General features: G+C 34.4%; 5 protein-coding genes across 5 annotated transcripts; 1 reads left to right on the forward strand and 4 right to left on the reverse strand.

Moving 5' to 3' along the window:
• The first annotated feature begins 16266 nt into the window (after positions 1–16266).
• On the forward strand, positions 16267–18961 carry EXO70D3 (exocyst subunit exo70 family protein D3). Its single transcript, XM_089626309.1, has one exon. It carries the CDS (start codon positions 16605–16607, stop codon positions 18426–18428), a length of 1824 nt encoding a protein of 607 aa, XP_089482435.1. The 5' UTR covers positions 16267–16604; the 3' UTR covers positions 18429–18961.
• Positions 18962–20917: 1956 nt separating this feature from the next.
• LOC149385645 (Lung seven transmembrane receptor family protein) lies at positions 20918–23834 on the reverse strand. The gene is made up of 5 exons (XM_089626039.1): positions 23292–23834; positions 22137–23058; positions 21962–22057; positions 21630–21766; positions 20918–21525 (listed from the first exon to the last, which is right to left on the reverse strand). The coding sequence occupies exons 1-5, from the start codon at positions 23504–23506 to the stop codon at positions 21357–21359; spliced, it is 1539 nt and encodes a 512-aa protein (XP_089482165.1). The 5' UTR covers positions 23507–23834; the 3' UTR covers positions 20918–21356.
• Positions 23835–29115: 5281 nt separating this feature from the next.
• Positions 29116–31516, reverse strand: LSM1B (Small nuclear ribonucleoprotein family protein). Its single transcript, XM_089624872.1, has 6 exons — positions 31382–31516; positions 30992–31288; positions 30107–30175; positions 29900–30015; positions 29734–29796; positions 29116–29428 (listed from the first exon to the last, which is right to left on the reverse strand). Exons 2-6 carry the CDS (start codon positions 31050–31052, stop codon positions 29351–29353), a joined length of 387 nt encoding a protein of 128 aa, XP_089480998.1. The 5' UTR covers positions 31053–31288; positions 31382–31516; the 3' UTR covers positions 29116–29350.
• Positions 31517–36552: 5036 nt separating this feature from the next.
• Positions 36553–39186, reverse strand: LOC149385647 (protein DEEPER ROOTING 1-like). Its single transcript, XM_089626951.1, has 6 exons — positions 39083–39186; positions 38906–38960; positions 37827–38389; positions 37197–37377; positions 37011–37077; positions 36553–36907 (listed from the first exon to the last, which is right to left on the reverse strand). Exons 1-5 carry the CDS (start codon positions 39086–39088, stop codon positions 37058–37060), a joined length of 825 nt encoding a protein of 274 aa, XP_089483077.1. The 5' UTR covers positions 39089–39186; the 3' UTR covers positions 36553–36907; positions 37011–37057.
• A 28974-nt stretch (positions 39187–68160) lies between these two features.
• Positions 68161–70517, reverse strand: LOC149385648 (Nucleoside diphosphate kinase family protein). Its single transcript, XM_089626096.1, has 5 exons — positions 70236–70517; positions 69908–70111; positions 69733–69840; positions 68538–68650; positions 68161–68408 (listed from the first exon to the last, which is right to left on the reverse strand). The coding sequence occupies exons 1-5, from the start codon at positions 70316–70318 to the stop codon at positions 68374–68376; spliced, it is 543 nt and encodes a 180-aa protein (XP_089482222.1). The 5' UTR covers positions 70319–70517; the 3' UTR covers positions 68161–68373.
• Positions 70518–72089: the final 1572 nt, after the last annotated feature.

Consider the following 72089-nt stretch of genomic DNA (forward strand, 5'->3'; position numbering starts at 1 on the left):
CAATAAAAATTCAAACCATCATCATCTTCATCTTCATCACATACCCTAAATTGATCAAGATTTGCATTCTACGACTAACAAGGACGAGACTTTCAGAGATGGAGGTTCGATATCAGGGGTGACCTCCTGGGTTTTCCTTGTGATCAAAATTTTGGCTGCTTTATATTCTAATAATTTTACAACAAAATCTCGACTAAGTTTGTTTTTTAGTTTTTATATTCAATTATTTAGCAAAATAGCCAACTCAAACCTTTAAAATTGCTAAATAGCCAAGGTTTTGTAAATACTAAGTAAATAGCCAGATATCATTTAATACACTCCTAAATTTACAAAAACGCCCAAATGATTCCCGCCCATAGTCACAGCAGTTGACTTTAAAAAAAAAACGTGATTCCGAGATTTGAGGGGAGTAATAACTGCATATTTAAAACCGATCAACTCACAACCTCTTATCACACGGCAATTAAGAAAAAAAAAAAGATTTCTTCCAAATTTTTTTTTCAACTCGCGTCACTTTCTCCGACGAACTGCATCCATCTTCTCCGACTACCGATTTCGGCGAGGGGATCTCAAACATGTATGCATGTGTAATTTATTCCGATTGTAACTCGTTTATACTAATGTTCAACATCGATTTACACATTAAAACATGGAAAAAGTGTTTTTTTAGGAATCGGTTATGAAATAAGATGGTCTTGCTTATTCTTCTTCCTCTGTGTAATGAATCAATGGATTTTTGTTCATTTATCCGAAAAATTTCACAGGTTTGGGTATGATGTCTAAAACTTGATGTGTTATATCTAGATCTAGTGTATCGATTCTGTTTTAATGTGTGTTAGTGTATGAGTAATACCATTGTAAATGTGTTTGAAGAATTCGTGTCTTTGGATATTAGAAGGAAATATGATTGACATATTTTGTAGTAAATATGTGTAAATGTCAGACAAGCCCAGATTATTTGTAAGTCATTATTTACACATAATACCATTGTAACAGAGTTTAAAATTGGTGTTTTTGGATTTACAAGGATGTCGGTCAAACAAACAATCATGCTCATAGCCGCCACAGGAACATATTTTATGTGCGTTATAACAGCATGTAAATATACGTAAATAACAGCATGTAAATATATTGCATTATAACAGTATGTAAATATACGTAAATGCATTAATAAACTGGGATGAACCTGGCGTGAAAGAGAGATATAACAACGTTTGAAATATATGTGCGTTAGAAACAAGAAATTTAAATAATAAAACGAGACAAGATAAATCATGCAGTAAATATAAGAAAATAATATAATAGGAAACAAATAAATTGCCAAGGTTCAACGTCCAAATTAGTTCCTAAAATAAAGGGAATCATTAAGTTGACTAAATCATGTTCACACTTATATGATGAATTTAAATTCAAAAAAATCGGGAAGTTATATAATCAGAAATTTCATAAACATTCGAAATTCAAACGCAACAGGGGTAAATTTGGAAATAAAAAAACATATTATTGGGCCATGTCATCCGAGTGGTTACTTACTTAGTATTTACAAAACCTTGGCTATATAGCAAATCATAAGGTTTGATTTGGCTATTTTGCTAATTTAACCTTTTATATTTCAATTAGTAGATGAGACCATATGTATCATTATGTTTATTTAAAGAATCGCATTGCGATACTGATTTTTATTAAGTCAACCCGTTATAGATCATGAGTAATACAGCTGGAAACGACCAACATCAGAGAAGAATTAAAAGAAATAGTGAAATAACAACGTTTCATACAGCTGGATATATGAAATATTAAAATAGACATTTTAGGCTCAAATTCATAGGCTTTCTAAACTGACACGCCCATTTTCCCACTTATAATACAAAAGTATATAGATTAGATCTATCAGCGGCATGTAACACTTTTTTTTTTACAAAACATTGAACCAAGACGAGTATTGGAAGATGAAATGTAAATTTACAAGCTCAACTCAAATAATAAAAAAGAAGAGACATATAACCATGGATGCAAAATAATCACCCCACGCTCTAGCAATATAACTAAATTTAAAACGTTGAAATTAAAATTTGATCAATGTTTCAAAAAAAATTGAATATAGTCTGGATCAATTTTTTGGGGAATATGAGTCAAAGCAATAACGAGAATATTTCTATTAGATCTGCCGATTATGTTATGGTCGGAGCCTTACTCATGGTGGCCTTGTCGAATTGGAGGAAGATGTGTAGGTATTATTGCGGGTTAATTTATTGGGAAAACATTTTTATTAATTACAATCCTTTTTTTATGAGAATACCATTTCTTTAACCGTTGCCGCATTTTTGCATGTGAATATTTTTATAAAGAAAAAAAAAATTTGCGTGATATTTATAATCTCATAAAACGAGAAATACATCCATAAATACAAGATCGTTATTAAATTTTAGTTTAACTCCCTTGCCATTAATTCTTCTCTCCGTCAACAAAAACCCAAAAACATCAAAGAAAAAAAATCGAGACGAAACCAAGGAAAAAAATCCCACAAAAGAGGTTGAGGACGCCAACCTATAAAACAATTATTCACCACTATTAAATGCGTTGTTTTGAATACGAACCAAAAAAATCATGAACTTAAAAACTTATTAATAATTATCAACGATTATTAGTTGCGCAGTTCTAAAATCAAACCGGAATATCATATACTCGTAAACTTATGAACAATTAGTACCGATTATTTACCGCGCACGACTATACAACAGAGAGAAATCCAATACATGAAGCTCAAAAAATTAAGAGAGAATATAACAAAACTAAATGAGAGAGAGAAGGAAGATTAGAAACATTTATTGAAAGATAAATTTAAGGAATTTAAAGTCAACAACGTTATTGTTAATTTTAAAAATAAAATTACCAAATATTATTTGAATTAAATACAAGTCCAAATATGTAATTGAGATTGAAATCTTTGTGGGATTGCCACGTAAGGTAAAATGGATATTGTTAAACGATTCCTAAAAAAATTGTTTTTTTGAATTCCCAACGTTTTACGTAGCTTAGTTTATGATTAACAACTTTATTTTCCAATTAAACTCTAGCATAAAAAATCATATATACAAGGATTTAAAGTGGGAGGAAAATATTGATAGAAAATAATTTAAAATTTGTAAACAAATGTGTAAGAAAAATATAATTATATTTAATATATATCAAAAAATTGTTAGGTTAAAATATAAACTTTAAAGGGTGAAGAGATTTAATTTTCTGAAAATTCAGAGAATGCTGTACTACTGCATGTAAATACATATTTTTACTTATTACCAAATAATTACAGCATTAAATAAAAGGAAATAAGTTAGGGAAAATATCAACAACATCCCTTCAGTTTAATCGAAATGCGCGATTTATACCCTCAGTTTTTAGAAATATCAGACATATCATTTCAGTTTAATATAAATGACATATATCTCCCCTAAAAATGTTACATTTCAAATACCACCATTTTCGTTTATTTTTTTACAAAAAAAATTTGACTTCTCCAAAATACCCTTAATGAAATAATTTTTTATTTTCTATTTTATATATAAAAAAATTGAATTAAAATTTTTTTTATATAAAAAGTTAAGGATTTTTATTTATAAGAGAAGTTTTAATTTTTTTTAATAAAATAATAAATAAATATTTATTCTATTAAGAGTATTTTAGAGAATTTAAATTATTTTTTGTAAAAAAATAAATGAAAAAGGTGGTATTTGAAATATAACACATTTTTAAGGGAGATATATGTCATTTATATTAAACTGAAATGATATGTCTGATATTTCTAAAAAATAAGAGTATAAATCGCGCATTTCGATTAAACTGATACTGATACCGTTGATATTTTCCTTATAAGTTACGCTCTCTTTCTTACAGTGGCAACTGGCAACAGATAAATAATATTAGTTTTCAAACACCACTCGTGCACATGTGAATCTAAATATACATTTTATAAACTAACTCTCTCTCTCTCTCTCTCTTTCTTTTAGATTGTTCCTTTTAGCTCAAATGATATGCTACAGTGATTGTTGCCTTCAGGCATCCACCATCCACATACAGCTAGAGATTCTTAAATATCACAAAAAAATTAAAAAAAGAAAAAGAAATACACAAAAAAAATTAAAAATAATACTTGACATACTGTTCCTGGGCTGCGGCAATTTTATTGTCCACTTCGTTTTTATATATCTTATTTAATAACAGAGAATAAAAATATTGAATGCGAATTTAATTGATTCAATATTTTAATCTGTTCTCAAAAAAAAATTATTAATCCATGATCAAATAATAATGAGTTACTATTATATTATTATTTTCATGGTAAATAAATATACACATACGTGCAAGCATGCATGCACGTGAATATGGCCTCTTTAAGTAGTGGATTAGCTGACTTGATAATAAGTACTAAAGTTTTAATTAAGAGGGTATGGTTATGTGTCACGCCGAGACAACAAAAGTAAGAAAAAAAAAAAGATTATATGCTAATAAATAGCTATTGAAAAAATTGTATGAAATATATATATATATATATATATATATATATATATATATATATATAAATGAGAGCTAGAGTTTACTGTTCATATAGACTCATTTTACTGTTGAGACTACAGTGATTGGGCGATTTTGCCATTCAAATTACATACAATTTACAAGTCGGCCACTTTTATTAAAAGGTCCCAAACAAAAAAAAAAAAATTACATTTCTACCAACATATGATGAGTTTTCCAGAAATTTCCTGAAATATTCTTGAAATTAACATCCTGAGATCACGAGTTCTCTAGAAATTTCCTAGAATAGTCTTGAAATTAATGACGTTTCCAAACTCTACATTTAGAAATAATAATATTAATAAATATACTGACAAATTTACTATTTCTTGGAATAGACTCAGTTTACTATTCATGTCAAAGTGTAATGACAAATTTGTCCTTTAGTTTTAAGATATTAACAAAAATACTGATAGTCATCATTAATCTAAGTCTAACAACATGTAATCTTTCTAGATAATAGTACAATAATAGTCATCATTATATCTAACAACAATGAATGCAATTTTTTTTTATTTGAACTAGATACTTCTAGATAGTATAATCATCATCATTGGATATTAGAGTATATATCTGAGTGATTCTGAGCCATTGGATTAAAGTAAGGTTGTTGTATAATCAATTGTTCAGAATCAATCTTAGTTTTGTATTTAATATACACTCAACCAATCTGTTGAGTCAATTGAATGAGATTGCAACATATTCAACCAATCACTCTCTCTCTCTCTCTCTCTCTCTCTCTCTCTCTCATCTTATTGATCTGAGATCTCAATCCCAAGCTCTCTGAGCTTCTTCATGGTATCAGAGCTCGTTCAACTCAAGCCCTAAGTCCTCGTCAATGGCGAATCCTCCGGCATCTCAAGCTACCCAGTCAAGCTCGCCGGAAAATAGGGAACGAATGTACCAGAATTACGTTCCTCACGTGAATCCACTCAATCTGAAGCTGGATTGCAACAACTTCCAATTTTGGACCTCGCAAGTTCTCTCCACCACCAGAGCTCATGGCCTGGACGATTTCTTGCTAGGTACACTCACTTGTCCTCCTCAATTTCTGGAATCTGTTGCCACGAATGGTGAAACCACTCAAAGATCGAACTTAGAGCACGTCCTATGGATGAGGCACGATCAATTCGTCCTGAGGTGGTTGTTCCAATCGATCTCCGAATCGATGCTAGGACACGTCAATCGGTGCAAAACGTCGTCCGAAGTATGGTCAACGCTCAAGCAGATCTTCGGAACTGCCTCAAAAGCACGAACTCTGCAACTCAGATTCTCTCTCCAAACGATGAAGAAATGAAATCAGAGCGTGGACGAATACATCCTCAAGATGAAGAATGTCGCTGATTCACTCAGCTCCGTTGGATCGTCGGTGTCCGATGACGATTTGGTGCTCTACGTTCTTGGAGGCCTCGGTTCTGAGTACGAGTCCGCCGTCGTGAATCTGACAAGCAGACCTGACAATTCGTCTCTGCAAGAAGTTCAGTTTGCACTTCAATCTCAGGAAATGAGAATTGAAAGCCAAAACTCTATGAGTCTTAATGACTCATTCTCGTCTCCGATGGCTCACTTCTCTCAAAGAGGTGGTCGTGGAAATCAAAGCAACGGTGGAAGAAACTCTCAATCACGAGGACGCGGACGTGGAGGTCATGGAGGAGGACGCAACAACAACAATCAACCGACTTGCCAAATATGTGGCCGCGTTGGACACCTCGCAATCAAGTGCTTCAATCGGTTTGATCCGTATTTTCAACCGAGCACGAACCAGGGAAGCAACACCAACAACAACAGTCAAGGAAATAGAGGTGGAGCTCAAGCCTATGTCTCAGCCAATCAGGATCAGAGTCATGATTCAGGCTGGTATCTCGACAGCGGAGCCACAAAACCACGTCACGGCGGACCTGAACAACCTCAACATCCACCAGGATGGGAAAAGACAAACTGACCGTCGGTAATGGCTCTAAACTTCCAATCGTACATATTGGTGATACGAATTTACATACAAACGACATAGAGCTTGGGATTGAGATCTTTGATCAAGAAGATGAGAGAGAGAATCGAAGAGTGATTGGTTGAATATGTTGCAATCTCATTCAACTGACTCAACTGATTGGTTGATTATATATTAAATACAAGACTAAGATTGAGTCTGAATCATTGATTATACAACAACCTTACTTTAATCCAATGGCTCAGAATCACTCAGATATACACTCTAATATTGGATATAAATTAAAAAAAATTAAATCTAGATATTTGTAGATGATCTACATGCCCTTTATTTGAACTAACTTCTAAATAATAGTATAATCATCATTATTGGATAACAATTAAAAATTTTAAATCTAAATATTTCTAGATAATTTTCATCTTCATGCCACTATAAGTAGGCTCCTTTTTTTTTCTTTTTTTTTTGCAAACTTTTAGCTAACATAAAGCTCTTCATCATGTCTTTGTTTCAATCATTGGCCATTTTTGCACAAAAACTAAATAACTACTTTTATCATCTTCTTTTTGTGTTGCATTTTGACGTTTTAAGTATGTATGCTAATGTTAAGCAACCATCAAATGAGCAATTATGAAATAAATTCATAGTAAATGTGAATGTTGCTTGTATATATTATAAAGAAGAGTGCGAGGGAGTGAGTGAGAGGCCAGCAAGGCAAATGATACAGCTCATTCTGCTCTTGTTTGCCAGGCTCATCAATAACATATGGAATATATAAATATACTTTTACGTACACACACACATCTTACATATATAATTATTTTACAATTTGCATAATTCAAGGCATATAATAAATATATACAAGATCCCCTGGATCCCATATCCTTCAACCGAAGTGAGTTAATCTTACGTTGGTTTTTTTCATCTTGATATTTGTCTATGAAAAAAAGTCATTTTCTGCTTACATTATTTAGCATCTAAGAAATAAACTTCCATTTCCATTTTTGGTATATAGAAGAAGGGACAAGTTTGTGATTAACAATAAATAGATAGAATCTTGGTAAAGAGGTGGTTAACTAATTTCTAAAACACAAGAGAGACAACATCTGTCCATGATTGCCCATTAAAGGTTTGACTAATTACAAAAGTAATTTGACGTTTAATAATAAGTGACGTTTTCACAGCTACAGCTCAATTTGATCTGATTTCCTTAGAATTCTGTGGAAAATGCTTGCATACACATTTTTATCAAAGCTACATTATAACACACACGCTTATAGGAAAACTGGATTACGAGTTGGTTGATTATTTGTGTTACGAAAATAGCCTTGTAGAAACCGGTTTCAGAGATTTCTTGGATTGCAAGCTATTGTTGACCTAGTTTGATAACTTACTCTATCCTTTAGAGATTGCTCAACTATCAAAGAATATGAAGTAACTCACCTCCCCAATTACAATTCTTTCAAGCATATCCCAACTTGACTCAATTCCCTTGCCAACTCTCACTCAAGTTCTATAGTGTTTTTCAATTGTTCTTAGAAGCGCGCGGATCAATGTGATATACAAAACCATCTAACACGGAACCTATGGTTACGTTTGGTTGCCATCTCCAAAACAGTTTTTGACTTTTCAAATGATAAAAATAGAAAACAAAATGGGAAATGAGTGTTTGTTTCTCCTCTTTGAAATTGTAACTCAAGTTTAATCTGAGTTGTTGTTCACTTTTATTCACAAAATTTGAAAAGTCCAAATACTTGTTTTCATATTTTTTAACTCATGTTTTTTGTTTCTCTTTCCTCGTAACAACACACACAACTCTCTCTCTCTCTCTCTCTGCCGAAAGAGACGCAGACATTTACTGTGGAAAAAGAGAAATAAAAACTACTACCACCAAACAACTTTTTGAAACCAATTACAAAATTTTATTTCAATAAAACTTGAAAAAATAAATTTTGTGTAGTTAAATTTATGTTTAAAAATTTTTTTGAGTTAAGAAATTGTTTCCATGTACTAACTAGTTTTCCCTTTTCATTTTTTCAAAAACAAAAAGTCAAAAGTGTACCAAACAGTTTTTCCAGTTTTTTCAATTTCTCAAAAACAAAAATGAAAACTATACCAAACAGTTTTTTGAAAACAACTATAAAACAGTTTTTCAATACAACTACAAAAATTAGAAAACAGAAAACAAAAAACAGTTTGAGTTAACTACCAAACACAACCTATAAATAGTTATACAAAAGATACTTGCCACCTAAGCAACCGTGTATGATCCAATAATGGTCAAGCGGCAAAAAAACTGTTTCTTGATCTTTAAATCTGTTGTTGATGCATATATAGGTCTTCACTTAGCAGCTTGTACTAGCGTTGATACCAGTATTACATAACAGTTTATATATATATATATATATATATATATATATATATATATATATATAATTTAACTGTGCTCACTGGTAAACGATACTCTTATACTTTAAGCTTTTTAATTTATTACACAACAAAAGTACCTCATGATTGTTTATATGTTGTTAATATTTTATATCTATTTATCTACTTCAAATGAAACAACTTCAATTATTTGTATCACCGTTCTACTTGAGGTTTAATTAGACTATTATAGCATTGGGTAGACATTATTATTTTTTCTTTTGGTTTACTTAATGCAACTAATAGGACACCATTATATAAAATTTTGAAGTCTATGTGTTAGCATTCACATGTGTGAAAACTCTTTTTCTGTATGTTTATAAAAATATATCGGTTTACTTTTGTGGATAATCTGTTAGCCGTCATTAATTTGTAGTAACAGTTACTCGTATTTTTCCTATTCATCTATCAATTAATTAAGCAAGATCCTGTAAATTGTTAGTGTGTTAAATTTGCTATTCTGAAACCTCATCATAATAAATTTTACTTTAGACCCTTATCATTACCTCTTTATACACATCTAGTTATGATCGCATAAAATCCTAAAAAATCAATAGTAATTCATATTTATTAAATTGGCTCATATATCCACCGTATAGTTTATTGGACATCTATGTTTTACTCACTATCTATAAAGACAAAAAAATGTATACATATTATTAATTATTAGAAGTATTGTTAACGTATATTTCCATCCTAATATATATTTATATATATATATATATATATATATATCTATCTATGTATATAGGTATGTAAATTATAGGGGACCGGTATGTAAGAGAATTAGGGGACTAATCTGTAAATTTATAGGGTGTATAATAAAAGGAAAAATAAATAAGAAATAGCAAAAAGTATAAAAGCAAAATTGATTATTTCGTACTTCATTCCGATTAAATCATATAGCATAGTGTAACTGTAACCCACCATATAGGTGATTTGTGATGGGAACGTTATAATGAGTACGTACTCCAAAATTTCAACTATGACCCCACAATGATAATCCATTTCACAATTTTTCCACATTCACTCTATAACAACAGAGCAAAAGGAGAATACCGAGGTGTTCATTGGTATTTTTTTGATGTTGACGTTGGTTTATTTATTTTTATTTTTTTGCTGTACTTGGAGAGAGATGTGCATTTAGATGACTGGTTACATGATTCTTTTGGTCATTTCTATGATTCCCCTAGTTTTTTTTCTGTCTTTTCTTTGAGTTTCACTGTAGTCCTATTATTTCCGTGTACAATATAAGGACAAGGCTAAATTATAAAGAAGGCTCTCCTTTATTATTTAAATAGACGTTCCTTGCTTTGATATTTGAGTAATAGCGCAATTTGAGAAATATAATTACTTTTTTTTTAGGGGATTGAGAAATATAATTACGAATGTGATCTATTTTTCTTGAGGAAATACAAGGAGATCTTTTTAGCAACGAGAAATCGTTGTAAGAACTTGACGGAAATTTTAAAACTCCCACAAAAACGTTTACAAAATTCAAAAGGCGTGTGTTTGGCTTAGAACTAGTCTTTTGGTCGGAGCAGAAATTTTGTTCCGGCCAAATTAGAATCACCGGATTTTTCAATTTGAATAGTCCCAATTTTTTCGTCAAATCGGAATCGTTTTTGTTTTGGTTAATTTTGACTTTATTCACCTAGTAAAAAAATTAAAACCTAAAATATAGTCTATTAAAAAATATATATATCTATAAATGATATTGAAATGGTACCAGAATTTTTGCTTCCATTTTTGCTTCCGTGAACGATACTTTCGATACCGTGATAAATGTTGGAACATAACAAATTTCCAATTTTGGTATGTTCCGATTGCCCAAGATTAGTTAGAGCTCATGGTGAGCATGTACTATATTTGTAGTAATCAGTGAGAGGATTTGATGGTAAAATTGACTTTATTTTGCTAGGGCCACAAACTTTATTCGCAATTATCTTTATTCTATACATGAGTATTTGATAGACAATGATGAGGTGGACAAATGCGATGAATTGGTTACTCAATTATTTTCTTGTTAAAATTATATGTGGCGATGCTTTTTTGAAATTAATCAAAAAAATAACGTGTTTAAATGGTGCTTTTCAAGTTGTAAACAAACGCTTTTCCTGATATATTGCTTACAAATGTTTTTAAAAATTGTCGATTGTGGTTCTAGTTAACTTTATTTACCGTGTACACTTTTATATTTAAAGAAAGTGATTGTTTACAGGTTTAACACAATCCACTGTATTGGAAAAAAAATATAAAACACCCCACTATTTTTAAAATGTTGATTTTTAAAACAATTCTTGTAATTTTCTCATTACTCATGGATATTGAATTCCGTTAGTGCATTTTGAGGAATCATAACAGATTGTTCATATCATTATTCAATAGTTGTGATGTTAATATAAAATCTCACGTCCATGTGTAAAATCTACGATAATGACATCTTGAGAATAGAGTTCAATTCGGTGTGTATAAAACCTATAAAAACAAAGGAAAGAAAAATGAAATATCTTCTATTTCTTACGGTACTTAATATTAAAGTTAAGATGGTTGTTCAAGTTGTAGGTTTAACAACTTATTGAACAACTGATTGTTTTTAAGCAGATTAATTAAGATGATAAGCAAGTAAACAATCAAAATGAAAGCACTAAAGAACATAAGACAATTGATAACCTTGTTCGGTATAAACAACCTACTAAAGGGGACTAATACGTCCGGGTGAAAACAATCCACTATAATCAATCAATCAAAGTTATATGAATATTAAGTTTAACAAAGCTCCATTTCCCAAACACATCTCTCTTTGATTATCTCTAGTAGATGTGAATCCGAGCTTCCCTCAGATCTAGAGACTCATTCTTTATGTTTCACCCGATCTTTTCTCGAAGATCAATTCAACGTCAATATGCAAAACACGATAACACATTTAGTACGACGGTACAAAAGCTGTGAGTTGTTCTATGTCTGTTGTCGATGAAGATCTCTGGAATAAAGAGACATACAAAAGAACTATGGCTTCATGAATTTACCAAACAGTTAAGGAACCAGAGCACCATACATAAACCCTAGGTGTGATATATATATATATATATATATATATATATATATATATATATATACATATTATATGGTTCAGTTCCCAAATCTTACGCCAAAAATCAAATCAATCGGATTCTCCATATCCGATATTATTCTTCCAAGGAAATAGGGTAACTAACCAAAAGTAATTAGTTACTGATTCCGCGTGAGGAAAAGTCGCAAGTACCCTGATTAAAGTTGCTTGAACAACTTGTTGACACTCCGACTTGAATAACTATGTTACAATTTGTTTTGTCAAATAAACTATGTCATAAAGGTTTCAACATATATTTTTTTAATTAGTAAATAAAAAATGTAATGAAATTAAGAAAGTAAACAATCGATTTTTTTCATTCTCGAAGAGGTGCATATTATACCCAAATCTTTTTGTATTGTTTAGATGAAGTGAAAATTGAAGTTGGAGGAAAAATGAGAGCGAAAATGTATATATAACTTATGAGAGGATTCTTTCTTCCATGGAAAATGGTGATAAGAGGAATTCATCCGCATGTTTACATATGTGAGGTTTTGAATTTGTATCTATTTTTACGAAAAATCATATTAGCGAAGCCATATTAAATGTTTGAATTACTACATGGCCAACATTTCACACTTGTTTAAAATAGCCATTTTTTACACATGGCATAATTAATAACATATACAATTACAATTGTACCCTTATTAAGATTTTCGGCCAAAAAAAGAGCCGCCCAAGTTTTTTTTTAACCATTTATAGAATTTGTTAATTTTTTTTTATCTAATGAATTATAACAGTTATTTATTGGATTTCGTGGATAGTAGTTTTGCTGAATATATTCTTTAAAATTAGGGATTAGGTTAGTTAATACGTTTTAGATTTCATAACTACATTTTCAAAAAAAAAAAAGGAATTGATTATGACAGTGCGTTTTGTTTTATTTTTGTTTATTTGTTGTACATTATGATTATAATAGTGGGTTTTGGTTTATTTTCGTTTATTCGTTGTACATTCTTATTATGGAAGTCATAATAGAGAGAGGTTTTGGATGGTTAATGACATCTTAGAATCTTGCATTTTTAAACTTGATATTATAATTAATTTTTTTAATTGACTTGGTCTTTTTTTAAATTGCATCGGATTACAATTTAAACGTAGATTACAATATGAGACCGGCAAGGGTATAATGGACGTTATGCAATCGTTTATTTTCGTTTTTGACTAGATTGTAAAATTAGCCAAATATTGGTTATATTGTAAATATCAAGTTTGCATTTGGCTGCCATATAACCCAATACCTTTCTAATTTCCTCGTTTTTATATATTATTTTTCAGTACTTTCAAAGTTCAAACACAACATAAAGTTTTTCTTTTCCTCCAGAGCCGGCACGATAATTTCCAGGGCGGCTTTGGGCAAAATTTCATTTAAGGGCTCCCAACAAAATTTTAAAATATAATATTATTAATTATTTTATAAATTAATAATATATACAAAATATTTAAATTATTTAATTGTACTTTAAATTATAACTGTAAATTAATACTACAAATTAATATGAATTTAATAAATTTATAATGACAAGTTGATATAAATTTAGTAAATTATAACTACAAATTAAGATATATTGTAGTTTCAGATGTATAAACGCATTTATTTATATATATATATATATATATATATATATATATATATATATATATATATATATATAAAACATGCCTTATTGCGGGAGGGGTCTTGGGCAATGACTCTACTTGCTCTCCCTTGAGTCGGCCTTGTTTCTATGGGTTTTGAACGGAGCCTTGGTGTATTTATTAGACTCTCGATTAGTAGAACAAGTTACAATTATACTATTGTATAATGATGATTAAGTTAATATATCTCCTATGTCGTTAAATCAATTAGAGAATACGCATGTATTATATATACTTCAATTCAAAAGACTCCATTATCTCATACTTTATGTGGTACAATTTACAACGAGGAAGGAGAGAGATGATTGATTTGTCACTAGTATGAGTCCGAATTTCTTAAATTTATGCAATTAATGTGATTCTCTTTAAGACTTCGGGCATATTTTCCTAATATTTTCTTTCACGTGCTATCTTCAATTTATCAAAGAAGAGAAATTGGACGAGCAATTGATGGAACATGTATACAAGTGATTTCATTTTTCTTATGCTTGCTCGAGCTCTTTCCATCACTTGAACTAGTCTGTTTGTTCCTTCGAACTCTTTTTATACGCCGAGCGCACACTAATTAAGTTAAGAAAAATATTAAAAAAAATTGATTTCTATTTTTTATTCATTTTTCTTATGCTTGCTCATGCTCTTTCCATCAACTAAGCTAGTCTGTTTGTTCCTTTGAACTCTTTTTATACTCCGAGCGCATTTGATCGCCAAAGCTCTAATTAAGTAAGAAAAAGATTAAAAGATAAGCAGAGCTTTTTTACCCAGGCTTAGTCTTAACCCCTCTTTAGTTCAGAACGTCTCTCCGATGTTAGTTGCTTTCGCATGGGTTCTATGCTTCGGCCTCTTTCTTAAGTATGTTTTGTTTTTTTTCTCTAGGTCGATGTCTCTCGGGGTCGACGTTGCTCATGATGATGAAGAGTGATCCTATAATTGTTGATGACTTGGGGTCTCAGCATCATTTGGCTCCAACGCCGCTAATGGTGAGTGTCGAGTTCTCTGTTGCAGTTTTGGCACCGCCCTCACCGGTGAGAACTAAGGGTTCCATGGTCGTCGACTTTTGGTGTATTTCAAAGGCAATGGTCGTCTTCTTCACGCGATTCCTGAATCCTGATCCAAAACAACAACTGAAGTATGGGTGTAAAACAAAGTATAGATAGAGTCGGAGAGTTTGGTCCTTATAAGAAGCTTTATTATAGAGGATTAAAGCTTTCATTTTAGTTTATTATTTTATTTTGTACTTTGTCCATTATTTCCATATGTCAATTGTGGTATGTGTTATGAAGATAGAATACCATCTTTTAGATTTTTTTTAGAGTTTTGGCCGTATAGATTCTTAGGCGTCCTTTCTTAAGGTGGGTGGTCCTGATCAGTAGATTGGATTCTTTCATCAATTTTTGATAAATTTTGACGAGCCATAGAGTTTCTTTAAAATGAGTATGTTATGTCGTCTTCCTTTGCTTGGAAACGTACACATGTCGTGCTATTATCTTATACTAGCGTTGAATCTTCTACGAGATAAAGATCTAACTCTTCCTTGTTATCAAGAGTTCGGTGTTTGTACTTTCGGGTATTCTACCCGCTATCTAATGAAAATCCTTGCATCTCCTTAAAATGTCGTCTCTCGGACATCCCACACTTAAGGACTAAACTCCTATAAATACCCCACTCACCTTAGAATGATGGGAGACTCAATTTAGAGACGCCAAATGCTATCAAAGTGACTCCTCACTCCTTTTTCTTTCAAAACACATGCTCACTCACTCAAAATGAAGCTAATGTTGAGCATTGGAGTGCGCAACGGGGGAAAATCCTTAATGGCGCTTTAGCTCATTTCCTACTTTATCTAGGTGAAGGACCCCAAAGCGAGGATAGGGAGAAGACATTCCGACGCAGACAATGAGAAGATGGTCCGACGAGGACAAGGAGAAGACATTCAGGCAAGTCCGACAAGGATAACGAGAAGACAAAGGAAAGATAGTCTGGCGAGGACAACATGGAGACATATGACGATTCTGACAAGGACAAGATAAAAGACATTCAGGCAAGTCTTATAAGGACAATAAGAAGACAAAGAGAAGATGGTCCGACGAGGACAAGAAGGAGACATTCTAACAAGTTCGACGAAGACAGGGAGAAAAGATAGTCCGTCAAAGACAAAGAGAAGATATCACAAATTCAAAAAATCCTCTAAAGGATCGGGTTCGCCTCAAACCTTCGCTATTTTCTCAAGACTCGCGAAAACGTGAGACATAAGAATGATAAACGTAGCAAACTCGCACTCTCACACGTGTCTTATGAATATTATCCAAAAAATCGCATTAATATATAAACAAAAAAAATAACATGACATATAGTATTTTTTTTATATATAAAATCAAGTGTTTCCATAAATTTTGAACTTTCACACTAATTATAAATGAATTTCGTTTTTATTTCTTTATTACTTTTTCTTTTATTTTTCTCCATCCAAACAATAAAATTAAAAAGTGGATACTAACGGCAATCCTATTACCAAGAAACGAAGAGCCAAGGGTTGTCCAACTCCAATAATATTTATTTATAATTCTTTCCTAAATTGATTTCCCCAAAAAAATAAATACAAGTTGCTATTTCTTCTCTCGTTGTTTGCTGTTCCTCGTTTCCACAGAAAATCTCACACCCTAAAGACAAGTCCACACACACCTGCCCTGCCTTCCCTCAGTCTCAGCTGTCTTTCTAGACCCCCCTAATCCAATTTCAATAAATTATTAAATTAATCATTATTTATTTCCATTCTCTCTCTCTCCAAACTCACGACCACGACTACGACCAACAGACGGAAAATTTTCTTTCTTTCTTTCTTTTTTCCCTTCTCTTCTCTTTCTTTTTTCACCCATTCATTTCACTGAGTTTTTTTTGGATTCTCCGATCGTTATGGAATCGCCGGAATATGGAACCAGGCTAGGGTTAGAAGAGGCGGAGGAGATAATCCTCCGGTGGGACTCAACGGCATCGGAGGAGGCCAGAGTGAAGATGATCTTCGACGGCGACCGCCACGAGGTCGATCTCTACCTCTCCGCCGTTGATCAAATCCAGCGTTCAATCTCCTCCGTCTCCGTGGACGGCGACTCCGACTCCGACCAGTCTAAAGTCAACTCCGCCATCCAGATCGCCATGGCTCGCCTTGAAGACGAGTTCCGCAACATCCTCCTCCTCCACACCGCTCCAATCGAGCCGGAATCTCTCTCCCCCGACGAAGATTCCTGCCCCATCAACGCAGTGGCGTCCTCCGCTGCGGCAGAGGACGACGAGGCAGAGGCTGATGAGATTTTCCGGCGCGGTGACTCCGGCGTGAGCTACCGATCGACGAGCAGCATCCGCGAGGTCGATCTGGTTCCGGCGGAGGCTGTGGCGGACCTCCGCTGCATCGCCGAGAGGATGATCTCCGCCGGATACCTCCGAGAGTGCGTTCAGGTTTACGGCGGGGTTAGGAAATCGGCGGTGGATTCGAGCTTCCGTCGACTGGGCGTTGAGAAGCTGAGCATCGGCGATGTGCAGCGAATGGAGTGGGAGCAACTAGAAACGAAGATCAGGCGGTGGATCCGAGCCGCTAGGGCTTCCGTGAGAGTCGTCTTCGCGAGCGAGAAGCGGCTCTGCGATCTGATCTTCGACGGAGTCGGAGCCGCCATAGACGACGCTTGCTTCATGGAGACAGTCAAAGGACCGGCGATCCAGCTCTTCAACTTCGCGGAGGCGATCAGCATCAGCCGCCGATCGCCGGAGAAGCTCTTCAAGATCCTCGACCTCCACGACGCTCTTCTCGACCTAATCCCCGACATCGACGCCGTGTTCGATTCGAAATCCTCGGAGTCAATCCGAGTCCAGGCGGCGGAGATTCTCTCCCGCCTCGCCGAGGCCGCTCGAGGAATCCTGTCGGAGTTCGAGAACGCCGTTCTCCGCGAGCCCTCGCGCGTGGCCGTCCCCGGCGGAACGATTCACCCTCTCACGAGGTACGTCATGAACTACATCAGCCTCATTTCCGACTACAAACAGACACTCAACGAGCTCATCGTCTCGCGCCCCTCCACCGGCTCCCGATACTCCGGCGACCCGACCACGCCGGACATGGATTTCGCCGAGCTTGAGGGCAAAACCCCCATCGCGCTCCACCTCATCTGGATCATCGTGATCCTCCAGTTCAACCTCGACGGCAAGTCCAAGCACTACAAGGACGCCTCTCTCGCCCACCTCTTCATGATGAACAACGTCCACTACATCGTCCAGAAGGTGAAAGGCTCGCCGGAGCTCCGAGAGATGATCGGGGACGACTATCTCCGCAAGCTCACCGGGAAGTTCCGCTCCTCCGCCACAAGCTACCAGAGAGCCACGTGGGTCAGGGTTCTGTACTGCCTCAGAGACGAGGGCTTGCACGTGAGTGGGAGCTTCTCGTCGGGGGTCTCGAAGAGCGCTCTCAGAGAGCGGTTCAAGTCCTTCAACGCCATGTTCGAGGAGGTTCACCGGACTCAGGCCACGTGGTATGTCCCGGACTCTCAGCTCAGGGAAGAGCTCAGGATCTCCATCTCGGAGAAGGTCGTCCCGGCTTACAGGTCCTTCCTCGGAAGGTTCCGGAACCACATCGAGAGCGGGAGACACCCCGAGAACTACATCAGATACTCTGTGGAGGATTTGGAGAACATGGTCTTGGATTTCTTCGAAGGAGTATCCGTGTCTCAGCACTTGAGAAGGAGGTCTCAGTAGTGAATCGAAAAACTGAAAGCGAATTTCTCTCTTTTTTTTTTCTTTCATTTTGAACATTAGAAAGCTAGGGAAAAAAAAAAACATTCTTTTGATTTTTTTGGAGTGCTCGGGTATACATCATGGAGCGCGGTTTTGGCCGTTCTAGGGAGGACTATTTATTGATCGAATTTCACTGCTTAGATCAACAAGCTCATTGACAAGATTCAAACTTCAAGAGAGATCAATTCCTGGACTGGCCAGCCGATAGTTCCCTTGGTGGTGACTCGGATACTTCTCTGCCACTGTAAGCACATCAGTCGTTGCGTTTTTCTGCTAGATTATGTTTCACTTGTTTATACTGGGAATTGTTTTGTTGTATCATTACATGTTTGTTTGTGTGCATTTATTATTGATATGGGGAATCAATGAGTTTCCATTAGCAGCTCGAAATGGATTTCTCATATATCATATGGTACGTGTTGGTCTTATATTTTATTATTTTTCATTAGAAATGTGATTAGACATTAATAAAGAAACAAGAAAAGTTTTGTCAATCACTGGGTTTTTTTTTTCCTCCACTTCCGTTTCTGCTTTGTTGGGGTTACAGGTAACAGAGACGGAAAGGTAAAGACTAAAGAGAGAATCAGTAAAGGATTCCAGTTGGAAAATAAAAGTGTCAATATAATCAATTTTGACTCTGGTTCATATGAGACCAGGGATTGTATATCCAGCTATAATACTATTTTTATATCTTTAGTCAAGTCAAGTCCAAATGGTGTAATATTGTTTGACAGTCAATTGGATAACACAAGTCACGATACAACCACCAACACATGTTAAGGAGGGTCTCGTGAGACGGCTTTGAATAGCTAATTTCATGAAATCATTTACTGAGTCTCTGTTTTCCCCAACCGTGAATTGGAAGTGTTTTTACACGGTCAACCTTTGACCTCGATCACCTAACCAACCTAAAGTCACTCGGTTGACTTTTTCAAGTTACACCATTCACGTGGAAGCTGGCTTAGAGTATGCCGTGATTAACTAACGTCATTGCTGAGTTGATCTCAAGTTTTTTTTTTTTTTTTTTTCGCTGACTAGCAAGAAAAAAAAGTGACGCGTGATAGAGTTCATTTATGTGATGTTGATTGAAGCCACATAAAGAAAAGGAATTATGCCATTCGAGACTTGCGTGAGTGACTTTTGAAATGATGACATATAATTTTTTAATGAGATATTTCAGTATTTGCGAAAATAACAATTTCTAAATTGGTCTCAAACCTTTCTATTCGTTGTTGATTCAGTCTTCAATCTTTACTGCTGAGATTCTTCTCAACCTTTCTACTTGGTGGCAATTTGGTTCGTCATCTTTATATATAGGGTTATATATGGTCATTTTACATAGCTATTTAACCAACTTTTAGTAAATATTTAGTAAATAACTATGTTCACGTATTTACACTCGTATAAGCACCGACTTCGTATATTTTTCATCCTATAAATTTGTTAATTATTTGTTATTTCTAAGAGCACTTAGATACAATATAAGCACCCTATATTTTTCATCCTGTAAATTTTCCATATATTGTGGAGAAAAATGTTGATGTTAAAATGAGAATATATACCAGAGAATAAATCAAAGTTACCATATATGCTATCAAAACTTTCAAATGAACAATAGATGTAGATTAGCATGAAACTTGTATTTTTAATTTTAAAAAATGTAACTTGTATCTGAAAAACATAGCTACGTCTATTCAGAGGATATTTTCAGTTGTTTTTAAGCAATCTATTACAACTAAGTTGACATAAAAAAAGTTATTGGAATTTAGGGAAATACAAAGTCACATTTATTCAGAATATGCTTTCGATTATATTAAAATCACCTTTATTTTTAACGGACATTATTAAATTCACCATTTATAGTAAATTTGACATTTAAAAAGTTATTCGAATTTAGAGAGACTGTTCTAATTATTGGTGATAATAATTTGCAGATAACAGAAGGAAAAAAAGTCCTGAAAAGCTGGTCAATTTTTTTTTTCTTCCTTTGAGCTAAAAAAATCATAAAACAATATGAAAAGAAATTGGAAAAAGAAACCAAACTACTAAAATAATAATGTAATCAGACACATTTTCTTTCCAACTCAAAGTGGAAAATTCAAACTTTTTTTTTACTAATAAATCTTTTTTGGTTGGATCGGATCCAAAGCTAAGCCTTAAAAATATCCACAATAGTCGTCGAGAAATTCAAACAACCATGAAGATTATTTTTTTCAATCCTGTAAGTAATCTTTTCAGCTTTCTCCACGATTAGTCAAACAGAACATACCTAGCTTCTTGGATCATTGTTATGACAAAGTAAAGACCATCTCTAATTTCCTTTCTATTAATTCAACAGACTACAATCTTGTCGTTTTAATTTTCTCCACATTTTCTGTTGTTTTATATACGTCTGCAAGTACTGTCATAGTCAAAGAGAAATAACATAGCTTAACTCATAAGAAAATAAGGACCGTGGAAATAGAATTAGCTCATATAAGATAAAATTATCTGTTGGGAAATATCGGAAATTACAGGACTTGTAATTCTCATAAGTCCAACACGCCAGGGTTTCAATACATTTCAATGGGACATGGAAGATGAAATAACTATGGTATGGTATCAATAAGAACTTCGGACAATAGTTCAATTCTTTCCTAAATAAAAATAAATTTGGGAGCATAACAAAGTACAAAAGTCCCACACAAGTCGAGCTAGAGCGAACCAGTAAACCATATTTGACCACAATTAAACTATTGAATTCAATATCCGAATCAACGAATAGCTATAAAAGACAAAAATACAGAAAAATTAACAAGATGTCATTGTTCTGCCGAGATTTTCCTTCCTCTCCTTGTGAGTATAAAGGGTCGCCCGTAACGAGACATTGCAGAGACTGGTTTAGGGGTTTCATTCTCTTTTGTCTTCTTCCAAATCCTCGTCCGACAGCCCATCCTCGAGTGACTTAGTCTCCGGTGCAGTTCGAACATCTTTGGTAGGGTTTAACGAGGGTTTTATCAGCGATAAGTTTGTATCGTCTCTGTCAAACTCTTCGCTTCCGTCGTCGGAGTATGCGTACCTACCGAAACAACAATCAAATAAATCATCAAATGTTAACGTTAAAAAATACGAAAAAAAAAACAAGTTTTTCAAGAATCTGGTTCAGTTATTAATTTTTTTTACCTCATTGAAGTTTGGGACGGTGCCCAGAGAGCACATATGACACATAGGAGAGAGAAAGACAGGACTTGCCAGAACGCCGGGATGATCCAAGCACTTTGCCACTGCTCGTTGTAGATATCGTTCGATTTGAAATACAGCTGCAATTACAAACAAAAAAAAAAAAATCATCAGACATAATTACTAATTTACTATAAAACAAAGCTTATAGCAGAATTACAAACTTAGACTCACTTTCCTTATCAAGTTTATAAGCACTACACAGCTTGTGTAACTAATACTCTTTATTTAAAAATAAAATAAAAAAAAGAGAGGATAATTTCTTCATATATTACCTCGTAGCATATCCAACCAACTGACACAATGACAGCGACGGCCAGCGCGTTCGTGAACTTCCTGTAAATATCGAGCTTCACCAACATTCGCCTCGCCTGTCACACACACACAAACCAAGATTCAAAAACCGCAACGCAAGATTCAAAAACCGCGATTCATTCAAATTCAAGTTACCTGAAGCTTGTTCAGAGTCGCGGAGAGCGACGAGAAGATCCAGAGTATGAAGAACGCGTCCAACAAGGCCACGGGTAGGACCAGAAACAGCCTGGCCTTTCCGGCGAGGTCGCTGACGGCCCCGACGTTCTCAACGATCTCGAGAACCTCGGTGGCGGCGAAGAACGTGGCTCCGAGCATGACGACCTTGGACGTGATCCCGCCGAGAGTTGGCCTCACGACGCCGAAGCCCATGGATACGGTGAGGATGACGAGGCGGGCCACGGTGCGCTTCACGGCCCCGAAGCTCACGGCCCAGACCGTGATCCCCGTGGGCCTGACACCTGTCTCGTTGAACTCGGCGTAATCGAAGTACCAGAGTGACATCTCCAACATCCCGAGCGTGATCACCGCCGTGACACAGTTCTGCAGAGGCAAAACCTCTCTCCAGAACCTCGCGTACTGCGAGAACCAGAAGAGACCGAGGAGAACGAACGCGAGCGACATAAAGCCGTAGAATTTCATCAGCGGAGCCATTCTTCCCGGGAGATACCCGCTCGGGTTCTTCCACACTGTGAAACCCTCGGCGGCCGCGGAGCCTCCGAGCCGGGCGTCGCAGTGGATGAAGTAGAGGTTGTACATTCCGGTCCTGGTGATCTCGATGGTCTTCGCGGGGAGACTCGCGGTCTCTTCGTCGAGCTCGAAATGGGCGCCGAAGAGCTTTGGCCAGCCCGGGTTCGAGGCCGAGGGTCGGTGGATTACTTCGCCTTCTTTGCAGGAGCCGTGTTTGGCGAGATCGGCGGTGCAACACACGGCTCTCTGGCCACCGTAAGCCGATCCTCCGATCGTCTCTCTGTCCTCGACCTCGAACACTACCGCGTGGATTACGCCCGAGCTGAAATTGGCTAGCTCTTTGGGTCTGCGAAATTTGACCCTTTCGAAGCTGGTTTCGGATCATATAACTCCCAATTAGCACAATTGCAAACAAATATCACTGATTTTAATGTCAAATGAAGAGCACACCACATGATAGGTAAATTCACTACAAATAGGTTACAATGCCAAAAGAGAAATTGACAAAATCAAGCTAAACTTAGACAAATTCAAGCCAAATGACGCATATATATACGAGCATAGAGATTCCAAAATTCTAGATAGAGGGATTTGAGGGGTTACCGAATGAAGGAGCCTCCTTTAGGGGAGAGAGGAGTGTTTTCGTCGGTGCTTCCGGGGGCAGAAGAGTAAATTCCCTCGCTGCCTCCGTGAACAACGAAGGCGTTTCCTCTGGCGGCGAATTTCTCGGCGGCGTAGTCGTGGACCGAGGCTTCGACGACGAGGACGAAGAGGAAGCCCAGAGCGAAAAAAAACGACAATGCCGAGACCCGAGACATTGAGCCCCAAACGACAACGCAGTTCGCGATTCAAGATCTGTACGAGGAACAAGAGCGAATTGACGAAAGAAGGATCCGATCTTGAATCTTCTTTCTCTCCACTGTGTCACTCGGCTACTATCTCTCTCTCTCTCTGTAATGAAATCAAAGACGAACGATGTGAGGATTTTTCTTTTCTTGGTACTCGTGTGTGAGCAAGTCCTGCGAGTAGTTCGTGTGCGAATCGAATCTCAGCCGTTGGATGACTTGACTCTTAGATTTGACTGTGGCTGCATGGTGTTGATGTTATGTACGTCCATATGTTTCTGCCAAGCGTTGTCGGTGACGAAAAGAGCCTAGCTTTTTTGCGTGTCATGTAAATAGCACATGCTAAGAAAAATGCAAAAGTCTTCATATCTATTTTATTTGTTACCTAACAGTATGAATGACCATCCTAATGTGTGTTGCTATGTATTCAAAAACAAAAATAAAAAATGTGTGTTCATTTTTTGAAATTATAAAATAAAAAAACAAATAAAAAAAACTCGTGGTGTTACTTGAATGAGTTGAATCCTTGTTTTGTTTTTATTTGAAGTATTAAAACTGTCAGTGTCAGAGATTGAAATCCAAAATTATAAATATTTTAGCAATATGATTAATAATACAAAAAAAAATTGGTCTAGATTGTACGAAATACATTTTCTTGGATCCAACCGGAAGGTCAAAGCTAAGATTGTTTTTACCTTAATTATATTATTATTATTATTCAAAATAAAAGCTTCGGAAGATCTCAATTATCTTTGATATCTTATTCTGCTCGATAATTTCTCTCATATTGAGTGACTTTAAAGCAGTGTTATGTTGATACTCGTGTGTCTATGTTGTGTTCTTAAGAATCGTTCTTATTTTATAATAGAAGGATTATTGAATTGTTTTTTTTTTTTTTTGTTATTATTTAAAGAAAAAAACACGGGGCTTTGTTGCGAATAAACTTACATACGCAAGCGTACGTGTCGCTTGAAATATCGAGTGTCGAACCCATAAACTATATATTTTCACGATTTACAAAACTTGTAGCAAATCGATTTCAAGTAAACGTGATGAGGTTTTGAAACGATTATCAAAATTAAATTAAATAAAAACGCAAAAAATTTAAAACGAGTTTTTCAACAGAGAGAAAGTAAGGGTCATAATTTCACCGGAACACACTAGGTCGAGGGTTTCGGATTCGAACAACAAAATCTACTCATATGGATGCTAATCACACTCTATCAAAATTATTCACTAGCGCATCTCGAGTGCTCTAGCAAACCTATGCAATTGACCGATTGTTATCCAATCCGGCCTCTAATCCTATTAAAATAATTACATGAAATAAACACAAGAGCTCAAACGATTACACAATTGCCTAGCGTTTTCTACTAACCTAGGTCAACGATGAAGATATGAATAAAATCATGATTCTTTACTCTCTCTCGAGTAGCTAAACAATACTTAGAGAACAATTATATTGGTGATCAAGTACTAGAAAGCATTAAGCATAATTCATATCAAGTCATTCATAATAACAAAGTAAACAAGCATCATCTAATCCTAACGGTTAGATGTCGGCTACATCGCAACCCCATAAAAAACCTAGCCTCTAATGAAATTCATAATCATCAATAAACAAAGCATAATAATTGAAAGCAATAAAACAAAGATTGAAGGTACAAGAGAATTCATATTAAATAAACTTGATGTTCAACAAGGATTCAAAAGACTAAGAATAAATAAAAAGAAAGGAAGAAAGAAGAACAATTGTTATGAGTTCAAGAGACTCGTCGGAGATGTCGATTCCAATTAAGAAAGCTTTTTCTCTTCACAAGTTCTCCATAAAAATAGCCAATTAAAATAATAAAAACTAAAAATAAAGCAAAAAAAATATATTTTTAGGTTACAAAAGCTGAATATATAAGTTTAGGGTTTACTTTCGGAACCATCTGAGTCTTTAAATGAAATCCAACGACCCAGATTTGCTCAAAAACGGAAAATAAGTCGTCAGAATCAACGTCATTCACGCTGCGATGAGTTCCTACGTGTCGCGTCGACTTCTTCACGCGCCGCGATGAACCATGATATGTTCACTCCAACGTTGACTTTTCTAAAAAATGTGTCGTTTTGCTCCGTTTTTACTCTCATAACCTCTAGAATAGATCCAAGGTCCTCACGGTACTCGATTAAGCACTCAAAACCCAAAATTCACATGAAACGCTCGCGATAACCGTTGGATACACTTAAGAGCAAGTTAGATTCGAACAAATAAAATAAGTGATTTGTACGTGTAAAACGCACTCATCAGGCTTCCATTAAATATAGTGTATAATATTCTCGGAGAATAACATGCTATAGAGAATCTAACACTATGTGCTGATGATAGCTCATCTTGTGGATGCTTCGGACAAATGGAAGAACGAATAGCACATCAAACTTCGAGCACTCAAAAGGCTCTTTCAAAATACCCATAACGGTTGGTCGAAAGATCCGCTTTACCGAGATCCGATGATTATGGACAAAATGATTCTTCAGTCCGTATAGACCGAAATGAAACAAAAAAATCCAAATTGGGATTGGAGATGATGGCTAATTAATCTCCCATCAAAATTAAAACAAAAAATAAACAACTTGCAAAATAAAGTATCCACCAGCACCACAAAGATGAAAAATAAACCAAAACTAGAGTACAAACAATTGATAAATAAAATAAAGGTAAATCCCAACAACGAATCACCACAACTCTCAAATGAGACCTGCTGCTGGCGAGAGACATGTCGCACATATGTTTACAACGATTTCCACCTGGCCGCCTTCGAGGAGGTAACGACTTGGCACCGCCGTCCGCCTTTGACGAGCAACGACGCATCAGCGTTGTACATCAGTACACCATCGCAGATGTACCCGCTGCAGCTCCACCTATGGAGACAGTGGCGGATCCAGGTGGGAGGCTCAAGTGGCCTGCCACCCCCCCCCCCCCCCCCCCCCCAAACCAAAATTTTCGGGCTTAAAAATATATATATATATATATATATGTATATATATATATATATATATATATAACTGAATTTTGCCCCCCCCCCCCCTTTCCAAGTTCTGGATCCGCCACTGTATGGAGACCAACGCTATAGCCTTCTCATTGCTGACTTGCTCCGCGGATCCGCTGCCTCCGTTGCATATTTCCTGTCGATGTTTTTCTTCCCCGAAGCCAGATGCACGATTGCAAGTAGCCTAGACCACTACCTGCACCAGCTCAGGGGAACTGAAGTTGGTTTGCCGCGTTGATTTTTGAAAAAAAAAAAAAAACGAGAGAACGAGAGAACGAGAGAGGAGAGAGAGGGCCACGAGGTGATGAAGCTTAAATTTAATCAAACAAGAAGTTTGTATTTCAGTTTTATACACTTGTCGATGTAATTATATATAATAAAATAGAGTTGTATCGTCTTCGATTCAACTCTATTTTTACTTTATTATAGGGCAAAATGAAGCTCTAAGTACAGAGTTACACTGTTAACAAAACTCTATAACAGACTTAACAATTTATAATATTAAATTAATGTCATTAATTTCAAAACTATTATGATTTTTATATGTCCAGGTTAATTTTTATATATATATTACTAGTTTTTTTTTTTTTTTGAGAGAAAATTTATTAGCTAGTTTATGCAATATGATTTTGGGAAAATAACACATTTATACCCTGTGTTTTAGTGAAATGTCGAGTTTAACCCTCGGTTTTCAAAAATGTCGAGTTCATACCCTCTGTTTAACTAAAATGACGAAATTATACCCTCTGTTTAACTAAAATGACGAAATTATACACTGAAATAGACAACAGTGTCACGAATATTCTTTTTATTGATTTTTCATTGACATTGACTATAATATTTATATATAAACACCAATTATCTTTATTCATTCGCGCCATATATGTAATTTATTTAAAAACAAAAAAATAAACAACAGTCTCTTAATCGTGAAGAACACAGAAAGAGGCAAATGGGTAAACATCGATAGTTGATAGTCATCAAAATCGCATATTCGAACAGAGAATCCAGGATTTAGAGTTACAATTCGAACACTGAATGAAGTCATTTCTTAGAAAGTATGAGTTTTATTATTTAATTTCAATTTAAGGCTATTTTTATTTCAAAATTGAGAATTTGGAAGTTAGGGTGCTGATTTAGATTTGATTCGATTTTTCTTATATAAGAGTTAATATCAATGAAAGGGAGATTTGTGACGCTGTTATTCATTTCATGGTATAATTTCGTCATTTTAGTTAAACAGATGGTATAATTTCGTCATTTTAGTTAAACAGAGGGTATGATCTCGACATTTTTGAAAACCGAGGGTTAAACTTGACATTTCACTAAAACACATGGTATAAATGTGTTATTTTTCCTATGATTTTTTAATGTTAAAAATATAAAGTTGGACATAAAACACTATTTTGATTTGATAGAAAGTGTATAATATATTTTTGGGGTGGAAATAGCCTAGTAACTATCTAATAATTGTAATATATAGTTTCCAACCATTTTATTATTTACATATCACACACAGTTACCGAATGTTAAATTTATCTATTTTCTATTTGACTGATCATTTTTATGCAACTTTTCAAACAACAGCTCAAATGACCAGTTTGAATGGACATTTTAAAATGGAACGATTAAGATTTTCTGTCAAACATAGCCTTTGATTTTATTCATGAAAAATTATATACACAATTATAATTAAGTTATACAGTTGTGTATAGAGAATAAATTGTATGAATAAATCACCCCAAATTATTTTTTGTTCAGTCTAATTTTCTTTAAAATCAAGTTGGCTTAGTATTAAAAATGACAAATTTGTCATGTCATTAAAAAGATTTTTAAGTTGGGAAAATATTAACAGTATCACTTGTGTTTAATCGAAATACGCGATTTATCGTTTCCATTTTCAGAAATATCATAAATCTCCCCTCAATTTAATATAAATGACACATAACTTCTCTAAAACTATGTTATATCGCAAATACCAATTTTTTTTTTTTTACAACAAAAAAAAATAATAAACTTCTCAAAATGCCCTTACTAAAATAAATGTTTATTTACCATTTTACTATAAAAAAATTAAAAAACTCTCTTAATAAAAAAAAACCTTAACTTTTTGTAAAGAAATATTTTGATTTAATTTACACACACATATATATATATATATATATATATATAAAATAAAGAATTATTTTATTAAGAGAACTTTGGGGAGTTTATGATTTTCCCTTTTCAAGTTTTTCAGCGTCACGTGTAGTGCTTTTTTTTTAATTCACTTTACACTAGTTGGTTCTTTTATTGTCCTACTGAGCTGGGTTCATAATTGTCAAAGAGAAACGAGCACGAAGGCCTGAAATTTCTTATTGTTATGGAGTGGAAATTGAGGATCACCACAAGATTTTGTCTAATACTAACAGACAACAGTCTCACAATCATGGTCCAGTACAGCAATCTGTAGCTGCAGATTAGAGCGCATATAATCCATTGTACATTATTATGACATAATAAGCCCCTAATTAAGAGGGCTCAACTAAGGCCTATTATAGAAACTTGAAGGACTTGGAAACTCAAAAGATGGCATTCATTTAAATAAACATTACACAGAAATTTGAGAATGGTTTTTGTCAATGAAATAATAGTTTCAGAAGGGATAGATTTCCAACAGCTAACACTATACCCTTCATCTATCAAAAGAGAAGATGACAAATATGGAAGAGAAGAAAAGAAAAGCAAAAAGCCGCTATAATATTTGCGGACGAACCAACTGAGGAGATTTATTAGAAGCTCGTTCCTAATCCATATCGAGGAACTCCATTCTTTTTCTCATTGTGCCTTTGAGATCACTAGCTTCCCTTTCAGCTTTCTGTGCCTGCACAAATACAATCCGAATTATGAGGATCTCAGCGGTTCAAGAAGAAAACATGAACACTGGGATTTGAAAGCAAGACTAGCGAATAACAAATAAATAAAAAACATGACAATTGTGAAAGCTCCTGGAATAACATTTATATGGGAATTCCGATCACAGTGGAAAAACAATCAAATTCAAAAGAAATCAACATGGTAACTTCCTTATCAGAAAAGTCAAACAGCGGCGGCGATTCAAAACACATCAATCGGGAAAGTGATAAACTTTTATTCTAGTAAGGGAAAAAAATGTTTGGCCGTTATTACCCTTTTAATTTCTGCTGCGGAAACGTGAGTCATGTGCGGTGGGAGTTCTTCCCTCTCCAAGTCCTATGGGAATCATCATGAGAGAAATCAAAAAACCCTAATTAGCCGGCAATAACGTATTTTCAAATTCCAACTACGGCGATACACATATAGCTACAGAACATACCAGCTCGCCAATCAAAACAACATTCTCTCCACGGATCACATACAGACCTAAAAGGATGTCGCAGTACAGATCGCCAACGATGACTCTTTCGCATGCACCCTCGAGAACAGCATTCGCTGCATTTTTTTTACGAGATGAGATTTGTTTAGCCATTTGCTATGTATACACAATTTAAAGGCTAAAACCATTGGATAAGAGATTCGGTACCAAATTGATCGAATGAACGAAGTATTCCCATTAGCTTTCGGCCATCTCGGAGGAGCACAAGAAGCTTCTCTGCAGCAAATGTAACACCACAAAGCTCAGTCGGACCAAACTAATGAAGCAACTAATGGATTTCACATGTTAAAGATTACAATGGGATTGCACGGTTCAATTGGATGTATAAAAATACATCTGCGACAAGAATGGCATTACGAATCACCAACAGATACATCCTCATTGAGAAAACATACTACTTCCCCACATCAAATATAAGACCCAGACAGAATAAATAAATAAATAAATACAAATGAGAGATCCTTGTGGTAAGTTTTTGACTTCGGGTTACAAGTTAACGGATTTCACGACTACAAGCCTCCGAGTTAGGCAATGAAACCAATAACATATGCCCAATTTTACCTTTCTCCATGGATCGATTCTATCTCCAATATTTTTCATATCGAGTACAAGTATATCAAGCTAATAAAATAATCATTAGAAATGTATATTGCCAGACTCCAGAGTCTAGCTTTCATGTCAACGCCCAAGATTCAAGATTCACATATGAATCACTCTAAACTCGTTACCACTAATCTAAGGAATTCATTACCCACGAACTCTACAGCAACTGATAAATTAATAATTAATAATTAAAAAAAAAAAAAAAAAAAAAAAAAAAAAAAAAAAACTCATGTATGTAAAAAGGGTGGGCTAACTCAGACCCAAAACCTAGCTCAAGACTGGAGGATTGTCAAACACTTCTAAGGAGCACATAATATCTATCCTCAATCGTTATTCTCATAATGTAGGAAAATAGATCAGGCCTTTATAAGTTAATAGTGGATTATATAATACGTTTAAGAATTTAAGGAAGGAAAAAAAAAAACTTACTGTCAAGATAGCTAGCAAGAGAAGTAGAAAGATAGATATCTTCTGGCCCCGCCCAAGACATTTGAATCGACTGTTTCACACTTTCTCGGCACCGCAAAAACAACCGAAAAATTCAGTGCGAACCAAACAAATTGCATTGGCAGCTCAGAGTTCTCTCTGATTTTTTGCCACGCCCAAAAAAAAAAAAAGACTCCGACTTGAGAAAAGCCCTAGTTTTTCAGATCCAAGAAAGCTACGTCTCTGCTCGATTGAGGATTCGTTGTTTCTCTCTTCTTTTTTAGGGGATTCGAAGGAGTTCTGAAACAAATAAGCAGTCACTCAGATCCGACCGTCGGAGAAGAGTTTTCACGAGCGAATACGTTCGAGTGAATTTGGGAAAGTAATACTTACCGAGCGTATATGGTGGACGATCCTAGGGTTTAGAATTTGACATGTTGAGATGGAATTGGGATCGAAAGAGAGATGTCTAAAAGATTTTCGTTAGCTTCTTGTTTTGTTGTTGGACTTTGGTTATTATTTTAAGATTTTATTCAAGTCATTGTGTACGACACTGATGTTTGTTTTCCTACGAGAGTGCAACTAGTAGATTTGATGTCGTTTAGGAAGAAACATTCATACAAGATTCAAACAGGGAAAATAACACATTTATACCCTGTGTTTTAGTGAAATGTCGAGTTTAACCCTCGGTTTTCAAAAATGTCGAGTTCATACCCTCAGTTTAACTAAAATGACGAAATTATACCCTCTGTTTAACTAAAATGACGAAATTATACCATGAAATAGACAACAGTGTCACAAATATTCTTTTTATTGACTTTTCATTGACGTTGACTATAATATTTATAATATAAACACCAATTATCTTTATTCATTCGCGCCATATATGTAATTTATTTAAAAACTAAAAAATAAACAACAGTCTCTTAATCGTGAAGAACACAGAAATAAGCAAAGGGGTAAACATCGATAATTGATAGTCATCAAAATCGCATGTTCGAACAGAGAATCCAAGATTTAGAGTTATAATTCGAACACGGAATGAAGTCATTTCTTAGGCGGTATGAGTTTTATTATTTAATTTCAATTTAAGGCTATTTTTATTTCAAAATTGAGAATTTGGAAATTAGGGTACTGATTTAGATTTGATTCGGTTTTTCTTATATAAGAGTTAATATCAATGAAAGGGAGATTTGTGACGCTGTTATTCATTTCAGGGTATAATTTTGTCATTTTAGTTAAACAGAGGGTATGAACTCGACATTTTTGAAAACTGAGGGTTAAACTCGACATTTCACTAAAACACAGGGTATAAATGTGTTATTTTCCCATTCAAACACTTGATTTTCAGTTCAGAAATTTTATTTTCTTGACCAAAAAATTCGCAAAATATTAGGATTGAACTTGTTATTTACACTCCTCCTAGACTTTTGACCCATACAGAAACACAAATACTCCTTAAACCATTTAAATCCGTGATCATCATTACAAATAATCGCAAACCATCACAAATACTTGCAACAAATTGCAAAGAATAAAAAATCATTGAAATTATTAGCACCAAAATAAGATTTTTAGTGCAATTATAGGCTCATTCATTTATGTGCTCCCGCCATGACTTTAAATATGATTTTTAGTTATTATTTCTTATAAGAAAATAAAAAATACATAAATTTGGTGTTTAAATGAAATGTTCGTAATATTTAAATGACGTGCCTTGATCGTGACTAGAATATTGAAGACTCATTATGTTGTTTATGTGGTGTCTTCGTCTTCTCCAAGTATTTAAACTCATCAGTGGTTTGCAGACTATCTGCAATTGTTGAAATTGCGACCTACAATCGTTTAGGGTATACAAGAAGAAGAGTTATGATGCCTTAAGGTTATAAATTATTGGGAGAGCTACACAAATACTATATTTGAAGATGAATAAAAATATATCTAAAACATATCTCATCTTTTCAAATATTTTAGAGAAAATGGGCAAAAAAACTCAATGTTTACGAGTTGTAACACTTAAATACCCATTCAATTTTTTGAGAAAATTACACAATGTCAAGATTTTGTTCCACTATTACAACCTCTGCAGTTAAATTGGATGGTTATATGCATGTCGTCATCTCATATTTTTGACAAAATTTCAAAAATAAATAAATAAATTTAATTAGGTTTAATTTCAAAACCTAATTTTAATTCAATTAGGTCATATTATTTTTTAAAATGATTAGGCTATTGATACAACATCACCATCATATAAATTATTGTTTCCCCATCACAGATCAGTTGATTCATAAATTTTTTTTACCCAATACATTTGAAAAAATAATATAAATCAAAGGCACAACTCCCGAAAATGAATAATTGTATCTAATTAGCAAATAAACATCAATTGCTTATTAGACCATCCATACGCCATCTCTATTTTACATATTTATATCAGTGAACAGTATTTTTTATCTGCACTTCATCTTTATTTTACATCTTCTTCAAAGAATATTCTAAGTATATCATCTCCCACTATAATTTTTTATAATTGAGTTTTAACCCATTATTGTTTTTATATATTACAAATTTTACCAACACCATTAATTTTGTTCATATTAGTCCAAATACATAGATATTATTAATAATATATCCAAAAATAAAATAAAAAATTATTCATTAATTGCACAAATATGACAATATATTAATTGAAAATAGAGTACATAAATTAAAATATTACATTTCATAATAAAATAAAATAAAAACACACCACAACATAAGTAAATGCATTACATTAATAAAAATAAATAAAACACACCACAAGATATTAATTGATTAACAAATACATAAATATAGACTTAAGAATTTGAATATCTCTCCCACAGATAGTCTATTAATGCATTACGTAGAGCAGAATGTGCATCTTTGTCTTTGATTTGTCTGTATCTACTCATAAATTGTTGAAACCGAACATCTTCATCAACCACAATTTCAACTTCTGGAGGCGGTGCAGTCACTTCTTCGATTAGAGCACTTAAATCACGCTCGTCTTCCATTATCATATTATGCAAAATGATGCATGTTGTCATTATGTCATGCAATATTTCTTTGCGCCAAAAACGTATCGGTCCTGCAATAATAGCAAACCGCGATTGAAGAACTCCAAATGCACGCTCAACGTCTTTTCTACATGCCTCTTGTTGCGTGGCGAAATATTTTTTCTTATGACATTGCGGGTGCCGAATAGTTTGCACAATAGTTGAACATTTTGGATAAATTGCCATCCGCTAAATAATAACCCATGTTATACTATTTTCCTTGGATCACATAATTAGCGGGATGAGCAATACCTTGAGTAAGATTAGAAAAGAGTCGAGATGATTATAGCACGTTGATGTCGTTATTGCTACCCGGGATTCCAAAATATGTATGCCATATCCATAAATCATAGTCGGCTACGGCTTCAAAAATAATAGTTGGTGCTCCACTACGCCCAGAGTATTGTCCCGCCCAAGAGGTTGGACAATTCTTCCAACGTCAATGCATACAGTCTAGACTTCCTAATATTCCTGGAAAGCCTCGTTGCTCCCCAACATATAGCAATCTTGCAATATCATTGACATTAGGCTCTCGTAAGTATCTTTTTGCAAAAATCTCGATAACAACTCGACAAAATCTTCTCAAGCACTCCAGTGCCGTTGTCTCGCCAATTTTAACGTACTCATCAGTTTTTATTTATGTCTTGATCTTTTTTTTTTCTATGTATTATTGTGACTTAAGTTTTTTAATTATATAATTTTTAAATGTCTTGATCTTTTTTAATTGTCTATGTAAAATATTGTGATTTCCATTGTAGTAATTTTATTTTCTTTTTTCAAGTATGAGTTGTTTTTTAATTAATAATTTTTAGAATACACTAATTTACAAATAAATACATAATACATATAAGTATTAAATTGTAGTTATAAATTAATTTTGGGCTAATAATATAATTTTTAAAAGTTTTGGGTAAATATAGAGATGGAATAGTGAATCTCTATATTCGGAGATACACTACTGCATTAATCTCAATAAATGAAGAATGGAGATATATTTGAAGATGCATTGCATCTCTATCTCTATCTCTATCTCTATCTTCATAATAAAGATGCATTGTGGATGGTCTTAGCCCAAAAACAAATAACCAAAGCTTTCCATAGAATTCAGGCAAAGTGGGGAATGTGCATATTCCGAACAATCTGTCAATTTCGTGCAAAATATGGGTGTTCAAAATCTGGGAGCTCAGACTCAACTCGCCCCTCCACTACATCGCTAATTCCTTCAACTCTTTCTCGTCGACAAGGTTTCGATGGCGGTGGGATTAAATTACGGGCAACACAAAGGATCCTCGGCAAAGGGGTTCGCCGTGGCAAGGCCATGGGCGGAAGAATAACACGAGCCTTTTCCAGCACGTTAGCGCTGTAAAGGAAGAACTTGAGCTACGAATCACCGTCGACAATGACGCCGATGAACCCAAGGTCGGTGGGCTGACCTCCACCTTGGGGATGGAACATCGTCCGATCCAATATCACCGTGGTTCGTTCGCCGTCGCACTTCAAGGCAAGGAAAAGCTTCAGATGAGTTTTTACACTGTAAACAAGCTCGGAGAGAGAGAGAGAGAGAGAGAGAGAGAGAGAGAGAGAGAGAGAGAGAGAGAGAGAGAGAGAGATTTTAAAAAATACAATTGAAATTAATTATTTATTATTATAATTTTGTCAAAATTATGAGATGCTGACATGTGTATCACCATCCAATTTAACTGCAAAAATTGTAACGGAGGAACAAAATTTTAACATTGAGTATTTTTTCACAATTTTTAAAGAATGAGTACTTGTTGCAGCCCGTAAAAATTATGTCTTTTTGTCATCATTTTCTCTATAATTTAAAAAAAAAAAAAAGGATTAGAGCATTATGCCCTTATTTTAAAATGAATATTTAAACAGACAATAAAAAAAACTTAATAAGATTGTTACCACTAACTTTGTTTACGGCTTAAAATTTGATTTAGAAGAAAAAAAACTTGTTTACCCTTTGAAACAAATATTTGTGAAAGGATTTGAAATAGCAGTTATTTTTTAACTATTACACTTAAAAACTGTTATTTCTGTAATTTTCCCGGCCCATCTAGTGCTGACGAACCCAGATAGGTTTGGGCCAGCGGCCAGGCCAGTAAAGAACTTCACAATCCTCTACGTTTAGATTGCACGACGGTCTTCTTTCTAATCGTTGAACAATGTTAGCTTACACGAAGAAGGAGGAAAGGGAATTAATATTCGTCGTACCGGCGAAAAAATAAATGATAATCACGGAGGTTTGTTTTAAGTGCCGGAGATAGTTGTTTGTCGTGTATTCTATATAGTAATCTTTAAATACATAAATTATAACCACAAATCGATTACACGAAATCTTTTTATTATATATATTTGATAGCTCACATGATTCACTGTTAAATTATTAGGCAAAAATGCTTGTACTACAAAAATTTATATATATATATATATATATATCTTCCAGAAACATAGCATTAAGCCAAAAAAAAAAGGTGAAAGAAAAAATATTATTGTACATTACTATTTAAGCATGTGTATTTAGCTCATAACAGAAAAAATATTAAACAATATTTCCAAAACATGTAACACGAATTGCAACGTGACGTTCACATATGCAAACCATGAAAAAAAGAGGTATATAAGCCAAACACACAGAGAGACCGTATTTTCCTTGCGTCCCTTTGTGACGATCCTCTCTGAAGCCTTTACTTTCGGTTCTTGACGAATGTTTTGAGCCAATAATGCGTCCAAATGTCAAATAATTATTATATTGGGTAATTCCAAGTGTTTTTATGACCTTTGATCGTGGATAATTCAAAATTGATTTCCTGAGACTTTATAATTGACTCTGCAAAACAAGATTCAATAGAGACATGTTAATAACTTAATATGCATGGTTTTCTTGAACACTAAAATAATAAATTAGAATGGAATTGTATATATCTCGTTACCTTATGGTAAAAAGATGTATATCTGCCTTTAAGAGAAGGCGAAAGACTTAAATCTCCAAAACAATATCTGCAATAAAACAGAAGTGTTACTTGTTTTCTAAATCAGAATCATATGAGGATAATTGTGCAATAAATCAATTATATTCGAAGTACTACTATTATTTAATATTATATTGAAGCACTTACATTCAGAATCTGTCTTGACCCATTTGCTTCCAACATGATCAGTGGTAATTCTGTCCCTTGTCTGATCATTGTTGTCTTGGTCTTCTTTTTTCTTTGATGTGGTTTTTTCTTCCAAAAATTTCTTGGATGCCCGGCACGAATTTTGCGGAGAGAGTTTCTTGTGAAGCATTGTTCTCAATAGCTATTATAAAACAAAAATACAACGATATTTTAGTATGAATTTTAATTACCATAATATATATGCTAAAAATAATAAATTTATCATCGAGTTAAGTCAAGTGCATTAGTTAAAATGTTCAATCTTAAATATATATTAATAAATAATCAAAGTTATGTAACTATATGACATGTAAAAAATATTTTATAATTAAAAAAAAATAATTTCTTTCATACTTTCTTTAAATCTGACAAAAAACTAAAATACCATAAATATGCCATATATAGATATTTGTCACATGTTGGTGAGGTTATCATGGAAATTAAAAAAAATAACAAATAAATAAGAATACATTTGAATTAAGTTATAATTGGACAACACAAAATTATATATAATATTAAAAAAAATACGAGTAAAAATTGAAAATTATTATTTCCCACAAATGTTAATTAGAAAAGAATGAATGAAAGTACCTTCTCCATTCTTGTCTCCTGAAGAGAGTCTCGAAAACTCGGGGCAGGGACGAATCCACCCCGACAAACAAACATCTTCTTGAAAAGAAAAGAGACCGATTTTTTTCCGATTGACATCTTGTTCCGGCTATTCTCGGCGGAGATAGCCTCCTTGCATTTTCCAATTATGATGCTTATGGTCTTGTCAATGATGTCATCTTCTTCTCTATAATCTTCCGAATCGCTCCTCGCGAGAACGTTGCTGATCCTTCGGTCGACCTCGAGGCTCGAAGGGCAGTTCAAGAATCTGTCGAGTGGAAGGTCCGCGATCTCCTTGTTCGATTTGTTTCGGGACAAGAGTTTCTTGAGCTCCCTTTGGAGCTTCCCGACTTCTTCGGGGGTGATGATATCAAGAATTTCGTCTTCACGTTCTTCTTCGCGACACGTCGACGGGTTTTCTTCGATTTTGGTAGCGTGGCTCTCGGTGATACCCTTGACATCGTCGTTTCCGAACGTTCCGATCGATAGCAGTCCTTGTGGCCAGTCATTGAATTCTTCGCGAGCCTCTTGCTTTTTCGTGTAGCCTATTGACAATAATAATAATCTTTAGATTATTTTATGAAAAAAATATTATTTATATCTATGATTAAGAAAAAATGCATGCAATGTGAAGCTCAGTTTTTGTGCATGCAAATGTTATGGATCCAATTTCTTATTGAAGTTATACATAAGTAGTACTGAATTATCTAAAACCTTAAAAATAAAAAGCTTGGGATCGGAGCATATTTATGGAACTCTTTTTTCTCGTTAATTCATGTACTTATATGTTCCCCTTGTTATTATTTCGTACGTTATAGTAATAGTATTTTTTTTCTTTTCAAAATCTTAATTTACTAAAGAAAACGTACATATATATTACACAAGTTAATTTATAAAAATACATACACTTGAGAGGTTCATTAATATACGTTTTAATGACACGTCGAAATAATAAGAAGGGGAACATATAAATCTTATTTACAAGAACAGTGATAAATAAAAGGTTCATTTATAAAACATACATACACTTGAGAGGGATAGAGAAAAGAAGAAAGGCTTACTTGATCTCTTGTTGTCTTGTTTTCCATTAAGCTTATTTTGCACCCAACCAAACAGCTATAAAGAAAAGACAATAAGCCATAGCTAATTAAAGCCAAACCAAATTATAATGATAAAGATTGATCTTATAATCGCTTCACAACATATAATTAGAAAACATAAGTATAATTAAGACTTACCCTCATTTCCTTTTCAGAGGCAACAAAGGAAAAAGTAATCGGTTAAGATGATGGGGTATAAGGGTTGAAGAAGATTTAATCCAAAAACAAAGGTCTTCAAAGGATCACATAAATAACCAAAGACAGGCTTTGGAAGTATTTATTTCTGTGGGCGAGCTACGAAATTTCAGGGCAAAGCTGATCAAGATTTAATATTCCCTACGTCTCAAAGCTTCAAGTTCCCAAAACGAGTTTTTTTTTTTCTTCCTTTCTCTCTTTTGTTTTTGGTTTGGTTAACCTTCTCTCTTCCCCACCTTAATTTATATATATCTCTGTATCTAGCCCTATATTGAGCCTCTTTTTACTTCATTATTTATAATTATATATTATGCCCCACTAGCAAGAAAACATAAATTCTCGAGTTTAAGTTCGCACATGAATAAGACTAAGGTTAATTGGCTTAAAAATATTGATTAGTTCTGGAACATACGTCCGTACGCAAAAATGTGTTCGTGTCACTATGCTGTTCATTACATTATATAATAGATATTATGATTAGCAGTTAGTACAGATCTTAAGGCATTTTAAAATCACTTTTTAACAGTGACACGTCGTTGCAAAGGGAGTTTCAAATTTTACTAGTGGTTTAGCATATAGTTACGTAGTTTAAGTAGTACTATTCACTTTAGAGACTAACCATGGACTTAATTACACGTGTCGTGTCCTCTAAATACCATATTTATGAACTAACTTCGGATGATTATTAATTTGTTATATGATCACATACAATTATATATGAGTTTTTTTTTTATAATTTTTTTTTATAATCACATTAGCGATTTTGAGATATGAGTGTGTTGGAGTTAGTGACAAGCTTGATATACGTATAATATATATTATCTTTTTGCTTAACGAGAGACATGAGCACTTTTTTAACTTATAAAAAATAGCTTGAAAGATAATGTAATTTACCTGCAAATGGACTAAATGATTTAAGTTATTAATTTCTGGGAATTGGGAGACTGATGGGTTGGCTATAGTAAAGTTGAAAAATAAAAATTAATTAACATCTCTCTCTCTCTCCCTCTCTCTCTCTTTCACACACACACACACACACACACACACGCACACACACACACACACACACACACACACACACTAATATAATATAATATAGAGAGAGGTATGGGGTGATATTGTGAGAGCAGTTTAGGAAGGCCATGCAAATTCCCGTGGGAATGTCTCATAATTTTGGGACCAGCCGACTTACATTCTCACCTTCACCTGCTCCCATTTCTATCATAAGTCTAAAAGTTATGGCGTCTATCGTGTCGTTATTAGGAGCATTGATAATAAATCAGTTTTTAAATATAAGCTCGTGCGATATATCTCATATCGTCCTGGAATTAATACTCTTTTTTTATTTTTTCTTTTTTTTACTATTATTATCTTGTAGTGTGGTCCAGTATATATACAGCTCTGTGTTCAAATTTAATAATGATCGAAATATTATAGGTCAAAAAAATTCAACAATATAATCATCTTCTGTTTGGAGACCATTCAACGTCGTTTTTGGAATCTTAATATTGCATGACTGTTGTTGACATGCACGAGGGTTTTAACTTGAATGAACTTAAAAAGCTTTTATAATTTATGGGGTAGTTTTAGTTACATGTTAGAACTTAAATTTTTTGGTTTTCGCGTTACATATCTCTGATATCCCTTGAACATGCGCTTAGAAAACTTGAGTGTTTCCATCCAAAAGATATAGAAATCGAAAAACCGATGAGTAATGCAAAAATTAAAGTCCGAATAGGTGAATGTCGAAACTCGAAATAACGAAGTTAAAGGCTGATCGGTAATTATCTAACAAATTTTGGGACCACTATAAAACCAAAATAACGTGTGTGTAAACGAGAGAATGAACGTGGACAACGTTGAGGAGAGAGAAAGTGACTGATTGAATTGTTATTGACGTGACTTTATTAGTTCTGTTACAACTATGTTTATATCAGCCTAATCAAGCCCGTCTTTGCCCTCAGTTATAAACTAACTCTATTAGTCTAGCTAACTAACATCAACCGTGTCCACGACTAAAGTTAATAGTGTGCATATAAGCGCTAATTTATGTATCATAACTGTAGATAACTAATGACTTTATATATCTTATTAGACTCATAAAATTTATCTTAATTAGTTTTCGATCTGTTTTCAACATTTCAACGTGAAATTCTTAGCTTTATGTTACGTATTTCTACCCAAGATGTTGCTTTTTAGAAGGAAAAAAATCTATTACGACTAAGAAAACAGGTAAGCGTTTTTATATTTTTTTTTTCTTTTTTAGTTCTAGAACTCTCTCCTTAAAAGGTTTTTTAAGTAGTAAAAAGAAAGTAAGATTTGGTATTATTTCTCGAGAGATCGTCAAAGTTTAATATATTTAAAATGCGGCCTTAGAAAACCCTGAAAAGACACGATACAGTGAAATACCCTATATCTTATTGAAATCTGGGCAAAAAAAAAATATATCGCTCAACAAAGTTTAGAGTGTTTCAACAAGCAACAACATAATATGGAGTATCGACCAATAAATTCACAAAAGGATTTATCAAATTTGCTTCACGTGGTTCACCATGTTAAACTTTCTAATAATCCATAACATATACATATCATAAAATTGATGATTATATGTGTGATGTTCGGAAAAAATTTCACAAGAAAGCTTGGTTAAAATTAATAATACGATGATGTACGGTCATAAAAAAATTAGAAAAAAGAATAATGGGTCTCTCTCTCCAATATTTTAGTATCTCTCTCCAATATATAAGTATTTTTCTTGCAAGCCTTTTAGGACTTGAGGTGAGTAGCCAACGGCCTATATAGAAGAGGTGGCCTTTGTTTGAGACGGGTCACGTTTCGCGGCTTTTGAATGAAAGTGAGGGGTGAAAGTGATCGCCGAGATGTGGATCCTAGTGGCTAGTTGTCGCTTTATTATGTTAATCCCGACCATTTGCTTTGTTTTGATCTCGTATTATCTTTTAGTTGTTGCTTTTTAAATCCTCTTTTACATGGACTTACTAATTCAAAAAAACTCATAAGCTGCTCAAGACCAACTATTAGGAGTGCTACGCAGAACCATCGCTTTTTCAAGCTTTCACTTTTTTTCTTGTTGAATCAGGTATAGTTCATCAGATTTCTTGTCCACATGTGCATGAGCAAAATGGTCTTGCAGAAATGAAGCATAAACACATTGTGGAAGCAGTTCTTTCTCTACTTGCTCATACTTCCTTGCCCTTCAAGTTCTGGGAGGAAGCCATAAGAAATTATGTGTTCATTATAAACAGATTGTCCACACCAGTGCTTGGTAGCAAAATCCATCTTCATGTGCTTTTCAACAAAAATCATGTGTTTGAAAGTCTGAAGACTTTTGGATTTTTGTGTTATCCTTATCTAAGATCTTATAATAGACACAAGTTTGATTTCAAATCTCAACCTTGTAGTTTTCTTGGGTAAAACTTGTGTCACAAAGGGTACAAATGCATGGCAAAATATGGTAGGGTTTATATTGCCAGAAATGTGATTTTTGATGAGTCTCAATTCCCTTATCATAAACCTGAACCACACGTTGTCATCCCTCAGTCATATTCAATTTCACATAATCATCTTGGTGTCCTACTCCATCTCACTAATTTAAACTCACCACAACCTCAACATAACCCACAAACACCACCTTATGTACATGAGACTTGAGATTATTGATCAAACTAATGGATATGTTAACCTTGCCACTCTAATATCTTCTGAGCATGTTATTGATCAAGATTAGGTTCAAGATGCTTCAAGAATCATTGTAGCAATTACTGATGCTCAGACAGATCATCACAATGTCTCTCAGGATCCGACTTCAACAATAAGTCTCAACAGGCAATCAATGATCACACGTGAATCAATGATCACACGTGCCAAGAATGGTATCTCCAATCCAAAAGCCTTCCTACTTATGTGAGAGCTTCAACAGCGAAAGAGGTTTTGCTACATGAAGAATAGAAACAAGCTATAACAGATGAGTACTTAGTTGTGCCGAGAAACAATACTTGGAGATTGGTCACTCTACCACTAGATAAAAGACCAATTGGCTGCAAATGAGTCTTCAAGCTCAAAGATAATCCAGATGGTTCTATCTATAAGCACACGGTAAGATTAATGGCTTAAGGTTTTCATCAAGTAGCAGACTTTGACTATTCAGAATTCTTCAGTCATGTACCCAAACCTGTAACCATCATAATTCTCTTGTCTATAGCCATTAACAAAGATTGGAAATTTCACCAATAAGATGTGAGCAATGCCTTTCTAAATGGATATTTGAAAGATGAGGTTTATATGGCTCAACTATTTAGCTTTGAAGATCAGAATCAACCAACACCTGTGTATAGGCTAATCAAGTCCATTTATGGCTTAAAACAAGTCCTTAGAGCATGGTTTGAAAAGCTTTAAACTGCTCTCTTGAGTCAAGGCTTCAAAAGTGCCAAAACACATCATTAACTATTTTTGTTCCACACATCAACTCTACATATCTTCATCTTGGTGTATGTGGATGACATATTAATTACATATAGCAGTGAAGAAGACAGTCAAAGTCTCATCAAACATCTCAAGAAGCAATTCTCACTCAAAGATCTTGGAGAGATAAACTACTTTCTGGGTGTAGAAGTTAAGAAAATGGAAGAATGGTTGTTTCTTAGACAAGCCAAGTATATCAAATATCTATTGATAAATGAAAGATGCATAAATCAAAGACTTTCTCAGCTCCATTCATATATGGCCACAAGTTCCTAACTATGGCAGAAATCCACTTGAAGATGTCTATCTCTACATGAGCACAGTTGGAGCTCAATAATATGTGACAATTACAAGACCTGAGCTTGCTTACAATATCAATAAAATGTGTCAATTTATGCATCAACAACTAGAGGATCATTGAAAATCAGTCAAAAGAATCCACAGATACTTAGCTGGCACAATTGAACATGGAATTCATGTTATTCATCATCAAGACTCATTACGAGCTCTGAATATAAGTGGATTTTGTGATGCGGATTGGGCCTCTGATGTGATAGATAGAAGATAAACCTCTGGCTTTTGTCTATTTCTTGGAAACAATCCAATCTCATGGCAATCCAAGAAGCAAGTCATCAACTGAAGGCAAGTACAAGAGTTTGGCATCGTTTGTAGCTGAAGTTATTTGGACACGTCATCTCATGTTGGATTTTCACATCACATTATCACAATCGCCTACAACATGGTGAGACAATATCAGTGTTATTTATCTAGTTGCACATCATATGTTACATGCTCGTACCAAACACATTGAGCTAGATCTTCACTTTGCCATAGAGAAAGTTCTGAGCAAGTCCATCCGAGTTCACCATGTTCCTGAAGTAGATCACGTGGCAGACATCCTCACCAAAGCGGTCTCAAGCTCAGTGTTTGGTCTTATGAGTCTAAGCTCAAGGTTCTCATTCTGAGCGCCATGAACTTGAATGAGGGGGGGCTACTAAAATGGCCACCTCATAATCACTCAAGATTGTCACGCTGTCAAGAGTGTGCTTTCATTTATGTTAGAAGTTAGTTACAGTTGTAATCGTACTTAGCTTTAGTTGACCTCAATTAGAAGTAATGTTAGCTTTAATAAGAAGAAACAGTTTGTATTAAAACTCTGTAACGAGACTTAATTCAGTAATAAAGATATTCGTCATTTTCTTACTTTTCATTCATTCTTCTCTCTAAACACAATTCTATTAGGGCGCAATGAAAATTTACCGCGAGAACTCTTTGACGCTTAACATTAGTCTAATTCTTAAGTGTGAGGGAATCCTAAGCTCAAAGTTTTGAACTTGAGAAACCATTTTAGCATAATTTGACGAGGTTCTCTCTCTCTATCTCTCTCTCTCTCTCTCTCTATATATATATATATATATATATATATATATATATATATATATATATATAGGTCCATTAGGGAAATAGCAAACTTAACTGTTTGACATTGCTAAATAGACAATGTTTGGTAAATAGCCACTTTCAGATGTAAATCTTAGGTAAATAGCCACTGGCATATACCAAACATTGGTTATTTACCTAAGATTTAAGTCTGAAAGTAGCTATTTACCTAAAATTTACCAAACACTAACTATTTAGCAATATCAAACGTTTAAGTTAACTATTTTTCTAATTTTCTTTACATACATACATATATGATAAGAGGTTAGTCTATCCGCCTCGCACTTAGCATTTGAATTCATACTGAATATCGAAGAGCCCATCGGGAAGTCATTTCTTTTTGGGTGATGAAGCTAAATAGACAATTTAAAGTTATGAATTTGCAAAATAGTCAAAGTTTGTCTTAATTGAGTGAAATAGCCAAAATGTGCAGTAATCTGGTTTCAAAAAAAATTTTGATCATAAGATTAATTTTTTTGAAAATGATAAATTGTTTAATCTTGGCTGTCAAAAAATTTTGAAAACGTAAATTTAGCTATTTTGCTGAGAAGTTGAAACTTTGATTATTTTGCTAATCAATAAGTTTCAAATAGCTAATTTGTACAGTTTTTCCTTTCTATTTTAGATAATTGAGTTTGAAGATTTTACCACTTTTGATTTCAACCTGGATCATAAAATAATTACATGAGATATTAAATAGGGAAATTGAGATATTAAATAGGGAAATTGACAACAATAATATCAATTGTTTGTTACTTCCCAAAACTCAAATATTGACGCATTTAGTATCAAATTGGTCACGAACTGGGTTGATTTCGTGACACATTGATCACGAGCTGGTCGTAGTTCATGACCAATTTGATATTAGATGTGTCAATATTTGAGTTTTGGTTTATTTTGGTAAGTGATAAGCAAATAGTATTATTGTTGTCAATTTCTCTATTATATATGGATTTGAAACCTTAATAATGAATCAGAAAGGGTTTATAATTTTGTTTTCCTCCATCAAAAGATATCTGAAATTCGTAATCAAATAAGCGCCATGTAAATATTTTTAAATCGCTCTATATATATTATATACTCAATAATTATTTGTTATATAATTACCAATTTTTTGTTAAATGCAAGCTTTATCTTTTTCTTTTTTTTTCAAATCAAGTCAGATTGTTACCTGGCATTGCAATCCATAAATGATAAACATCTGATTTTGTTTCTTCCATTTGCCATTTTACCAAAAACAGGTTCCATTGACCACATCTTACCACGTGACACGAGTGTGCTTAAGCGCCTCCAATATTCTGCCACGTCATCTCTACCGGCCCACCATATTGGTCAGTTGTACTTTCTCCTTTATGCTACGTGTCACGACAGAGCAACTATATCATTTGTTGTCGGGTCAACACGTGTACCGAAGAAGTTGATTTGACTTTAGTAAAATGTTTTGTAATGTATATTAGCTTATATTCCATTCCTCAATTCCCACAAAACCATAGCGTAACTCTGAAGGATTGACTTATATTTATTTTTCTTCCACCAGAAAAAGAAAAGTATCTCTCTCTCTCTCTCTCACGCGCATATATATATATATATATATATATATATATATATTACAAGAAAAATAAGATATATTTATGTGTTTAATCGCTACGAATTTTGAATTTTTACATATTTGAAAAAGAAGTTATACGCAAGTAACAATCTTACATTCTTCGTGAAGAGGATGATGACGATGGTGATGACGATGACAGCAATATTTTGTATAAATGTAATAGATCGTCTAAATCTAAATAATGAAATAGTGTTACAAACTTTGTACTACAACATGAAATTTGAATAATTTTATTTTTTACTAGAACATGGCGTTAAACATATCACATTATCAAACAAACACTAAAGCTGTATGATTGGTGGACAAAAATCCCACTAGAATCGCTTCAACAAGCGACATGTGAGAAAGTGCAATCTCTTAAATAGTGCCTTAGTTAAAATATACTTTTATTTTTGCATGACCTTTGCTTTACAATATAAACAGCGTTTTTGAGTACTAAAGGAACTAACGTGTTACAAATACACACCACAAACGGAATAAAATTCTTAAATATATTCTTCTAATTTATTCTTAAACGCCTAATATATTTACTGTATTTTATTAACTAAAAATTCTAAACTTGTTATATAAAAAAAAACTGTCTGATATTTTACCTAGAATGATAGTGTTGCAAAATTAATCTTTTTGAACAATACTTTGGGCATGAAATAAATTTAATAGCTAACATACCAAGTACGTAAGAACTTGGATACAATTCAAAATTTCACATACTAAAAAATATATATACATAGAGCATTTTCCGTCACTGTGCTCGTCATCACGATTGTTAAAAAAATTGTCGACTATTCAAGAAAGTTTTCTCGAGATTTAGGATAAATTGCTTTTTAAGTAAAAAAAAAAAAAAGCCATGTGTGTATCGCACGTACTATGGTCTAGATTTTAGCATCAAAACTTAATCTAGCAAAGCTGTGCCTATACGCCTTCTAATTATGGTAAGTTTTATATATTTGTTTAGTATTATTTTTTTTTATTTCTACCATCCTCTAGAAAGTTAGTGTCATCATTGTTTGACTAGAACTCTCAGTTTCATTGGATCTAATAATGAGGTTAAGCAATTGTTTCACACCCTTCATGAAGCTGACCCACCACGGAAATCAAAATGAATTACATTGAAGTTATAAAATCTCATTGCATTTTGTCCCTCAAGTTGATAGAGAACTCCTCTATTATTGGCCGTTAATAAGGACCCTGTTTTTTTTTTTCTTTCCTTTTTATGGTTAAAAGTGAACAAATATGAAGGGAAAAAAATTGTTCAATGTCAATGTCAATGCCAAAAATTTCAACTTTCCAGAGAGAGACTCGTATATTTCATATTGTACCCAACAAAGATATTTATATAATTTGTTCAGATGTGAGTTTTACAGGCTTTAATGATTTCTATTCTATTCATTTTTTCTCAAAAAAAAAAAAGATTTCTATTCATTTAGTGTGAAATATATTGTTCAGTATTTAACTTTAATTTGATATCTTACCTAAAAAAACTTTATAATTTGATATCCATGTGAAGAGTTTTCCTTAGATCAAGGGTCTGATTAATTTATGTCCACGAAATTCATGAACAGCCACTCAGTTAATATTTCTTATTGAAATCTCAAAAAACTTACTTTCGGATGAACACTCTTGAATGTCAGTCTTCACGGCAAACACTAACCAATGCGATATCTAGAAGAATTGGGGAAATCCCGTGAACATGAGTTAGGTGTTTAAAAATCTTGTAAGTTATTTAAAGAAGATACAAAGTATTTCAGAAAAGTATATAATTTAGCCATATTTCAATAAATAAAATGGAGTAGATATAGTTTCTTTTACTTAGTTTGTTGATATGGGCAATTAGGTCACTAGCCTAATAGCACACCCACCCTTTAAAAATAACTCACATTTCATATTATTAAAAAAATATCTTATCAGACCGAAGTTAATTAAATACACTGTTCAGTATTATTAAAAAAATATCTTATCAGACCGCAGTTAATTAAATACACTGTTCAGTTACTGAACAGTGTATTTAATTAACTTCGGTCTGATAGACTATTCCCCTAATAAAGTGAAAGTTGGGTTAGATCCTTAAAAAGAGGTAGAGTAGTGGTCAGTTGCAACAAATAATAGCTTATAACTGTATGTGGCTAGTTCAGTTAATTTAATTAAATGTTCAATTAATTTAATTAAATTCGACCTGGTGGACTATTTCCCTAATAAAATGAAACTTGAGCTAGATCCTTAAAAATGAGGTTGAAGATTGGCTAATTGCAACAAATAAAAGCTTATAATTGTATGTGGCAGTAGTACCTTATTATTTTTATAATTATAAGTCGTTCAGCTATATAATCAATTTAAAAAAAGTTTCAATAGTTTTTCGTGGCATTTAGAGACTCCCGAATTGTAGAAATCAGACTAAAGAAATTGTAGAAGATAAAAAAAAACATATTTATCGATGTTAACAAATATTTTATGAAATTTGTTACTAACTGAGTCATCAAAACTGAGATTTGCTAAATAGTTAACATTTTATAAATTTTAAATAAATAGTCATTTCGGTCAGGTGTCATCTAGTGGATGGTTTGGGCTTTCTAGTATTGTCCTTATGATTCTTTTTGCACGGTTTAATTTTTTTTTTTTTCACGATTTTAAATTCAAATTCTAAATCAAATATGAGATTGAGCGAATTATTATCAATTAACTGATTTATTTCCTTTTTGTTGCAATTAGTTATTCTACAATTTATTAGGATGATCTCTCTCTCTCTCTCTCTCTCTCTCTCTCTCTCTCTCTCTCTCTCCCTCTCCCTTTACGCTTCATCTCTTTTCATATCCATTAACCTCTTTTGTTCGGCGGTGAGCTTGACAACTACAAGGTCGTGCGAAAGGTCGGCAATGAAAAGTACAGCGAGGTCTTCGAGTGCTTTCACAACACCAACAACGCGAAATGTGTAATCAAGATTTTCAAGTTCGTGAAGAATAAGAAGATCATTTGATTTTGGTTTCTCCATTCTCGAGCCTTTTTATATAAATTTTATCGGTTTTTGTTTTGTGCTTGTATGGTGTGTTCTTTCATGAACTTGTTTTAATATCTTGTGATTGGATATGCAAATTAAGAGGGAGATCGAGATTCTGGAGAATCTTTGTGGAGGTCCCAATATTGTGAAGCTACTTGATATCGTTAGGGACCAACAGTCGAATACTGTTAGGAATATTACCCACTTGAAAATAAATAAACATGGATGATTACTGAATTAGATAAGAAGTTTATTTTATTAGCATCATATGATTAGTGGGTTGAGTTTTGAAATTAGAATCAATAACATCTATCTTCCATAGCCTCCGTATTAAACTGAATCACGTACATGGGCACTGAGTACGCCTGGAAAGCTGTATCTAAAGTCATATATGTGGAACACGAGTGAATGATGATCACTTTATGGGAGCATTCTACACTTTTGGTAAGTGTAAGACCCAGACATAATTTGGTTGTAGATATGTTGTTTAAGTACCGTTACGACGCACTAATCGGGGTCGTTTATGATTGTCACAGTGAGACTTGATCTAAATCTTGAAGTGATCATGGACTTTTAGTTCATATCGTCGGGTTCTTTGACTCATTTCGATAAAAGGCTACTGAGATGCTGAATAAACTTATGTCTTGGGAATTTGGAATATGATCTGAGAAGAAAATGGTTGATAGATACGGAATCCAGCCTTCCTGAAAGAAGGTTAATGTTCACTCACCTAAGGGTTGATTCCAGAACCGATAGATTGCTAGCACTTTCGAAGTAAATAACGTTCAGAATAATCTTTCGTTGGGGAAGCAACGGTGCTTAGGGTATATATGTATCAAGAAAGGTATAACGGAATAATTGACCTTTCTCGATACGGGTTGAACCTGAAGGATCTTGATCACAAACTGACTAGATCAGTGGACACTCGTCACGATGAATTAATATTATTCTAGTATAAAGGAGGGTTCAGTCTTGGCTTACATGGTTGAGTATTTGACCAAGATTAGAAGAATCGATGAAAAAAAAGACTTTTTCGTCTTTTTCATCGGATTTGTTAAGCTTCTATTACTAAGTCCATAGTCCTTGATTCGGCTCTGATAAAGACGGATAAGACCACTCAGGTAATAATTAATATTATTATTACAATATCACAGCTGTAAATTGTTTAGCAGCATTCATTCGGAAATTTGTCATTTGCCGAATTAAATATTTATTGTGGAATTAATTATTTATTGTTGGATCAAGTAAATATTTAATTGAAATTTAAATTAGGCCTTATGGACATTGTAAAATTAGAAATTCATTGGCCCAGTACCAGTCAATATGGGCGCCTACTATGGGTTGGAAAATACTCAATATTCTCTCTTTAATTAGTTGCTAGATTTGTGGAAAAGAAATCAAGTAACTAATTAAATAAGAGATATAATAATACTGGTAGAGATATTCTCTCTCCATTAAATAAGAAAATAAGATATTGTCATTTATTCTATCTCATAATTAATTTTCTAATATCTAAGAGAATAATTAATGGTAGAAATATTCGCTCAATTAAATAAGGAAATAAGATATTGTCCACATTATTCTCAAATATCTAGATTCCTTAAATATATGAGAAAAATAAGGAAATAAATATCATAGATTATGATCTGATGGATGAGAGAAAAAGTAGGATTTGTAGTCAAGATCCAATGGCTCATGCTTCACTACAAAATAAGAAAGAATAAAGGAGATTCCAAAAATATCTCATTTCTACCACTGTAAGAGAAAGCAAAAAGACTCAAGCTGATAGCTAAAAATTCGACCAACTCTCTTTGTGTTTGAACGAAATTCTCCGTTCCCTCGGAATTCCGTGATTCCATTCTCATATACGCGGTACAATCTGAAATCATAAATCAGAGTCGTAGTGAGATTCAGAGTTTGGTCCACACCTTATTCTTGTTCGTCCGGAGATTACGTTTCGGAAAACTAAGTTGTCATCGAGGCGTAAAGAAGGAGATCCCGAGAGTTTCATAGACATCCTGAAGGTCTGATCGTAGAAGACGACGCTGTGAGGCTGAGACGAGACGAGAAGAAGACGAGGAGCTCGAGGAGATCCCGATTCAGGAAGCTTAAGGAAAAACCCGTAAGTTTTCTATAACTCGTCTATTTAAATTGACTGCTTGACTTATATGCTCTCATGTTTAAATTAATTAAATAAAGCTAGATCTTGTTTTAATAATCATTAAATTGATTAGCTTAAGATAGCATAGTTAATTATTTATTCCGCACAGTTATTAATTTTGGTTGCATAATCACCAACAACTGATATCAGAGTGATTGTTCGTGTTTGATACCAACTTGTTTTTAACCAACAAATACGACGAATCACGTCTTTGAAAACATCAACAACACGAAATTCAAAGTGCTCTCCCAATAGATTGTTGTTTCATAGATTGTGATGTTTCAAAATTTATTAGCGCACATACTATCAATCAAATTTGTTTGTTCTTTTCCATCCGTAATGTACATTAACAAATGTATACACATATTAACTACTAATACATTAACTTCTATTTATAGATATTAATTATTATCAATCAATTTTTGTTTTGTTTTTATGTTCGTAATGCGTATTTTTTTTTATAATGTTGAATACTTGTTAATTACTGTTAGTAATGTTTTTTTTTCTTCATGAAAGGAAAAGTGAAATTGAGATGACAATTAATAGTTGTAAATACTAACCATTTCCTATGAAAGAAAATGCCGATTTATAGTAGTTTTGATTTTTTTTTTCTTCTGCATTTGAAAAGAACGAGCACATCAATTTCCTTTTGTGTGTTTTGCATTCATCGTCTCGATTTATGTGATTAATATTAATTGTAGTTATTTGATTTAATTTAATTAATAAAAACTGAGGCATGTGAGTGAGAAAAACAATATTGCAAATGAGTTATTTTGGTTTTGTAAATAAAATCTATTGACTATTTACTTAAAATTTATCAAAGATTGGCTATATGGGCAAAAATTGTATTTTTATATGACTATAAATCTAAAGACCCTATATTTTACTGCAAATTTTATTATGAAAATAAATTTACGTATGTTTAGATCATGAACATAATACCTTGAAAACATACCAACAATGAATTTATAATGAACCATATTTATCGTATATTGAGTTTCATATATCAAATATAAAAATATGAGATTTGTCTACTTTTACATATTTTATTTTGTTTACTGCCTTTTTAAATTTATATTAAGATTCTTTTTTTTTTTTCCCTCGCAAAGTATGACCATTCACTAACTACGCAGCCTTCCATAACTCAGACAGAATGTCTTGAGCCATGAAGGAGCCAAAATTGTTTCTTTGCGTAGCCCATTTACAACAATTATGAGCCAGCAGATTACATTTTCTTGAAATCCAAAGCAACTTAGATTCAATAAAAAAAACATTAAACAAACTAATGTAGCTTTCAAATTTGCCCAGAAATTTCCAGTTCGGGCACTGTGCTCTCCCGTTTCAAGCTTCGACTAGGGTCAGCGCATCTGACTGGATCCACGCCTTGCTCCAGCTTTTATCTCTTGGCCAGCATCCCGCTAGTTGAATTGCGTCTAATTTAGCTTCCGTCGTTGACACTTCATCTGCCGCGGCGGTGATGACTTCCACTAGCAATCTGTTACTGCTCCACCGCACTCCACCACAAGCACCTCCCTTGCTTTTCCAACTCACATCCACTTGAATGCACTTCCAATCATCATCCGATGGACCTTCTTCTTTATCTTTGAATGTTTGATATATGCGGCTTCTGTTGGAATTGATCTAGGGTTTAAGGAAAAGTTTAACGCTTCGTTAAGTGGCGGAATTTTAAAAATTTTCTTTTTCAAGTAAAACGTTTTTACTAACCTAGACAAAGAGCAAGCACATGTAAATAAAAACTAGTATGAGCATTAAAGATTACTAACCTTCTTAGAAGCTTGGACGTTGAGAAGCTTTTGGAAAAAGGTTGCAACATTCGTCTCCCTCGCAGCACGTATCTCTTCCTTCATCGCCAACTCGAGCAACCACAAAAGTGTTTATCACTAAATCACTCGAGAGAAAAAGGAATTAGTGTGTGGGCACTTTTAAACACTACGACTTAAGAACAAGTCTTGAAGTCGAAGAGATAAAACACTAGGTCAAATGAGGACCTAGGTGCCAAAACAAAAAGCGAAATTGACTATAGAGAGAGAGGAGTCGGCCACAAGGTCTAGAGAGAGAGTCTCTCAATCTCCAACTTATGTGGAATGAATAAAATGTGAAGAATGAGGCTCCTATTTATAGGAGATGTTTTACCTTCAATAAGGTAGTTTCCTCTTCTATATTGAATATCACATATTCATGAACAAATCCCTTGTTTCCCTTTTTCATTTTGGGCGTGTAAGGCATTACTCATGCCACATGGATTTGTTTCCTCATTTATTTTCTCCCTCTTTGGCCGAATTCCTCTATGCCATGCATATGAAATTTGTTTCCTCTTTTTCTTTTGGCAAGTATCTTGATACATTTATGCACAAAATATTCTCTCTCTCTTTGGGTAGTGGGCACCCAAGTCCTTCTAGAAAGGGCTTCTAGAAGCTTTTCAATTTGTTCATGACAACATGAAAAAGGCCCATTAAGAATTTTCATTAAGAAATTTCAATAAAATTCTTATGAAATGAAATTAATCCACAAAGCCCAATAAAACTAATTTTGGCCGAGTGACATTAAGTCATCAAATGACCTTGTCAAAAAATTTATTGACATTCATTTCATCCTATGTCCAAAAAGACAAAATTACACTTTTGACAATTTTCGTAAAACTTGTCTCGTTTTTGTTTTGACTTAGCTTCTAGTTTAACTATTCCTACTCGATGTGATTTGTGACAGTGACCTCATGGATCCAAATGAACAAAGCTTGAGCTAAACACTTGGACTCAAAAGTTCACAAACCTTTTCCAAGTTTAGCTTAATGTCAACTGACTCCACTAAAGAGTTGAAACTGAAAATCTCTCGGTTCAAATGAATTTATTTTCTACTCAAGAATTCAACCAAATTATGATGAGCGGATCCACTGAATATTATATGTGTTTACCCTTCATGAATATCATCAGCTAGTCGGGATTTACAATATTACCATTTTACCCTTCTAGCTGTTATTTCATCAACTCCTTTGTCGCTTGTGAATAAGTTAGAAACAATGTATTGACGAGGAGCTAACAAGTCACATTGTTTCATCCAAAAGAGTCAGGACTCAATTTGGACACTGGCCAGTTCATTAATTTACATTCCAAGGAACAAAGCATGAGGTGATATACATTGCATTTCAGCAATCTTGTACATGAATTCCATATCTATGAGAACTTCACAAAGTTACTCATGACATTCTCACAACTTAGTACTTCACCAATAGGCCCTGTTCGGAATCACATAGTGAGTCCGAACTCTGACTTTCTCAAATGAAAATACGTAAGTTGTGAAATGGCATGTCTCATTTCAGGATTGAGGTAAGCACGATGCAATTCATACGTAGTGACTTCGAGACATAAGAGGTTAAATGGTTTGTTCTTATTTTGTCTCTAGAAGTGCACTGGTCAATTCAGTACCTTTGGAAGATACCTAGAAGAACTATAGAGTTTCCAACTCTCAATGCCCCATAACCAGACATCATAGATTTTCCTAACAATCGTACTGAGGTCAATAGTCCTTTGACCCTTAGATTGCGAATATATCGTTTTAAGCAAACTACGAAGAGTTTGCTCATGCAAATCTACATTTGTCTCTTCGTAAGTTGTTAAGTTTGTTTATGGACTAAAGACTAGTGTTTTATCATAAAGCTTTAAACAGACAAGGAAGAATGAATGAATGTTTCAATTTTTTATTAATGAATAAGCAATTTCAAGCAAGAGTCTTCGTGAGACTTTATTACATCAAATGTATAATATAAAGACTACAACTCTTCATGTGGGCATCATTGACAACAGCTTCCATAGTCACTTTCTTTTTTCTTTGAGAGAGTTAACTCTAAGCTTCGTGCTTTTCACGGATCGCACCAGGTCTTTTACTTCCATACGAGAGTCTCCATGAAATACTGCATTTATGTTAGCGCAAATGCTCTCGAGCAAGATAGAGGCGAAGGCGATGAAGCTGTGCTACAAGCTCCTTTTTTCTTCAAGAAACTATTTCAAAAGGTCATTAATGGTGTTCCCAGCAACTCCACTCAGCCCCACTACCCAACGCAAGCCAAAACCACGCCGCTTTTGTGTAGACACAGTCCCGAAATAGATGTGTTGGGCTCACCACCATATCCTTCTTGCAGAGGAAACATCCTAGATTCTCCCTTTTGAAAACACGAGTAAAGTGGTCTCCCGTTGCTAGACAGTTTTGGCTCAGCTTGCAAAGAAAGAATTTTCATCTGAAATGAATTTTTTGCTTTCCAAATTTCCTTGGACAGAGGGCATTCTTCTTTGAACCTTTCTTCATTTAGCATGTTGTACGCACTTTGAACCGAGAAATTCCTATTTTGAGTACCTTTCCAGATCTACTCGTCTGATCTCTCCGTTTCGGCACGATTCTCAGGATTCTCTCCGCCAACCATGGTTCAAAGATTTGATCACCTTGTCCTGATCTCACTCCCTTGTGCCTTTACAATTTTTTTTTATCTACTCGCTTCAAATTGGTAGCCACGCAACGTGTTTTTCTGCTCTCTATTTAGCGCCCTTCCAATCTGAATCACCCAGAGCAAACTCTAAGTCTCTGCCGCCTCCCCATTTCCTATAGTTAGGTGCCCTCCATTGAATAGCAGGTCAGAGGTTGAGACGATATCTTTCTACACCATCGAGTATTCAGCTTTGGCTCTTGGGAATCTCTCTTCTTTACAAACTCCCTATTTGCTCCCAATGAGCTTACACCACATCGCATAATCTATTTTAATTGATTTCCATCCCAATTTATCAAGAAGGGCCGTGTTAAAGTCTTGCGTTTTGCAAAAACCAAGCCATCCACATCTCTTGGGCTTGCACAACTCCTCCCACCTTTTTAAAGCCAACACTCAGTTCTTTGACACATCACCGGCCCACCAAAACTGTCTCATTACTCCATCAATAGCATCGCACACGGTGGTTGAGATTCGAAAAGAGGAGAGCGAGCATGTAGCTATCCCTTGGAGCACCGATGTTACCAAAGTCGTCCTCCTCGCTTGGGAGAGAAGTTTGTATTTTCAACTGTCGAGTCGCCTTTGAATTTCTCTAAGAGGAAGTTAAAATCCTTCACTTTGCTTATAGTCACTAGTACAAAAAAGATCTTTGGGTGCGACTTTTTTCGCACCCAAAGGTCAATTTTCGCACCCAAAGATATCTTTAGGTGCGACTTTGGGTGCGACTTTTCCGCACCCGAAAGTCCGCACCTAAAAGTCTTAGGTGCGAAAAGTCGCACCCAAAAGTCATGACTTTCGGGTGCGGCATTTAGGTGCGACTTTTCGCACTTAAAGTCGCACCTAAAATGTCACTAAAATCCGTGGAAAAGGCGGGTAAAAGAGCATTGGGTGCGACTTTGTCGCATCCGATACTTTCCCGCCATGACAAGAAATAATGCTTTAGACGTCGCTCTATTATAAAGTGACTTTAAATATTTAAAAAACGTAATTATTATCAATGCTTTAGTTGTCACCTGATTTAAGAGTGACTTCAATTCTTAATTTATTTTTAAAAATATAAAGAAATTGAATTCATTCACATAAACTCACAGGCTGTCAAACAAATAAATTAAGCTTAGTCTCAAACAATTAAATACATCTAATAAAAAGTTAGAACGAGACAAAATTCATTAAGAGCATGAGAAGGGATAGAGCAACAGAGAGAGAAAAGAAATCATTTTTTTTAAGTATCATGTCTCACGACTGAATGTAAATTTGTGGTACTGATTGTGGTAACTTCATAACCTTGTCTGATACTCTTAAGTTTACCAAGGACACTTAATTAATTTATCAAATCAGCACCGCACTGAAATAAAGCTTTCAATACACTACCAAGTTTTATATGGCCAACCTTGATTGCTACTTCTTCACCATCTTTCAGGACAACATGGTGTACTTGGGCAATAGAAGCAGCTGCGATTGGAGTTTCATCAAGAGAGAAAAATCTGAAACATGCACAAAGCCCAAGAGTAATAAACATAAATTGTTTGATAAAATCCTTATATGAAATAGGAAGCCCAAGAATGTAAAAAGGTAAGAAAATCTTCAGGATGCATTTTAAGAAGAACTATAGAAGAATTTGCAGTCCAAGCCTTCGAAAAAGGGATACACAAAACAAAATAGAAGAGATTATCAAAATTCCCACTTAATAATAAGTCTAAGGTTTGAAAAGGATGAGATCAATGTTGCCTAACTGGGACTCCTACGTTAAAATTATTGATTGCAAAATTTAAGTTGGCAATAAAACTAAGAGTCTATCTCTCATACTCTCCTTTTTTAAAAAAAAAAAAAGCTTGAACAAAACAAATAAAAAATATAAAAAAAGAGGTAAAAGTGGCTCGTTAACATACAACAAACAGAAAGAAAGAACTTCTCAAGCAAGTGTGATAGACAGATTAGGAGGTTTTGGTATTCTAAGATACCTCATTTAAAAATGACAAAACAAAGGCACCAAACGCAGAAATTGAGCTCACACAAAATTAACTTTATAATATCTCTCGAATGTAAAAAAGAAAAGTAGAGAATCCAAACACAAATCCACAATCAGTTAAGTCCCTATATCTCAGATTACGGTACGAGACATAACGGCCTAAACACATCCCATGGCCAAAGCAAGGCTAGGCCAAAACAACCAAAATTCGGCCAAGCAACACAACAACCAAAATCTCCAGAATTTCACACACTCATCAAAGCCTCATAACAACATTAACACTCAAACAACATAATCCAAACAGCAACCCAAACCTTTTACACGGCCAAGAGTAACAAAAACATCAAAAATTCGTCCAAAAATCGTTTCAATACAAAACGAAGCTTGTCGATCGAAACTCAAACACCAAACGAACCACAAAACACTCCAGAATCATCAAACTAATCTCAGAAATTAAAAGCCCCAAATCATAATTCCTCAACCCTAATTTTTTTCCAATTTTCGGCCAAAAATTCAAACACACGCTCAGAATTCCCAGCTTTTAAACCCTGTTTTCAAAAATTCACAACTCACTCAAATCTCAACGGATTTACACGTTCTTGGTCATTTTAGAAAGCCCATAACGTCTACGTTCTAGGAAAAATATCAACAAATCCAAATTAAATAGGTACCGAACTGCCCACGTCAATTTACAGAGGCTGTTCAAATAGTTCTAACCTGACTAAATTCCAAATCATTCCAAATACAAAAACAACCTTGAGGGATCAATTTCAACTACAAATACGATCACAAACTCACTTCAAGAATCATCCATTTCATTCAGAATAAAAAAGCTCTAAATCCACTTCATAAACCCTAATCCAAAAATCAATCCGGGCAAGCTACTCACCTTGATTTCGTGATTTTCACGCTGTCCAACGGTCCCTCACTCTTTTTCCGGCGCTCGTCCTCGGTCGGCGTGCTCCGGTGACTCGCGGTGGTTCTCCTCGTCACAGCCGGAGCGTGCGTGGTGGAGTTCGGGGCTCGCTCGGATTGTGTTGGTGGCCGAGCTCTTCCTTCGCGAGCTCACCTCGCTCTCCTTCTCAGCCTTTCTCTCGCTCGATCCCTCTTCTTCGTTCCGATTGAGGTCAACAGCAGTGAGGACCGGAGAAGATGAGAGATATATATAGTGAGCTGGAGAGAGAATGTGAGAGAGCGAAAGTAGGATAGAGAGAGAGAGAATGAGAGAAGACTTACCGGCCGGAGAGGCTGTCAGACCAGGGCGGAACGACGGTCGAGCTTAGGCGGTGTAGAGAACAAGAGAAATCGAGAGTGAGAGCGTGAGAGATATAGAAAAAAGCTCAGACCGATTTTTTTTTTTATATAACATGACCTAGAATTTGGGTGCGATTTTGTCGCACCCAATAGACTTTTGGGTGCGAAAAGTAGCACCCAATGGACCTTTTGAGTGCGACTTTGTCGCACCCAATGTTTTGACTGGTCAAAATTTTATACAAAAGAGGGGAAAAGGACCGCTTAAAACATTTGAACTTTTGGGTGCGACTTTAGGTAACCTTGATTTTTAGGTGCGACTTTGTCGCACCCAAAGGTATTAATGAACTTTTGGGTGCGACTTTTCGCACCCAAATTTAAAAAAATCAACGAAATTTTTTAGTTGCTTCAATGTCTTTTGGATGCGACTTTTCGCACCCGAAAGTCTTACTACAAATACAGTCTTTCGGTGCGGATGACTTTTTTGGTGCGACTTTTAGGTGCGAAAAGTCGCACCCAAAAGTCATCCGCACCGAAAGATTGTATTTGTAGTAGTGAGTAAAGAATAGTGGGTTCCCCAAATACCTCTCCTTGGAGCCCAAAGTCTTCATTTGGAAGTCGTCAAGAATTGTCCCCTTCATTCTCGGAACCAAGTTATCGGAGAAAACAACTCCGGACTTCCCAAAATTGATCTTTCGGGTGGACCACTTCAAGAACTTCACGAGACACGCCAAAAGAATTTTAGCTTGTTTCACCGATGCCCGAACAAAAAGGAACGTGTCATCGGCGAACATTAGGTGTGTAATTGGCGAACAAGCCCTTGCAATGCAAATCCGATGAAGCCCTTCCTCTCTTTTCGTCTTTCCCAAGAGTCTTGTCAACACCTCCCCACAAAATAGGAACAAGTACAGAGACATCGGGTCTCCTTGTCGGAGTCTCCTCCTCGGTCGAATAGCGGAAGAAGGTTGCCATTAAGGAGTATAGAAAGCGAGGTCGCTCCAAGGCACTCCATAATAAGCTTTCAGAATTGTTCTCTGAACCCCACCGCCTTGAGAACGCGATCGAGGAAGACCCACTCAACCCTAACATAGGCTTTTCTTAGGTCAAGTTTCACATCTTGCACAAGCACCGAGTTTTCCTCGATCCACCTCCCCTAACATAGATACTTATGAAGGTATTGAGCAATGGTTTGATTCTATTAGCCATTAGCTTAGAATAACCTTGTAGGAGAAGTTGCATAAACTAATAGGCCTATATTTGTCATAACACACCGCGTCCTCACCCTTTGGAATAAGACATAAGAATGTCCTATTCAGCTCATTGACGAACTTCCCCTTCGTAAAGATTTTTTTTACTGTGGCTATGCATCCTCTTCCATTGTGCTTCAATAAGTTCTATAAAAACAGCCTGGGAATCCATTCGGACCCGGTGCCTTTGTCGGGGCTTATATTAAGATTCAATATACTTATCTAGGTGGTGGGCTGTTTTTGTCTTCCAATAATTGACACGCTTTAGTTGAAAAAAGTTGATAATGTTGGAATTGATCTAGGGTTTAAGAAAAAGTTTAACGCTTCGGTAAGCGGCAGAATTTTAAAAAATTTCTTTTTCAAGTAAAACGTTTTTACTAACCTAGACAAAGAGCAAGCACATGTAAATAAAAACTAATATGAGCATTAAAGATTACTAACCTTTCTTGAAGCTTGAACGTTGAGAAGCTTTTGGAAAGTTGCAACGTTCGTCTCCCTCGCAGCACGTCTCTCTTCCTTTATCGGCAAACTCGAGCAACCACGAAAGTTTCTATCACTAAATCACTCGAGAGAAAAAGGAATTAGTGTGTGAGCACTTTTAAACACTACGACTCAAGAACAAGTCTTAAAGTCGAAGAGCTAAAAACGCTAGGTCAAATGATGACCTAGGTGCCAAAACAAAAAAAAACGAAATGGACTAGAGAGAGAGAGAGAGGAGTCGGCCAAGCTAGAGAGAGAAGCTCTCAAATCTCTAAAACTTGGATGAATGAAATGTGTGGAATGAGGCTCCTATTTATAGGAGAGGTCTCACCTTCAATAAGGTAGTTTCCTCTTCTATAGAATATCACATATTCATGAGCCAATTTCCCTTTTTTCCTTCATGAGGTGCACGGCCAAGACTTACCAAGAAAGTCCTTGGATTTGTTTCCTCTTTTGTTTGCTACTCCCTTGACTCATTTGGGCGCCCACCTTGATTTCCTCTTAGGTGAAATTTGTTTCCTCTTTTTCTTTGGGCAAGTATCTTCATACATTCATGCACAAAATATTCTCTCTTTCTTTGGGTATGTTGGGCGCCTATAACACTCTAGAAAGGCCTTCTAGAAGCTTTTCTATTTGTTCATGACAACATGAAAAAGGTCCATTAAGAATTTTCAATAAAATTCTAATGAAATGAAATTAATTCACAAGGCCCAATGATCAAGTCATGGCCGAGTATTATTGAGTCATCAAATGACCTTGTCAAAAAAATTATTGACATTCATTTCATCTTATGTCTCAAAAGACAAAAATACCATTTTGACAATTTTCGTTTTTGTTTTGACTCAGCTTCCAGTTTAACTATTCCTACTCGATATGATTCGTGACAGTGACCTCATGGATCTAAATGAACAAAGCTTGAGCTAAATACTTGGACTCAAAAGTTCACAAACCTTTTCCAAGTTTAGCTTAATGTCAACTGACTCCACTAAAGAGTTGACACTGAAAATCTCTCGGTTCAAATAAATATATTTTCTACTCAAGAATTCAACCTAATTGTAATGAGTGGATCCACAGAATATTATCAGTGTTTACCCTTCATGAATATCATCAGCTAGTTGGGATTTACAAAATTACCATTGTACCCTTCTAGCTGTTATTTCCTCAACTCCTTTGTAGCTTGTGAATAAGTTAGAAACAATGTATTGACGAGGAGCTAACAAGTCACATTGTTTCTAGAGGTTAAATGGTTTGTTCTTATTTTGTCTCTAGAAGTGCACTGGTCAATTCAGTACCTTCGGAAGATACATAGAAGAACTATAGAGTCTCCAACTCTCAATGCCACATAACCAGACATCATAGATTCTCCTAACAATCGTACTGAGGTCAATAGTCCTTTGACCCTTTGATTGCGAATATATCGTTTTAAGCAAACTACGAAGAGTTTGTTCATGCAAATCTACATTTGTCTCTTCGAAAGTTGTTAAGTTTGTTCATGGACTAAAGACTAATGTTTTATCATAAAGCTTCAGACAAGGAGGAATGAATGAAGGTTTCAACTTTTTATTAATGAATAAGCAATTACAAGCAAGAATCTTCATGAGACTTTATTACATCAAATGTACAATATAAAGACTACAACAAGAAATGACAATCAGCTTACTATTCATATGTGAAATGAAATGCTTTGTGAGGTGAATCCTTAGAAGAAAAAAAGCCTCAAGAATATTCTAGATATATATTAAGCAGGAATTTATTGCAAGTAGCCATTTTTTTGGCATTTTTTTAAAATTTTAGTCCAAGTTTTATTTTATTAAAAAAAATAGCCTACTAGCTTGCAATAAATTAAATTAACTAAAAAGTTAATCTAATGAATTCTTTACTTAATTTAACTTAATGCGAACTGGTGAGCTTTTTTAAATAAAAAGAAATTTGGGTTATTTTTTAAAAGAATGATGATATATTGAGCTATACGCTTAATTGCAACTATATTAAGGCACCTTCCACTTTAATTTTATTACACAGTTTTTCTTACTTTATTACACAATTTATGTCAAATTTAGTATTTTATGTCCAACCCTAAAATTTATATTTAACACCAAAAAATTATTATTGATCTAATTATTATTTAAATAGTTTTAATAATTTTCTGTTTATCTTATTTTAGCTCACATATACTTAACTTGTATCTTTTATGTCAAATCATATTTTTTTTTTCTTATTCAGTTTTACTTGAATTTAAAATAATTTAGGCTTTCAAATACTTGTGAATTCTTTTATCCATATCATATATTTTTTTCATTGTAATTTATTTGTATTTTATTATACTTGATAATTTTTTTATGATTTTATTTATATATTTATGTTATCTAATTTATTTTAAAATTTGTTTATATTGCAGAAATTATTTTTATATAATTTGTGTTATAATTAATATTGTCTATCATATTAAAATTACTTTTTATTCTATGATTCTAATTATAATAATATAAAAGTATGTTTAAGAGCATGATATTTAATTTAGTATTACATGATATCACTACTACAAATATAGGCATTGGGTGCGACGAAAGTCGCACCCGATGCCCAAAATGTCGCACCCAAAAGTTCTTCGAGTGCGACTTTAGGTGCGACATGTCGCACCGGATAGTATTGATACCGCTTAAAATGAGCGAAATTTTTGGTTTTTTGGAAAGGTATCCGGTGCGGCATATCGCACCCGATGCCCATTTAGGTGCGACATGTCGCACCGGATACTATTCCGCACCAAAAAATTAAATTTGTAGTAGTGTATAGCTATAGATAAAATATACTATATTGTAATAATTTTACGGTTGTTTTAATATTAATGAAAGTAATTTGATAGTATTATACCTCCACTCTATTATAGAGTTATTATAGGGTTGTTTTGATATTAATGAAAGTAACGTAATAGTATAATATCTCTATATTATCATAGAGATGATAAATAGTGAAATTCTATATTTAAAGATAAACTATTCAATCACTCTTTAATAAAGTTGGACTAGAGACAATTTAACTCTATTTTGTGCTATCCCGAATTATTATAGACCAAGTTAAAAATGATCTTATAAAACTTATATTTTATTTTTTCGCGAATTTCTTCAATCCTAGAGATACCATATGAAATCAGCCAATATCTTCAAAGACAATATGGAATTTTTTTTTTCCGAAACATAAAGTAAGAACGTAATACTATAATGACTTCAAAGAAGGAAGAAGAAGTAGAAACATAAAAAAAAATAAATATAAAAAAAAAAACTGAATTGTGAAGAAGGTGTCACTCCTTTTATTTATTTTCCCTTTTACTTTCCTCAGCCTTTAAAATCTCTCATAATTTCGCTAAGATTTGTGCATAAACTCTAAAAAATTATCAAAATTTTCATCTACTGTAATGAACCCGCACATGTGGTGGATGGAAGGGATGAACTTTTTCTATCCACCCTTCAATTTTGATGAGACAAACACCTAAAGACTAAATGGTATAATTAAAATCATAATTATAGATGATCTTTAACACTAGAAAATAAGAATTTAAACATGAAATAAAACATTGCACTTATCAGTGCCTATTAACATTATTTCACGAAACCTAGTAGTGTTTGGTTTTCATTCCAAAAACTGTTTTTCACTTTTTCAGTTGAAAAAATTGAAAACAAAAAGTGAAAATGTGTTTGTTTTAATTTTTCGGAAAAAAAATTTCAAAAAATTTTGAAGTTGTTTTGTAAAAAAGTAAAGAAAACTGAAAACAAATAAAATGTGTTTTTGGAAATTTTTTTCTTCTCTTCTCTTCTCCTTCTCCTCATCTTCTCTTTTCATTCTTTCAAAAACAAAAATTAACACTATACCAAACACTTTTTTCTGTTTTTTCACTTTCTCAAAAACAAAAATGAAAACTGTACCAAACAGCTTTTTGGAAACAACTGCAAAATAATTTTTCAGTACAACTACAAAAATTAAAAAATTTTGTGAGATAACAATTTAGTCTTGGAAACAAATTAAATCTCTTGAATAAGCTACCGGTGAAATAAAAACCCAAGGATAATTTTTTGTATTTTAGCTGTAACATTATTTGTACCTTCTCATCTTCAAGTAACAATTAATTAAGGAGAAAATATCATATCTATCTAATGTATTTTATTGAGATGGTGCGTTTATTATCACAGTTTTTAAAAATATCAAAAGTATTCTTTAAGATTCCTATTAATATCAAGTATGTATCTTTAAATGTTTATTATCTAAAGTATTTTTGAAATAGGCCACGCCCAAACTTTGAATGTTTTTTTTTAATATCCTTTTTTATTAATATTAATATTAACAATTAAAATGAGGACATTTTGGCCTTTTCAAAAAATTAAATTTAAAAAAATAGACAAAGTTATATAAAAAAGAAGGATTTTGATAGATAAATTCGTTTTAAGGTATATAATTGATATTAATAAGAATCTTAATGGATACTTTTGATATTTCTAAACGGTGGGAATAAACGCGGCATTTCGATAAAAACATAGGAGATAGATATGATATTTTTCCTTAATTAAGTAACTAAACTACCAAAATTTAGAATGAATAGCCAATCTTTTGTAAATTTTGAGTAGATAGTTATTAGGGTTATATAGGTATATAGCCACACTGTTATAAGAGTTTTAGTTTTAGCCAACCTTATGTTAGTTTCCTGTTAATAGCCACAGCAATCTATTTACAGCATGTTAAAAGACGTGAATGACCTCAAATAGCTCTAGCCAAATTCCCGCTCATTATTTTCAGCCCATTAATTCAAATAGAAAACAAAATATTCGGCCATAACTACTCGCACAAATTGAGGGAGCATTTAAAACTCCATTAATGCAGATATCTATTCTCTCTCTTTATCTCTACACAACCGATAAAAACAAAATCAACGCTCTGCAACATCGGCCGACGCTCCACCCTCTGCAACATCGGCTCCGACACTCGCTCACCCTCTGCAACATCGGCCGACGCTCGTCGATGGTGACGGAAAACGGGTTGTGCCTATTGGATTGGATTGGTGGAACGATTACATGATTTCTTGTATTATGATGATCCTTCATTTTTTTCTCTCTTCTTCTTCTTCTTCTTCTTCTTCTTTTCTTCTTCTTTTTCATCGGAATTGCTGGTGGTTTTGAGTGTATGAGATTGTTTCAGTGATTGTGAATTTGCTGAGATTTTGGCTCTGGTGAATTCTTATCCAGTATTGTAAATACGACGTTAATTTACAGTTAATACCAATTGTTTCATCGCAATGCATTGTAAATAAAAAGACGATTTACAGTATATTCGTGTACATAAAGTGAAAAAAATTCTCGACATATTTTGGACGTTCTAAAATTATGAAAACAAATAATATCAGTAAATGAAGAATATATTAACAGATTTTATCCATAATGAATTGCCACGAAAATAGAAACTAATTAGCTAAAGTCAACGCTGAAAATTTCCAACTACACGTTAACAATCTTTTTAAATCGGTTAGATTAAAAAAAAAATTAAAAAAACTGTCTAATTCAATTAGCGGGCGTAATAAATAAGGGAAAAAGTGTAAAACTAATTCAATTAATAAGATGCCACGTAAGCAAGATGGCTATTAACGGGAAATTAACGAAAGGTTGGCTAAAACCAAATTTCTAGTGTTTAAGATGGCTACGTAGCCAATTATTTGTAATTATTATGATAATATAACCTTATTTGGACGTTTTTAGCATTCCATTTATGTCATTGGACTCTAACAACCTATTTACAATTATTAACGAATATTTACAACTATTAATGTCTTCTTGGTTTTGTTAACAAAATCTCGTGAATATTCTTTTAAAATTTACCAAATATTGACTATATGACAAGATTTGAGTTCTCATAACTACATATATAGAGAACCCTCAAAACTAAACTAAGTAAACAACAATGATTATAGAAATACTAACTCCGTTTTGTTTTTAGGGAAAATAACACATATATACCCCGTGTTTTAGTGAAATGTCGAGTTTAACCTTTGGTTTTCAAAAATGTCGAGTTCATACCTTCTGTTTAACTAAAATGACGAAATTATACCCTCTGTTTAACTAAAATAACGCAATTATACCTTGAAATAGATAACTGTATCACAAATCTCTCTTTCATTGATATTAACTCTTATATAAGAAAAATCGAATCAAATCAAAACCAGTACCCTAATTTTCAAATTCCCAATTTTGAAATAATATTAGCCTTGAATTGAAATTAAATAATAAAATTCATATCTCCCAATAGATTATTTTATTCCGTGTTCGAATTGCAACTCTAAATCCTTGATTATATGTTCGAATTTGTGATTTTGATGACTATCAACTGTCGATTTTTACCCATTTGCATCTTTTTGTGTTTTTCACGACTAAGAGACTGCTGTTTATTTTTTAGTTTTTAAATAAATTACATATATGGCGTGAATGAATAAAGATAATTGGTGTTTATATATAAATATTACAGTCAACGTTAATGAAAATTAAATAAAAAGAAGATTCGTGGTGCTGTTGTCTATTTCAGGGTATAATTACGTCATTTTAGTTAAACAAATGGTATAATTTCGTCATTTTAGTTAAACAGAGGATATGAACTTGACATTTTTGAAAACCAAAGGTTAAACTCGACATTTCACTAAAACACATGGTATATTTGTGTCATTTTCCCTTGTTTTTATCATTTTTATTTTTTGCGTGACCCGAACTCTATCTCCTAATTGGAGGTTTACTAAACTAGCCTTTTTGTCATCTATTTCTCCATATAACACGTGTAGCTTTCTATAGACAGAAAAATAAATATATTGGCGATATTGGGAGTTAATCTCATTTCTTCAGAAAACGTACTCTACTGCAGTGCTAAAGAAAATAAAAAAATAAAAATCATTGATTTCCTCTTTGGTTCAGCACTTGCTTATGTACAACAAGCACTCAAAGAATCCAAATTACAACACTCTATGCCGTTATATTCGATACAACTATATTAGGATAATGAGAGACTATAAGCAACATCAATAGCCAGATTCACAGACTTGAAAAGATAATGGAAACTGAAATGTGCTCTTTGTGCAAGCAAGTTCTGGCTATAGTTCATCATGTTCTGCAACTCCCAGTTCACCTGCGAAAAATCGGAAAAGAGAAACTTGAACACATACTTTCACAACAATGAAACAGAATAATTACACAAAACGATGTCTTTACTTGAGCAAACAAAAGTTTTTTTTTGTTTTTTTTTTTTCTAAATTACCTTCGTGTTTGTTTTTGCCAAAGAAAAATGCTATCTCTCTCTGGGCCGATTCAGGGGAATCGGAGCCATGGACGCAGTTCTTTTCTGTGTCCGTCCCACACATTGCTCTAACACTGGAACAAAAGGTTTAATCTCATAGAGAAAGTTCTTTGATTGACCAACTGACATTATCATCATTATTCAAAATATAGTGTGACACCATGTCAAAAATGTCACGGAGTTTCATCTCAAAATCAATTCACAATTAGTGAAGTAACTCGCGACCTTGAAATGGTTCTCTCATTCTTTTTAACAATGTGTGGTCCTTAACATTCCCATTCAAGCTGGTGACTCTTTTCTGTTCATTCATCTTGAGCCGGATCCTATTATTTTTGTTTTTGGCGCTGTTTGAGCTTTGTAAGCTCTGACACCATTCGAGTTGTTGATTTTCGGTGATCCAAATGGGTTTGATCAGATCCCCGTTATTTTTTTTCTTCGTCTTGAATTTTCTATGCACTTCCATGTGTACTAACTACAAATTCGGTTTGGCAAGAATAAACCTAACTCGAAGGAATACTCGAACGAATTCGGTCTGGCTGAACTTCATTTAGTGTAACTGACTACAAAAGCGTGGTTTAGTTCCCACTGGAAAACTAGACAGACTTCGAAGAAGAGTTAGTTGTCACTAAAGGTGGGTATTTGTCGATTAATTTACATTCTAACTGGTTAAAATTAGGGTCCGTTAGGAATATAGCCGGCTTAAACGTTTGACATTGCTAAATAGTCAACGTTTTGTAAATCTTAGGTAAATAACCATTTTCAAGTATTTACGGACGTAAATCTTAGATAAATAGTCATCTCCATATATTAGGCCACGTTATTATTTACGGCTATTTACCTAAGATTTCCCAAACGTTAGCTATTTAGCAATGTCAAACGTTTAAATTGACTATTTTCCTAATTTTCTGTTAAAGTTAACCAAAGGGTTAATGTAAGCCAATTATAATATGGTTAACCAACCACCAGAAAAAAAAAAAAAAATACTGAAACTAATGGTGAATTAGTTAACCGTTCTAAAAAACACAGTTAACCGGTTAAATCTGTAACCGTTTTGAACAGGTAAAGGCCGTCTTACTATTATCTAATGCTAATAGGTGCTCGGTGGTTAGAGAGCTGCAATTTTTTTTTAATTGCTGAATCAATAACAAAAGAGAACCTGTGAGGGTGAGAAATCTTTGCCTTCCTTGCATCCGTGGGCCCAATCAGCGACCGCCAATCGGAAACCGCGTTTTCCTTGTCCAGAACCATAACCATCACTTGCCCACTGAAAAACCATGATCAAAATAACAGCCTCAACATGCTTTGAGGAGATCTGATATCAATTGCGTTACCTTGTCATGTATTTGACGAGGCCTTGGAAGAAGCTTTTGGAAGAGTGCTCGGCGTAGAAGCTCTGAACTTTGTAGATATCGAGTCTAAGTGTCGTTTCCTTGGAAATGACAAAACCGGACTCCGAAATCATACTCTTGATCTTCTCGCTATAGTTACCCAACAACCCGTCGGGTTTTATTATGGCTAACGTTTCTTCTCGCTCTCTGCTCGCATTCATTTTCAATGGTCTTTGAGAAACAAGACAGTACTACTATATATGGCATTACTACTACCAACTGAAATACCAAACCCAATTTATAAATAATAAAAAAAGTGAGATAAACGTACCCGTAAGAGAAGTGAAGAGAAGCCAGTAAGAATATTAGTAATAATGAGAGTATAATTTTTTGAGGAACTTCGCAGATCGCCATCTTGGTAAAGCGAAATTGCTGTAATAATCTTTATAGGTCCGCTGGGTGTTTTTTTTTTTTGTAAGAGCTCTAGTCTATCTGGGTTTATGCGTACTTATAAGAGCACAAAGTGAGTTTTGGGTTTAGACTTTGTCACTTCGGTCTTTCTGGGTCTTTGACAGTTTAGTCTCCGCTTGTGTTTACTTTAGCTTTGTCCCCCAACCAATGAATCTAAACGACAATGTCCAACCCCCTAATAAATATTATAGAAAAGAAAGTCCTCAAATGTATAATTTCCTTATATAAGAGAAATTTGTGAATATATGACTAAAATTATTATAACCTTATCAACTAAAATATCCATAAAAATCAATACTAACTGAAAATTTTATGATCCAAATTAGTCAGATTGAAAAAAAAAAAAATTGAAAAAAAAAGTCCAACTATTGTGACAGTCGTGGCATGTCGGAATGTGTTACGGGATAAATTAGTCAGACTCCGACCTGGCTAGTCGGACTACCGAGCAGAAATACGAATCCAGCACCGAGCTCAGGTTAAGTAAACCCAAGGGTCATCCATTGAAAAGGAACGAACCGTTCATAAGTTAAGAACGCAACCCACCGATCAGAACTTCGAAGAGAAGAGAAGAACGTGGGTCAAAGACTAGTCAAAACTAATAGAAAACATGTTTCAAGCTCTAAAACGCACACCTCGACGGTTCAGAAACCGCACGAGGAGCATTAACCACCCACCTCCGAGAGAGGCGAAAGGCAGTTACCCATAACCGTCCAGAACGTGGGATTGATCACCCCACGTTCCTCAAAATAACCGTCAAAGACACGACCAGATGAGTATAAATAGAGGCAGCAGCACAGAACGAGACACAGACTTTTTTACGCACTTTCTTTCACTTAAAATCTCTAGAAAACATCGCTCTCTTGTATTAGATTCGTCTGTATAAAGAGAAAGTCTTGCCTAAATCACCTCTGTACTCGGAGGCCTTGTACTCGGAGTCAGTATATTTTCGTGAGATATTGTTGTACTAATTTTACAGGTCAACAGTTGGCGCTAGAAGGAGGGGGAACAGCTGAAGAATATGGCTAGTTCGTCCGCACCCGTGAACGCTGTCTCTAACCAGGAGACGGAGATAGAGCACCATAACCGCACCCTGCCTCTCACCTCGGAAGAAATAGCTGAACTCCTTCCGGAACCCAGCCTCGAAGAACAATTTAGACAGATGCAAGAGCGTCTCTCGGTCTTAGAGGCAAATAACAGGGACTTGAAGAGAAGGTTACAGGCAAAGAGGGTCACACTGCGAAGCGCGATAGTGATCCCAGATGAAGAACCCTCGCACCGATCAGGAAAGGAACCCATCGGACAAGATCCGCAGGTTAAGAAACCGCGGAAACATGCCAGAGATCGGTATGAGAGGATGGAAGATGTTTCTGAGTCCGAGAAGGAGCAGTACAGTCAGGAAAAGATTCCTGATCGGTACCAGCCCAGCATGGACAAAGGACATTCAAGCACTTTCAGGCACAGCTTAGAAAGCTCGGAGACCGAAGACAGTGCAAGCACCAACAAAACAAACCTTAGAAGGTTGGAACGTCGGATTGAAGAGGTAGCTCTAGGTCAGAAGGAGTCTGTTCCGAAGGTTGGAGAAGCTATCTCCCCGTTCACGGCCCGCGTGTTAGAACACCCGTTGCCTGATCGGTTTAGGATGCCAAGCATCCCAGTATACGACGGAAAGACCGACCCGGGAGACCATATAGACACCTTTTCCTCTTGGATGCTG

This window comes from Urtica dioica, chromosome 9 (genome assembly GCF_054948205.1).
Source record: "Urtica dioica subsp. dioica isolate 48M chromosome 9, U.dioica_male_clone48M_v1_H2, whole genome shotgun sequence".
Lineage (NCBI taxonomy): Eukaryota > Viridiplantae > Streptophyta > Magnoliopsida > Rosales > Urticaceae > Urtica > Urtica dioica.

Excerpts from the sequence above, each read along its gene's own strand:
- EXO70D3 (XM_089626309.1), top strand. The coding sequence starts at position 16,605 with ATGGAATCGCCGGAATATGGAACCAGGCTAGGGTTAGAAGAGGCGGAG.
- LOC149385645 (XM_089626039.1), bottom strand. The coding sequence starts at position 23,506 with ATGTCTCGGGTCTCGGCATTGTCGTTTTTTTTCGCTCTGGGCTTCCTC. Across the intron at positions 23,059-23,291 it reads AAAGGAGGCTCCTTCATTCG|CTTCGAAAGGGTCAAATTTC; the intron begins GTAACCCCTCAA and ends ATCCGAAACCAG. Across the intron at positions 21,767-21,961 it reads TTGGTTGGATATGCTACGAG|CTGTATTTCAAATCGAACGA; the intron begins GTAATATATGAA and ends TTGTAATTGCAG.
- LSM1B (XM_089624872.1), bottom strand. The coding sequence starts at position 31,052 with ATGTCTTGGGCGGGGCCAGAAGATATCTATCTTTCTACTTCTCTTGCT. Across the intron at positions 30,176-30,991 it reads TCTTGCTAGCTATCTTGACA|AGAAGCTTCTTGTGCTCCTC; the intron begins GTAAGTTTTTTT and ends CATTTGCTGCAG. Across the intron at positions 29,797-29,899 it reads TTGTTTTGATTGGCGAGCTG|GACTTGGAGAGGGAAGAACT; the intron begins GTATGTTCTGTA and ends TGATTCCCATAG.
- LOC149385647 (XM_089626951.1), bottom strand. Across the intron at positions 37,378-37,826 it reads AGGAGACAAGAATGGAGAAG|CTATTGAGAACAATGCTTCA; the intron begins GTACTTTCATTC and ends GTTTTATAATAG. Across the intron at positions 37,078-37,196 it reads GGTCAAGACAGATTCTGAAT|ATATTGTTTTGGAGATTTAA; the intron begins GTAAGTGCTTCA and ends GTTTTATTGCAG.
- LOC149385648 (XM_089626096.1), bottom strand. The coding sequence starts at position 70,318 with ATGGCGATCTGCGAAGTTCCTCAAAAAATTATACTCTCATTATTACTA. Across the intron at positions 70,112-70,235 it reads TCTCTTCACTTCTCTTACGG|AGAGCGAGAAGAAACGTTAG; the intron begins GTACGTTTATCT and ends GAATGCGAGCAG. Across the intron at positions 68,409-68,537 it reads TGGCAAAAACAAACACGAAG|GTGAACTGGGAGTTGCAGAA; the intron begins GTAATTTAGAAA and ends GATTTTTCGCAG.